At 42.9% G+C, this 66,076-nt stretch overlaps 1 protein-coding gene and 1 long non-coding RNA gene across 2 annotated transcripts; one reads left to right on the top strand and one right to left on the bottom strand.

The window, feature by feature from the left end:
- Positions 1 to 13,113: 13,113 nt before the first annotated feature.
- On the bottom strand, positions 13,114 to 55,496 carry n4bp1 (nedd4 binding protein 1). The gene is made up of 7 exons (XM_085991497.1): positions 54,600 to 55,496; positions 51,329 to 52,923; positions 28,828 to 28,958; positions 28,342 to 28,438; positions 19,472 to 19,579; positions 17,688 to 17,795; positions 13,114 to 14,181 (listed from the first exon to the last, which is right to left on the bottom strand). The coding sequence occupies exons 1-7, from the start codon at positions 54,942 to 54,944 to the stop codon at positions 13,923 to 13,925; spliced, it is 2,643 nt and encodes an 880-aa protein (XP_085847623.1). The 5' UTR covers positions 54,945 to 55,496; the 3' UTR covers positions 13,114 to 13,922.
- Positions 46,172 to 49,702, top strand: LOC147116495 (uncharacterized). The gene is made up of 3 exons (XR_015078820.1): positions 46,172 to 46,270; positions 47,520 to 47,623; positions 48,946 to 49,702. It is a non-coding gene; the product is annotated as an uncharacterized LOC147116495 (long non-coding RNA).
- Positions 55,497 to 66,076: the final 10,580 nt, after the last annotated feature.

Here is a 66,076-nt window from a genome sequence, read left to right as displayed (position 1 = left end):
CGTACAACAAGATTGCTCATTAATCCTTTCTCGTTACATAATATCCAGTCTAAGATGGCCTGATCTCTGGTTGGTTCCTCGACATATTGGTCCAGAAAACCATCCCGTAAACAGTCCAGGAATTCCTCCTCCACAGTATTGTTACTAATTTGGTTGGCCCAATCTATATGTAGATTAAAGTCACCCATGATGACTGCTGTGCCCTTATTGCACGCTTCTTTAATTTCCCTTTTAATGCCAGCCCCAACCTCCGCCTTACTGTTTGGAGGTCTATATACCACTCCCACTAATGTTTTCTTCCCCTTAGTATTTCTCAATTCTACCCATACAGCTTCCACATCATCAGAGCTAATATCCTTCATTACAATTGTGTTAATCCCTTCTTTAACCAGTAATGCTACCCCACCTCCCTTTCCCTTTTGCCTATCTTTCCTCAATATCGAATACCCCTGGATGTTGAGAGTGAGTGTGAGGGGTGGCTAGTGAGATGGGAATGTGATAATGAAGATAAAGAGGGATGAGTGGAGGTGCAAGGTAAGTTGGTGTGAGTAAGAATGTGCAGGAGTAGGGTAGGGAAGGCAGAGTAATGGGAATGTGATGAGTGGCACAGCAGGATGAGGTTGAGTGTGGCTTTGCAGTCATGTTTCATGATCTACTGAGATCATTGAAAGGTTTGCACCACTGCAGCCAGGTCCTCCTGATGACATCCCTGCTTGTGTCCTCCTGTGCAATGTGCAACCAGGCTGCATTGATCTCCTGGGGAGGTCTCTTCCGCTCATGGGAAGGGAAGAGTCCTCACTACGTGCTATGACTCCCTCCATAAGCATATGGAGAGAGTCATGGGAGAGCCTGGGTGCAGCCCTGCACCTCTGTGCAGTGCTTGTCAGTGTTTGCAGCACCTCAATGCTGTAGAACACAGAGCACAACTGTCAAAATAAATTTGGACATGGTCCCTTTAAGGAAACCGGCTGATGATACGTCATGAAATGACATCACCAGACTCGCTTCCTCTAATTGGCCCGGAAAAACGCTGGGCGGGCTTAACAAGCCCAATCAACGGAAAGTAATTTTACACAGCGGGATGGAATCAGCAGCGGGGTCGGGAACTGTCACTGACATTGCCCGCCATGGACCTGCCGAGGTAGGGGAAATCACAGCCTTTGTGTCTGTGTGCCTCAGACTCGAGAGGGGAGCAAACCTGAGAAATATCACCACAAAGACGGTGAAATCCAGCCAATAACCAGGAGGGCAGAAAAGGCCCTTCCCGGGGCGGGGTATGAATTTAAATTGAAAAATTAACCTTCAGCCCTGCAGCTTTCCAATACTCCCCTCAATTTAAATTACCCATGTGGCGTCCTGAAAAGGGAACTGGGCCAGGTTGGTCATGTGGGGGCAATGGATTGACAAGAAAGGAGAGAGGAAGGGCCAGAATAACAGGCAAAGGGCGGTGGCAGTGAGAAGTGATGGAAAGTACAGGGAATGTGAAGGAAAAATATAGGGAAGGCGAGGGGAAAATACTGGGAATGTGAGGGTAAAAGGAGTTGGAACCGTGGGAGGTTCTCTCTTGATAGAGAAAAAAATGTTCAGCAGTTACTGAAAAACAGCTCAGGAAATGGGTTATTCTGACTCTGCTCAATGCACCTCACCTCCAAATCCCTCGAGTCAGTCACTCACTGAATGTCCTGGACATGCCCACTGATATCTGCACTCTCAGGGATATCTGCTGTAGTGGAAAGAGTAGGGAAGAAATAACCATTCACCAGTTTAACAGTAAATAAGAGTGAGAGACTGACCAGCAAATGCAATCAAAATAAAGCAGTAAATCCAATGCAGCATAATGAAGAAGGGAAAAGTAAACAGTAGCCCTGGGCAGGGAAAATAAAAAGAACGAGCCACTGTGCTGTGACAGCCAGTCGGTCCTCGCACACGTCTCCACCTTCCAATGCTGCTCGGGTGCAAATGCCCTCTTTGCGCTGACCTTTCCGTTCACTTTAATGGACCACAAATCTTAAATATAGGGGAAAACAACATACTTAAAATTATTTCATTTGACACAAACTTTGCAGAACGCACTTTGAGCATATCTTACCCAGCTCAGACTTGGGGCTGAATTTTGCTGGCGCTAAGAGTGCGGGTTTGGAGGCGGGTGCGCTGTCAAAATCACAAAGGTTGACAGCGGGTCGATATCTCACTCTACACCTGCCTCCTTGTCAGTTTCCCAAGTGTTGAGTCTGTCATCACTGAACAGACCCGACACCAAGCGGCGGGTCAGCCAATTTAGATTGTTAAAAGCTTATTAAAAAGGTAGTTAAGAACCATTTTCCCATGTACTTACCATGTTACCAGGTTTTCAACGAGGTTCCTGGAGAGCGGCTATCACATCAGGTAAGTGTGTCGGGTTCTCAATGACTGTGGATTGCTGTGAATAGGTGAAAGCTGCAAAAGAGGTATAAAACATACTATTTCACATCTGTTCACTTCCTAATCCTAGAAGCTGGAGCATTAATGATTTGAAACCCACTTTTGAGCTTTATGAAGTGTTTGGAGTAATCTCTCTATCCACTGTCATCTCCTTGGAACAACCTTATCTCAACATTGACAGATTACATCTGTCATCGCAACCTCACCTGCCATCTATTCCATCAGCATTGGTGCCCTTGAAAAAATCTCACCTTAGTCCTCAGAATCCCAACACGATCAGCCCCAACACCAGCATCACCGGGCACACCAGCAGCACCAACATCCACACCAACCTTCTCCGCAATCAACTGATGCTGCACTGGACACAGACATCACCAGTACACATTGCTGCCCGGGATGCCAGCGATGGCCTTACCATGTCCAGATTTACTTCACTTAACACTGTACACCCTGGCTGCCACATGATGCACCAGGTTGGCACCACCCCACACCAACACCATAAAGCACCCCTACAATGTCCACGCCATTCCTTTCACACTCATCACCATTGTGGGGGGGGGGGGGGGGGGGGCGGAGAGGGGAGCGTTATGTCTCATCGTTCACTGCAACTCACTAAGCCACTTCCAAAGGTGCACATAAATCTGTCCAAGAATGTAGTGTTCAAAATAAAAATTTCAATGTTTGACAGGACATTACCAGAAACTTCACATGAACATTGGCTAAACCACCCAAGTGCCTACCCTTGTGTGTTCTTAGTTGGTATGTTTGCAGTAGGACAAGGGTGAGTGAGAGGGCTGGCTAGTGAGATGGGGAGCTGATAATGTAGATAGAGAGGGATGGATGGAGGTGCAAGGTAATTTGGTGTGAGTAAAGATGTGCAGGAGTAAGGTAGGGAAGGCAGAGTGACGGGGATGTGATGAGTGGCACTGCAGGATGAGGTTGAATGTGGCTTGGCAGTAACGTTTCGTGATCTACTGAGGTCATTGCAAGGTTTGCACCACTGCAGCCTGGTCCTCCTAACGACATCCCTGCTTGTGTCCTCCTGTGTAATGTGTAACCAGGCTGTGTTGGTCTCCTGGGGAGGTGCCTTCTGCCCATTGGAAGGGAAGAGGACCTCTTTGTGTGCTGTGACAGCACAACTGTCAAAAATCAATGTGGACATGGTCCCTTTAAGGAAACTGGCTGATGACGCGTCATCAGATGATGTCATCAGACCCGCTTCCTTTTAATTGGCCGGGAACCTCACAAGCCCAATCAGGGGAAAATCACGGAGTAGGCGGGATGAAGACGGGTACGGAGTTTGAGGCCGCTGTCTGCTCCAGCCACACTGAATTCGCCATGGCTGGCGAAATCACGGCCTTAGGGTTTCCAACCCTCCCTGATTGTAAGACGGTTACTAATGGAGGTGTAACCAATGGATATTTGAGACTGAATTGATTGTTTAACTTGTAAGGAAATACTTGAGAGGAAAAATAGTAGAACCAGTAAATTTAACTAAAATTGAGGCTGAAACCAAAAACTGCAGATTTGCAGAACTGAGACAAGGCCGTACTTCAACAGCTGAGCCAGCCTTGGGTGATTTGCTAATTGCTTGGCATTTCCTGAAATGCATTTTGGCTGGAATGAGGTTACAAATTGTTATTTGGAAGCCAGTACAGTACCAATTATACCAAGATCCCTGCAGAAATGGTTTTCACCAGGATTCATTTGTTGAGATGAGCAGCATTAGGCAGATTGCAGGAAAATAAACTAGCAAAACACCAACAGCACAAAAACAGGCCTGAACATAAACCTCAAGATATATGAAGACGAGGAGATAGACTGAAAAAACAGCAGGGCACAGACATATCATGACTTAAGTTGCAGGCACTTCACCACCACCTTCAACATTCACTCCCTCCACCACCGGCGCACTGTGGCTGCAGTGTGTACCATCTACAAGATGCACTGCAGCAACTCGCCAAAGCTCCTTCAACAGCACCTTCCAAACCCGCAACCTCTACCACTTAGAAGGACAAGGGCAGCAGACGCATGGGAACATCACCACCTACAAGTTCCCCTCCAAGCCACACACCATCCTGACTTGGACCTGTATCGCCGTTCCTTCACTGTCGCTGGGCCAAAATCCTGGAACTCCCTTCCTAACAGCATTGTGGGTGTACCTACACCATATGGACTGCAGCGGTTCAAGAAGGTGGCTCACCACCATCTTCTCAAGGGCAATTAGGGATGGGCACTAAATGCAGGCCTAGCCAGCGACGCCCACATCCCATCAATGAATAAAAAAGGTAGACCCATTCCAGCAACTCTATCACAACAACAATTTGCATTTATATAATGTGTTTAAATCAGTAAAATGTGCTTTACAGGAGTGTTATCAAACAAATTTTGACACTGAGCCACATAAAGAGATATTAGGACAGATGACCAAAAAGCTTGGTCAAAGAGATAGTTTTTAAGGAGCGTCTTAAAGGAGGAGAGTAAGGTAGAGAGGCAGAGGTTTAGGGAGGGAATTCCTGAGCTTAGGGCCTGGGCAGCTGAAGGCACGGCCACCAGTGGTGGAGCAATCAAAATCGGGATGCACAAGAGGCCAGAATTGGTGGAGCACAGCAATCTCGGATGGTTGTAGGGTTGGAGGAGGTTACACAGGTAGGGAGGGGTGAGGCCATGGAGAGATTTGAATACAAGGATGAGAATTTTAAAATCGAGGCGTTGCTGTACTGGGAGCCAATGTAGATTAGCGAGCACAAGGGTGATGGGTGAACAGGACTTGGTGCGAGTTAGGATACGGGCAGTAGAGTTTGGTTGAGCTTAAGTTTATGTAGGGTGGAAGATGGGAAGCTGTCCAGGAGTGCATTGGATTGTCAAATATAGAGGTAACAAAGGCATGGATGAGGGTTTCAGCAGCGGATGAGTTGAGGCAAGGGTGGAGACGGGCGATGTTACGGAGGTGGAAGTAGGTGGTCTTGGTGAGGGAGCGGATATATGGTCGGAAGCTCATCTCGGGGTCAAATATGACACTAAGGTTGCAAACCTTGCACAAAGGGAAAAAAACCTGCATAAACACAGAGTTTGTACTGTAGTAATGGCGAATTTAGAAATGACTGAAGGGGAGTGTGAGGCCAGAAGGTGTAAGATTTATTATCTAGAGGGAGTATGACATGACTCCCCTCCCGAAAAAATATTATTGATGCTTTAAATGTATTTTGAAGCTTACTGTAATTCTGCCTTTCAAGCAAAAAATATGATGAAAATAAAAGCAGTTGTCAGGCTCGATGGGCCGAAATGGCCTCTATCTGCACTGTGGGGTTTCTGTGATTCTGTGATTAATGTATTTTTACAGGGTCCAGTTTCTTTCATTGAAAATCTAAACCCAGAAATAACATCTTAATCTGTGAACTGAAACCTTGATAATTCGTCAGAACTCACTGCTAAGGTTTTGCTTCAATGATACTCTCTCTTATTCCTCCTGAAGCTACTTAAAAATATTTTTTAAAATTTAAAACAGTTTACCGTCAATCCCTGTCTGCCTCTGGACTTCAATGTGGTCTGAGGCAGGGACAATGGTGGTGGTCTTTTTCTGTTTGGATGCTAATTCACTTGCTGTGCATCTCAAACATTTTCTGTTTTTAAAACACAAACATAAGGCTTGAAATGATTGTTGTCAATAATACCAAACAAATGCTTAATAGGTTTATATGACATTCCTTTATCTGCTATTTCATGGAGGCTTTAATACATTTAAAATAAATTTCTTATCTACTTTGCTCCTTTGACCCTGTCAAAAAGGTTTATTTTCTTACGCCGAAAGTAAGAATCAATACGTGCTGCAAACATACATCTTTCTAGAAAAACTCAAGTGCATAAAACATGGTCTGCAGGAACAGGCTACCAGAAGCTGAATTTTGTGTTCTCAGCTGGACTGTGTGTCTGCAGTCTGGGATTTTCAATCTTATTGATTCTTAATGTCACCCCTCACAATTCGTATGGATGGTGACTGCTCTAAAAGGGATGGTCACTACACCCTAACAAAGCAACCTCCACTACAAGCAAATAAAGTACTAACCACATATCACAGTTAAATGCTGTAGTAAAAACCCTAACTATAGGAGTCTCAGTGCAATTTAAAACAATTCGCAATTTAAAAAAAAATAAGTAAAACTCGTCACCAATCTAATCCCACTCCCAATTTTATTCCAAAATCCTGACAAAGTGCAATGACAGGAATATTCAAACATGAAGTCAGTTAATGTATTGATACCAGGGAAAGTTGCCTCATCTAAAAATAAAAGTTGAAAATACGTGTTCTTCATCAGATTATTTTAAAATTCCTATCTCAAGTTTGCATGCAACCAACAGTGGCAGAAAGTAACATCTGCTTTTGACAGGCTCCAGTCCCACCCTTCAATTAATCTGATTGTTCGAGATGGATAACCTCCAAACCCAATGGAAAATCTGATTTTTCTTGGGAAACACCCCACATTGGTTGAAGCGCTTACTGTCAGTTTAAAACACTGATGGTTCTTATACATAGTAAAGCCTGGGAGGGAAATTTAACTGACTTTTATAAATCGATACTGGTGAAGGAATTATCTAAACATGTATAGAATATGAGGCTGTTTTTCCAGAATACTTTAATATCTGAATGTTATTGAATATCCAAAATGGCAAACTTATTGTATAAACACTCAAGTAAATGTAATTCCTGACAGATCAAAACTCTAACATTATTGACTCATAATGAAAGTCACATAACGTTGCCAATCATTGCTATTACCCAGCAGTCAGAAGATCATTGATAAAATAGTCACTTCTGCAATGAAAAAGGTGAGTGTATTCCACACACTATGCAGTTACTCTGTTTTGGCAACAAGGGGGCATTCTGGGTTCAACTGCAATCAGTATGTTGCAGCACAGCAGTAAACACTGGTTCAATCCTTCACTCCATTGAGCCTGCAGTCTCAGTGTATTGCTGAATGAAGAATGCAGTTTAAAAAGTAATTTAGAGAAAAATGCCCTTACCCGCAAAACAAAACATACACTTGTTTATTGCTATATTGATAATGGGAGACTCGTGGTTTTATAGATTTGAGAGATCTGTATATAATGGAATAAAGCTTGAAGATATTTAAGATAGATGTTTTAGGTTTTACTTTGTAGACAGCCAATAGCTTAAGCAGGGCATCAGTCGATCCTCTGGACTGCAGTTAAACATACAATTATTTAAAAATAATTAGATGCCAACACTGCCATCTCCTTAGTATCTACTGCTAATCATGAGAAAGCCTTTGAGAGAATGGCCTATAAATTCAGCCATATAGCATTCAATTTTTGGGTGCTAACCAGCCTACTGAGGTCCCAATATGGTGGGTAGGAAGTGTGCTGTAAGTACACCACCCACCATATTGGTGAAGATGTTTGAGCTGGGAATAATTTATTCACATTAGGGTCCTGCGCTGCTTGCAGAACATGTTTTCCATTTTCAAATGCTCCAGCACTTTCTTCGTTGTTGAACATTTTGAACTTGCACAGCACAACATGGCATTAACAGGCAGGATGGCCCCCTCACCAGTGTTATTTAAAGGGATCATGCAATACTTATTGCTGTTGTTAATGGGGCTGACAGCTCAGTCTTTGTTGGAGAGAATGGTCTCCTTGCTCTGTGCAAAGCCTTGAATCAAGTTGGAGCTGGACTCCTCCATGGTCCGCAACATTGTGTGCAAGCTCTCCGGCAGCTCTCTAGTGTACCTAGCATCGCCTGGTGTATGCCCATCAGCCTTCTGTGGTAGCCTGAACACACAAAGTCAGCATCTGAGTCCTCTGCAGAAGGACTATTATGCGACATCGCCCTCCGGCGAGCTGGCACCTGTGGTGTCCTACCCCTATGCCCTAGTCCCTGCACACTTGTACCCGGTGAGTCACCATGTAGATACCTCCTCTAACCTAGCCTCTAAAGTCTGAGCTGCTGCTTGCGAGAATCAGATCGAGCGACGGTGCATCTTCCTGAAGGCACGCCTGCTCTTCCTTCACTGGCACAGGGGCTTCCACATTCCCAGCAGCCGCAATGAGGTGGACATGGGTTACTAGTTTGTGATGCGAAGAGAGAATATAGAGAGAAGTGCCTGATGAAAGCATCTGCAGCTTGTTGTACAGTGTGTGGGGTGAGAGACGTCAGAAAGGACAGAGGATTAGGTATGATGAAACCCTGTGCAACGTCTCAAGCATTGCCAGTCACCTTGACCTTGCCACAGCCCATGGTGGCAAGTACGCCTTCTTTGATGAGGAAGTAGGTGTGCAGGTGGGCTCGTCTCCTGCTGTTTGGAGTTGTGTGCAACCTTTTCCTGCAAGAAAGGAGTGTTAACTGTCTTGAGATGTTTGGAGAATGCGACTATTATGATCAAATAGCTGACAGTGTGCAAGATACGAGTTGTGAGTAAATTGAGGGATTTAATAGTGGTGATTGTGAGAGTATGAGGAGTTGTAGTGAAGTGTGGTGCACTGATTGTAGGAGTGAAAGGAACCAGGGAGGGGAGTCTTGTAAGTGCTATGCGTGTTGTGATTAATGAGGCTGTTAGCTGGAAGTAGTGCAGCTATGAGCAGAGAGTAAAAGAGCAATACTCTTACCTTAAATCTCTTTCCGGCATTGCAGCCATGTCCTGGGTGCAATGCTCTTGGCATTCACATGTTCTATGATTTCTTCCCACTGATGGTGGAGATGATGCCTGGAGGGCTTCTTACCCACTTGAGGGGGGGGGGGGGCAAGAGAGAGAAAGAGGATGTACCTCCAACTGTTCACTACCTGAACGAGGGTCTCCAAGGCACCATCAGAGAACCTTGGCAACCTCTCACTTGCTTCAACTAGATCTTCACTTAGAGCGGTTTCCCTCCAGAATACAGCAGCCCTTTAAGTGGCATCAGACAAGCAATACCTTGCTGTCTGCCTCACCATTGAAATGCATTGAATGGTGTGAAGTTGCTGTATTTGCATGGTAGATACGAGTAAACTCACCCCAGAAGTTAAGTCTTGTCCATTTCAGTTTAAGTACCCTTTTAACAACGTGGTGTTAATTACTGCCAACCTCTTGCACTGAAAAGTAACTATTACAAGCGTGGAGTCTCATTCCCGCAGGCTTTAATTGTTGGAGATTTTAAAAATGTAAAATTTTAATTTTTTCCCCCAACTTTTCCGGTCTTTTTTTTCCCCTCTTCATCCAATCTTTCCTTCCCTCCCTTTATTTCTTTCTGTACTTGATTTGATACTGAATTCACCCATTCTAATTTATACTTCCTTCTCAGTCCTTGCGGTTAATTTTCCAATCCTTCAATCTGATTGGTTAAGGAGATACAGTTGCTTGGCCTGTTCACTCAGGTCCCAGATGCCCGGTATCCCTCGCTGTGATGTTATCAGCTCGCACTTTCAGCAACTTGTAGCGTAAAAAATTTAAAAACCTAAACGGCTATGAGCAGGTCTAACTTTTCTTTTGTCATTTAATCTCTCCTGCCATTTTACACACAAGATAAATGATGAGGCAATCTGTTATTCTTTTCAGTGATGTTGGTTGAGAAATGTCGATAATCGGAACTTCCCTGCTCGTAAAACTGTGCCATTGGATCTTTTACATCCACTTGTGAGGAGCTGACAGGGCCTTGGTTTAATGATTCAATTGAAGGTTGACACCTCTGACCATGCTGTACTCCCAAAGTAATGCACTGAAATATCAGTAGAGATTATATGCTCAAGTCTCTTTACATATACTGATTGGCATTTTGTTTTCATTTCAGATTAATCAGATGGGTTATTATCTTGAAACACATTCCACTCTGCATTATGCTATATTACGTGGAGATAAAAACATTGTCGCATCATTTATGTTCGGCACGAAATGGCTGCTGCGTTTCTCCAACTACTTTTAAAGTGCAATCACTGTTGTAATCAGTTGCTGATGCAAATTGTGGGCATCAAGGCACATCACACTTGTGATTTGGCATGAAGTGATGTAATACGGTTTAATCAGCAATCATATTAGGGTTTATTTCACTATAGTATAGGGCTATTTTTCCCCCCCAAATGTGCACTTCTAGTGCGAAGCCTTGCCATCTGGAAGAAATCATGATGCATTCTCCAGTTTTCTGTCTAAGGATCAAATTCAGATTGAGCAATTGGTGACTACAAGGGACTTCTTTCAGTACCTCCACATGAAATACTTCCTCACCTTGCTGAAGGCCCGAGCCACTTATGGTAGAGAACTATTTGGTTCCTGTACAACACTCTTTTGATAAGTAACTTTTACCAACTCCAGGAAAAATTTAAATAACATGCATTATATCTATGAATGAACTACCTTCACAGCTTGAACCCAATTACTAGCATAGTAATAACTAGCATATGCCACAAAGCACGGTGGCATAGTGGTTAGCACTGTTGCCTCACAGCACCAGGGACCCGGGTTCGAATCCGGCCTCGGGTGACTGTCTGTGTGGAGTTTGCACATTCTCCCCGTGTTTGCGTGGGTTTCCTCCCACAGTCCAAAGATGTGCGGGTTAGGTTGATTTGGCTATGATAAAATTGACCCTTAGTGTTAGAGGGATTAAATACGTGGGGTTACAGGGATTGGGTGGGATATGTGTCGGTGCAGGCTCGATGGGCCGAAATGGCCTCTATCTGCACTGTGGGGTTTCTGTGTTTCTGAGCTTGTTGAAGAACTATATACTATATAATTTGGATTTTTCTTGAAGTTTGTGGGGGGAAATAAATTAAGAGGTGAATGTTGATTTGAAGCTCATCTAGCTTACTTGGACTTTTGAAATTATCAAGAAATTAAAACTTGCTAGCTTATAATTTAATACAGATAGGGAAAGTGCTGCAGAAATACTTTGTTGGACAGCTGAAGTTTAAGGATATGTTTGTGTAGTTTTAATTGGAACTCTAACCTTGAAGAAAGACTGATTAGTCAGCGCTTGAAGTAATGCTTTAGTTGTGATAAACTAGTATGTTAGCAGGAATTGGAGAAAGTAGTGTTATACAAGTTAGAAGTATCTGCAATAGTCAAAATTTAAAGGGCTTGAAGATGAAAAAAGTTAGCATCATCATTGAAAAGAAAAAGACAAGAACCTCCTAATTAGTAGACTGCAAGTGAACCAGGGACACGTTCCGTATTCTATGCACCAGTTAATCTAAAATCTGACCAGAGCTTGTACACCTGGATCATTCAAGTTATAAAATCAATGGTGAAATGCATAGCCACCCTGCTGCACAAATGACACTGCAATTTGTAAACATGTACTTTAATCATGAAGTACGTTTACATATTGCATGTCGAAATTGAGCCTCATTACACTTACAATAGGTTGCGTGTAACAACTGTGTATTTGTAATGATTTTTTTTGATTACATTGTCACTTATCTTTGTCTATGTAAATATATTTTAAAAAACAGTAATTAACAGTGCATGAAATATTGTCAAACCCTTGAGGTCTATCGATTGGGTTTATGAAATGTAACTCATTAAATCCTGGCTGTGACAACTTCTCTTATTTATTATGTAAGATTAGAGCAGCAACAATAGAACAATCCCAAAAGCAGCAGCAAAGGTTATTTCTTGGCCACACAGAACATTGAATCAGGCTGCCCATATACATGCACAGCTTTAGTTGATGTGGTTTGGGAAACAGGACTTTACCCTCAAAAATTGTCATTCAATACTTTAGGAGACAAAGGTGATCTGGAATTTTGTTTGGTTGGATTCGGTACAGCCCTGATAAAAAGAGCTAATATTCTGTGGGACACTGTCCCTAAAAGGGGCATCTAGCAGCCCAATTAAAAGAGACAAAAGTACTGAAACTTACCCAAGGGATGGTAAAGTTTACTTGACCCTGAAGGATACGAATTAAACTTGCTGAATTGTACAAGACTGCAATAACAGCAGTCAAATTTTAAAATTTAAAGTTAAGATAAAAATGTTACTGAATGCTTCAGTTTCAGATTAACACATTTATAAAAAATGAATAAACTGCAATACCATATCTTATCCCATGAAGCAACAGCATTGTTTTTGTACAAGTTACAGAAAAAAGGCTTCAAAATGTTCCTCATTTCAGCACTTGCTTTAGTTAACAAGACAAGCAGTGCTCAAAAATTATTTACAAACTTTAATAATTTTGTAATTGATAAAGGTAGTAACACTATACAAAATATTGGATAAAGAACCCATTCAGACCAACAGCCTATCAGATGCAAATTATAATATTAAGGTCATGTAATTTCTGCACTAGAAAATTAAAATGACAATCTGATAAACATTACTCATTTCCTTAAAGAAAAAAATACACCAAGATGAATGGTAAGTAATTTCTCAAGAACTTTCAAGATGTTGGCCATTTTCTCTTTTCCCCCCATTTCTAGGAGCCATTGACTCCTTCTCGGGGTACAATTTAACAGCATTACCCACAGCCCATTACCGCATAAAGGCGGCCATTATTTACATGAGCCTACAGCTGCAAGCAATTAACGCAGCAGAGATCAGGGATCAAACCTCTACACCATCCGTCTGTATGGTTCTGCTCACTGGATAAATGTGCAGAACTAGTGGGAAACCCTTAATCTGAATGCCAGCTTTGCAATGTCCACTGGCAGTAAGAATGCTGGGTGATGCTACATTTTAGAAACTGGTTGAAAAACAAAAAGTAGCATACTAGAAAATAAAGTACAACTTTAATCCAACTTTAGGCATTTCAGTAGTGATCGATAAGAAGAATTTTAAGCACTTTTGTTCAAAAACAGCTACAGTTTTACCAACTAGTTTTTGTTTAACAAAATACATTCTCAAAAAGTGTTTATAGATAGCCATCCAATTCAAGAACTTATTTTGAAATTTACACTTCAATATTTGTCAACAAAAATATATAATTTTTGTACTATTTACATGTTCTTGCAGCCAGTAAATAAATAAAATACCACCCAGTTTATGCACTGGCTTGTCTATCTGTATATGTTCTTTTGATGAATATTTAATATTTGCAAATATATTGCTAAAAAGTTATTTTCTAAAAATACCTTCAGGTTTTGTACTTTACAAAAAGAAATATTGAAAGGTTAATTGAAGAATTACATCACATTTTCCCGTCGTGTTCTTCAAGCTACCTCCATCACCACGAGGCCTTAACTGAAAGGAGGCAAATAAAATAAAAACATGTTTGACTCAGCATTACTCCAGCTGTGACAGAAGTAGGACACACAGGCTAAAAGTAAATTCATCGAGATAAGACTTGTATCAGTTTCTTTTGTCCCGTAGAAATACTCCAGCCAATGACTGAGCAAAAATTTCAACATTTTTGGTTCAAAGGCCAGCTTCTGCCTCAACTCGGAGACAAGCAATCATGGTGCTGTGAAGAAGGGCCTTATTACTCTACTACTGGTCAACTGTAAAGTTAGATTTGGTACCCCAAAAATGAACATTGATATTCTAACATTACGAACATTTCAACATCCATTACATGGCAAGTTATTCTTGATCCAGCACCATTGCAGATAGTGCATTAGGGTCCCTCATGTGTGGGTGTGCTGTTAGAATTTGATCAATTTTCTGCCTTTGTCTGAACTCGGGAAATATCTTCAACAACTCTTGCTTTAGTTGTTCAGTTTCCTCTTTCGATCGCAAAAGAGGGATCTCAGGTTGTCTCAAGGCAAATGGGAAAATGGCAGGCTGTGCTGCAAATGGGGCACTTTGAACAAGCATTGCATTTGACCTCCCTGGTAAAGCCCTAAAGAGCAAGGAAAAAAAAAAGTGAAAAGGATGCTAATATTAGTTTAAAAAATTGCTAAAAGTACAGTTCACTATATAATGGGTTACACCACCACATATTCATTTGCTGTCGAAACCCTCATCCATGCCTTTTTACCTCTAGACTTGACTATTCCAACACACTCCTGGCTGGCCTCCCATGTCTATCCTCCATAAACTTGAGGTCATTCAAAACTCACACCAAGTCCCGTTCACCCATCACCCCTGTGCTCGCTGACCTACACTGGCTCCCGGTTAAGCGACGCCTCCATTTTAAAATTCTCACCCTTGTTTTCAAATCCCTCCATGGCCTTGCCCCTGCCTAACTCTAATCTCCTCCAGCCCTACAACCCTCCCCAACCCGAGATCTCCGTACTCCCCCAATTCTGGCCACTTGAGCATCCCCGATTTTAATCACTCCACCATTGGCAGCCGTACCTTCAGCTGCCAAGGCCCTAAGCTCTGGAAATTTCTCCCTACCTCTCTTCCCTCCTTTAAGGCGCTCCTTAAAACCTACCTCGTTGACCTCTGCCCTAATATCTCATGATGTGGCTCGTTGTCAAATTTTGTTTGATAACACTCCTGTGACGTTCTACTATGTTAAAGGTACTATATAAACACAAGTTGTTGTTGTTTCTACATGGGCATGATTTTAAGTCAATGTGCTTTCTAGAATATGAGAACATAAATGCAAGCTGAATTTGTTAATAATGGTGTTCTCAGGCACACTTTTGAAATACATTTCATTTTCTACTAATCTTGGAACATCTGGATGGACGATTTGAGCATCCAAGGCAAACACATTTGCAAGCGGTATTGCCTCCTGTTTTTGCTCAAGCTTGAAATTGCTTTTTCAATTATTCTTATTCATTTTTGGGATGTGGGCATCACTGGCGAGGCCAGCATTTATTTCCCATCCCTAGCTGCCTTTGGGAAGGTGAGCCGCCTTCTTGTGTGTGGTGAAATACTCCCACAGTGCTGTTGTATGGGGGGGGTTCCAGGACTTTGGCCCAGCGACGATGAAGGAACGGCAATATATTTCCAAATCAGGATGGTGTGTGACCTGGAGGGGAATTTGGAGGTGTTGGTGTTCCCATGCACCTGCTGCCCTTATACTTCTAGGTTGCAGAGGTCGCGGGTTTGGGAGAAGCCTTGGCGAGTTGCGGCAATGGCATCTTGTTCACACTGCAGCCATGTTGTGTTGGTGGTGGAGGGAGTGAATGTTTAAGGTGGTGGATGGGGTGCCCATCAAGCGAGCTGCTTTGTCCTGGATGGTGTCGAGCTTCTTGAGTGTTGCTGGAGCTGCACTCATCCAGGCAAGTGGAGAGCATTCCATCACACTCCTGACTTGTGCCTTGTAGGTAATGGACAGGTTTTGTGGAGTCAGGAGGTGAGTCACTTGCTGCAGAATACCCAGCCTCTGACCTGCTCTTGTAACCACAGTATTTATGTGGCTGGTCCAGTTAGGTTTCTGGTCAATGGTGACCCCCACGATGTTGCTGGTGGGGAATTCGACAATGGTAATGCTGTTGAATGTCAAGAGGAGGGGGTCAGACTTCCTCTTGTTGGAGATGGTCATTGCACGAATGTTACTTGCCACTTATCAGCCCAAGCCTGGATGTTGTCCAGGTCTTGCTGCAAGCGGGCACGGACAGCTGAGCTTGAGAAGCAGCAGACTCTGCAATATAAGAAAATGCTGCCATACCAAGGGAACTCAAGCTAAAGTGAATGTGCATCAATACAACGGTATAAGATATAATGCTGGAGAACTAAAATAAAAAATCAAGGCATTATTGCAGTAAATGTGACTGCAGCTTGGTCAGGATTGCCAATTAAATATTCCTGGCAATAAAACTTTCAGGAGTGATCAGGAGAAAGTAAAGGAAGAGGGGTACCAATAATATCATAACACTAGATTTAAATAGAAGTGTTCCAAACAGAATGTCTTTGGATTGCGCTAAATAACAGGAATGAATCATTCACATTACTCAAAGCATATCAGAGGATGCAAATTTGAGGATGAAATTTGTAGAACCAATTAGGAAGATGTGTATTAACAAAATCAAAATTGTAGAGCTAACATTATCCAAAGATAGACTGAGATGTGGAAATGTGCGTGTTGAGAAACAAGAGGCTTTTTGCAGCATTTTCAGGAGTTTCCTCCACCAATATTTTGCTGATTTGACCTGGTGCAGGGCAATGAAGCAGAGTAATCAGGTGACCTAAAGTAGGAAACATTTGGAAAAAGGGAGCACAATATGATTAGGTTCAATGCAAGAGTAGAGTAGAACAGGAAAAAACTTGACAAGTACTTGACTAGAATAAAGCAAAATATAGTGAGATAAAAATAGATCTTGCCTAGAGCAAATGGAAGAATAAAATTGGCAAATAAAACAGATCAGCAGTAGGAAATAGTTAAATAAGAGCTGTAAAAGGTCCAAATCAAGTATATCCCAGTAAGGAGAAAAGGGAATGAATTGAAGGCTGAGGTTTCATAGATGAATAGGTAGATTAGATATTAAACGAAATAAAAAGCACTTAACGCTTACATGGATAGATTAAGAAATCCTGAACAAATATAAATAATATAGGAAAGGGAGATTAGAAAGGCTGAAAGGAATATAAAAGGGCAATATAAAAGTTTTATATAAGCAAATTAGTAGCACAAGGATAGTCAAGGTTCGAGTTGGGCTGCTAAAAGGAGGCAAGTTTGTAGTGGAGTAAATGTAGATAAAAAAATTACTTTGCTTCAGCTATCAGAGAAAGTGAATATTCAGATTGTAGAATCACCAAAAATTATATAATTTGCATTAATATAGCATCTTTTACATGTTCAGGACACCCGAAAGCACTTTGTAGTTAAGAGTTCACTCGCTAAGCTATACTGGCTCCTGATGACCCAATGCCTTAAATGGTACACCATGCCAGGGTCTACCTATATCCTGCATACTAATTGGCCTGAAAGTAAATAGCAAACATTGAGGATTACAAAAATGGACAGCAACTCCATATTGGCTTAGGTGGTTGAAACACTTAGTTGCTGAGTCATGGAAAACAAGATGATTCCATATCCTATCCCTGGACACTGCTGATTCAACATTGTTGACAATAAAAGTATCATAACTGGAATCAGTACCCCAGGGAGTAGATAGTAAACTATTCAGTGCTCCCTACTGAAATACGTATGCGGATATCAGCCAAAGACATAATTAGGTTGTCTGCAACTCCCACTATGGTCAATAACCTATTGACACTACCTAGATTTAAGCATAAAGAACTACTTCAGCAAGATACCGGAGATGCCTAGAGCTCATGAAACTATACCCCAACAAGGATTCAGTATCTTTAACAGAAAATAATTAAAAATAGAAAAACAAACTTTGTTTTACTGATTAAATATCTGAATTGTGGAGAAAGCTGTAAAATAATTTGTGACCACTTTCCATAGTATAAATATCTGATGAATGGTATCTTTGTGACAAGTACCTGAAAGTATCCACTTGATGCAGAAATGCATCCAATCTGGGTCCATGCCTCCCAAGGGGATCATCTGGTATCATGAATATGTCTCCAACAAATGTATACTGTAGTAACCTAATTCAGAAATAAATAGTTTACAAAGACAAATCAGAATTTAAAAAAAAAAATCACCATGAGCATATTTCCAGGTGAATTTCAGGAAAATAATTGCTCATTTCTCCCCCCAAAACTGGAGGTGTTTTTGTTCATTCTCATCATTCAAATGAATCGGATATCAATCGCTCGCTTAAACTGGAACTCAAAACAGATTAGAACTTCACTTTGTGGTAAATTGGAGGACAGGTGGATTTCAGCAATAATTTCTGTCTAATCAGATAATTTGCTGAATAGGGGAATCTGAATGTCATCTCATCAATAAGTGAATAAATATGTATATGGTGCAGTATTGCAAACTAACACTCCGAAACTTTATAAATAGAACTATAATTAAAGGTGTACCATTAAAGTACAAACTGGATGCATGAACAATGTATGTAGCCTGTTCAACATTTCAACAGCACAGATCTGCATCACCAGATTATGCTCCAGGTATTAGAGTAGCCTCAAATTCAATATGAAATGAATCCTCCAACATTATAGCATTTACTGGGTTTCATCCAAGCATACAAATGACACGCCAGCTTTTATTGATCTCAATTACAAAGACAAAAAAAATGGTACTCCCGCTTGCTTAAATAGGTAGATGCACCACTTGGTGTGGTACTGTACAAGTATATTAATTCAAGTTGTTGTTGTACTGAGCTACACAAATTATATGGTCTGCAGGAGTTATATAACCTTAGCCAGGTAATGGTGGGTGCCCGACAATTGGGACCAGTGGCCATGGATGAGGGAGAAAATAAAAGTACATGTAGTATTTCTGCTCCCAATTATTAACCAACCACTCCTGTTGGAAGTTGTATTTGTATGGTCAGCTTGTTAATTGAGAATGTAATATTTTTATTCACTTCAGTTAAATCGCTTCAAAACCATTGTTGAGGCATAAGGATTTTTTCCATATAAAAAAAAATGGAAATTGTATAAATGATTAACTTTTGAAGTAATTTTTGTTTATGGAATTTTTATTTATTAATGAATGCAAAAGTCAGAAACCTCACCAAGAGTGTACTAAATTGTCTATTTCTATACTCCTGGCACATGTTTGGAGTGCACATCAGGAAACCCAGCCCGTGATTTTCCATCCAGTCATTTTAAGCAGAAAAGTTATGCTTAAATGCTGTAAATCAGGATCATGGAGACACGAACTGACAATAGGAAAAGTGATGGTTGGGACACCTGTGGGCTCAAAGAGAATAATGGATTGGTTGGAGGAAGGAGGACAAGAAGTAGGAACATAGGTGGAGAGGGGGTTGCGGTCTGATGTTTGGAAAGTGGCCAAAGGCAATTTGGGTCCCATTTTTCTGCCAGACACCAGCCCCTCCCAATGTTCCAAAATTACTCCCGTCCTGCTGAATTCCAGGACCTTCTTCTGAGACTTGCCCTCTTAGTACTCAAACTCCGAGACCACATTTCCAGTATTCCCTGAACTCCTAACTACCCCCAATACTCGCAGATCTAGAGACCGCCTTCCTAATGTCCCCAGATCTCATGATCCCTTCCTCAGTGATTTTTGATGCCAGGACCTTCCCTGACCGAAACCATATACAAACAGCCTTTACTTCATGGCACATCCAGTGTGAACAGTATGCTAAATGTTTACTGGTGAAAGAATAAGACTGCTATATGGTTACCTGTCTTGAATTATTGCTTTCCAGGCTGAAGATTCATACACAAATTCTTTCAGGTTGTCATTAGTGACAATAATCCCTCCCGTTTTCTCAGCAAGATGCAACAAAAACCTGCAAAAGGGGAATTGTATGTCAAAATCGGTTGGAAATATTAGAATAGATTGTCAACTACAGTTGTGAAGTTCATTCCCCCAATCCATATCCCAACCCATTACTACTCCCTGCTTTCCTTCTCTTTTGTCTCTGAGCGGGAGCAGCGGAGAACTTAAAAAGGAGCACCCGAGACCAGCGCCGAGACCGGGAGCAGCAGAGAACTTAAAAAGGTGCGTTTGGTTGGGATTACGGAAACGTGGCTCAAGGATGGCCAAGACTGGGAACTCAACATCCAGGGGTATTCAATATTCAGGAAAGATAGGCAAAAAGGAAAGGGAGGTGGGGTAGCATTACTGGTTAAAGAAGGGATTAATACAATTGTAATGAAGGATATTAGCTCTGATGACGTGGAATCTGTATGGGTAGAATTGAGAAATACTAAGGGGGAAAAAAACATTAGTGGGAGTGGTATATAGACCTCCAAACAGTAAGGCGGAGGTTGGGGGTGGCATTAAAAGGGAAATTAAAGAAGCGTGCAATAAGGGCACAGCAGTCATCATGGGTGACTTTAATCTACATATAGATTGGGCCAACCAAATTAGTAACAGTACTGTGGAGGAGGAATTCCTGGAGTGTTTACGGGATGGTTTCCTGGACCAATATGTTGAGGAACCAACCAGAGATCAGGCCATCTTAGACTGGGTATTATGTAACGAGAAAGGATTAATTAGCAATCTTGTTGTACGAGGCCCCTTGGGTCGGAGCGATCATAAAATGATAGAATTCTTCATTAAGATGGAGAATGAAGTAGTTGACTCAGAGACAAGGGTCCTCAATTTAAATAAAGGAAACTACGATGGTCTGGGGAGTGAGTTAGGTAGGATTGATTGGGGAATGGCACTCAAAGGGTTGACAGTGGATAGGCAATGGCAAACATTCAAAGACCGAATGGATGAGCTACAGAATTTGTTCATCCCAGTTTGGCATAAAAATAAAACAAAAAAGGTGACTCAACCGTGGCTAACAAGGGAAATTAGGGATAGCATAAGATCCAAGGAGAGGACATATAAATTGGCTAGAAAAAGCAATAATCCTGAGGATTGGGAGCAGTTTAGGAGTCAACAAAGGAGGACAAAGGGATTAATTAAGGAAGGGAAAATAGAATATGAGAGTAAGCTAGCAGGGAACATAAAAACTGACTGTAAAAGCTTTTATAGATACGTGAAGAGAAAAAGGATTGGTGAAGTCAAGCGTAGGTCCCTTACAGTCAGAATCAGGGGAATTTATAATGGGAAACAAGGAAATGGCAGACCAACTAAATACATACTTTGGTTCTGTCTTCACAAAGGAGGACACAAATAACCTCCCAGAGATGTCGGAGAATATAGGGTCTGATGAAAGGGAGGAACTGAAAGAAATCAGTATTTGTAGGGAAATGGGGTTAGGAAAATTGATGGGACTGAAGGCTGATAAATCCCCAGGGCCTGATGGTCTACATCCCAGGGTACTTAAGGAAGTGGCCCTAGAGATAGTAGATGCATTGCTGGTCATCTTCCAGAACTCGATCAACTCTGGAAAGGTACCCATGGATTGGAGGGTAGCTAATGTTACCCCACTATTCAAAAAAGGTGGTAGAGAAAAAGCGGGGAATTATAGACCGGTAAGCCTGACAGCGGTAGTGGGGAAAATGCTGGAGTCTATTATAAAAGATGTAATAGCAGAGCACTCGGAAAGCAGTGACAGGATCGGACAAAGTCAACATGGATTTACAAAAGGTAAATCATGCTTGACTAATCTACTGGAATTTTTTGAGGATGTAACTGGTAAAATAGATACGGGAGAACCAGTGGATGTGGTGTATTGGACTTTCAGAAGGCTTTCGATAAGGTCCCACATAAGAGATTAGCGTGCAAAATTAAGGCACATGGGATTGGGGGCAAGGTATTGACTTGGATAGAGAACTGGTTGGCGGACAGAAAGCAAGAGTTGGAATAAATGGGTCCTTTTCCGAGTGGCAGGCAGTGACTAGTGGGGTACCGCAAGGATCGGTCCTAGGACCCTAGCTGTTCACAATATATATTAATGATCTGGATGAGGGAATTGGATGTAATATCTCCAAATTTGCAGACGACACAAAGCTGGGTGGGAGGGTAAGCTGTGAGGAGGATGTCGTGAAACTCCAGTACGATTTGGACAGGTTGAGTGATTGGGCAGAAACATGGCAAATGCACTATAATGTGGATAAATGTGAGGTTATCCACTTTGGTGGCAAAAACAGGAAGGCAGATTATTATTTGCATGGCAATAGATTGGGAGAAGGGGAAGTGCAAAGAGACCTGGGTGTTATTGTGCACCAGTCGCTGAAGGTAAGCATGCAGGTGCAGCAGGCGGTTAAGAAGGCAAATGGTATGCTGGCCTTCGTAGCAAGAGGGTTCGAGTACAGGAACAAGGATGTCTTGCTACAGCTGTACAGGGCCTTGGTGAGACCGCACCTTGAGTATTGTGTGCAGTTTTGGTCGCCTTACCTGAGGAAGGACGTTCTTGCCATGGAAGGAGTGCAGCGAAGATTCACCAGGCTGATACCTGGGATGGCAGGAATTACGTACGAGGAGAGATTGTGTCGATTGGGCTTATACTCACTGGAGTTTAGAAGATTGAGAGGGGATCTCATCAAACCTATAAAATTCTGTCAGGTCTGGACAGACTAGATGCAGGAAGGATGTTTCGGATGGCTGGGGAGTCCAGAACCAGGGGTCATAGTCTAAGGATAAGGGGTAAGCCATTTAGGACTGAAATGAGGAGGAACTTCTTCACCCAGAGAGTGGTGAACCTGTGGAATTCTCTGCCACAGAGGGCGGTGGAGGCCAGTTCATTAAATATATTCAAGACGGAGTTGGATATATTTCTTGAGGCTAAAGGGATCAAGGGATATGGGGAGAAGGCAGGGACAGGGTACTGAATTTGGATGATCAGCCATGATCTCATTGAATGGCAGAGCAGGCTTGAAGGGCCGAATGGCCTACTCCTGCTCCTATCTTCTATGTTTCTATGAGACCAGCGCCGAGAGCGGGAGCAGCAGAGAACTTAAAAAGGTGCGTCAGAGACCAGCGCCCAGAGCGGGAGCAACAGAGCTTAAAAAGGAGCTAGCTGGGAGCAGAGTGAACGGACCTGTGAGGGAGAAAAAATCAATGTGTGACATCGCAGGAAAGCAGTTAAGTGGTTGGTGAGTATTTTTCTCTTTTTTTCTAAACTTGGGCATTGGTTTAAATTAAGATCAGTGATTACAGATTAAAAATTATACATAGATAATTGATATTTCAAAACCTGAAAACCTAATTAGTTAAATAAAATACAATAGAGATGGCAGGGCAGGCGATGTGTTGCAGCTGTAGCATGTGGGAGCTGGTGGACACCAGTGTGATCCACATCTATGATAAGTGTTGGCAGCTCGAGGAACTTCGGATCAGAGTTGATGAGCTGGAGTCCGAACTTCAGACACTGCAATACATCAGGGAGGGGGAAGAGTTACCTGGACACTGTGTTCCAGGAGGCAGTCACACCCCTTAGGTTAAATACTTCAGATTTGTTCAGTTGTCAGGGACAGGAGGGTGTGACTACGATTGAGGCAGGTATGGGGATCCAGAAGGTAGCACTGGAGGAGCCTCAGACCTTGCATTTGTCCAACAGGTACGAGGTTCTTGCTCCGTGTGGAAGAGAGCAGGGACTGCAGGGAGGATGAGCAAACTGACCACAGCACTGTGGTACAGGGGGGCCATTCAAGCTGGGGGAGTACAAAGAAATGCAGCAGTGCTAGGGGACATTATAGTTAGGGGGATAGATATTGTTCTCTGCAGCTGAGAGCGAGAGTCCCGAAGGCTGTGTTGCCTGCCCGGTGCCAGGGTTAAGGACATCTCCTCTGGGCTGGAGAGGAACTTGGAGTGGGAGGGGAAGGATCCAGTTGTCGTAGTCCACGTAGGTACCAACGACATAGGTAGGACAAGGAAAGAAGTTCTGCTAAGGGAGTATGAGCAGCTAGGGGCTAAATTAAAAAAGCAGAACCACAAAGGTAATAATCTCTGGATTACTACCTAAGCCATGAGCAAATTGGCATAGGATCAATAAGATCAGAGAGATGAATGTGTGGCTTAAAGATTGGTGTAGAAGAAATGGGTTTTGATTCATGGGGCACTGGCACCAGTACTGGGGAAAGAGGGAGCTGTTCCATTGGGACGGGCTTCACTTGAACCATGCTGGGACCAGTGTCCTGGCGAATCGAATAACTAGGGCTGTAGATAGGGTTTTAAACTAAATAGTGGGGGGGGGGGGGGGGGGGGGGAAGGGTTCAGGTGAGGGGAAATTAAAAAAATCAAAGAGAAAGGAGAAGGCAATAGTGCAGGGTAGCGATAGGGGTAATGATAACCAGAGTGTGACAGGAAGGGACAGAGCGTATAAACATAAGAGTGCACCAGAAAGTAGAGTCAGAGTAGGGAAAAATGGTATAAAGACAAAATTAAAAGCTCTTTGTCTGAGTGCACTCAGTATTCGTAACAAGATAGATGAGTTGACGGCACAAATAGAAATAAATGGGTATGATCTGATAGCCAATACAGAGACATGGTTGCAAGGTGATCAAGGCTGGGAACTGAATATTCAGGGATATTTGATATTTTGGAAGGATAGGCAGAAAGGAAAAGGAGGTGACGGTAGCTCTGTTAATAAAGGATGAGATCAGTGCAGTAGTGAGAAATGATATTGGCTCAGTAGATCAAGATGTAGAATCAGTTTGGGTGGAGATAATAAGAAATAATAAGGGAAAGAAGTCACTGGTGGGAGTAGTCTATAGGCCCCCTAACAGTAGTTACACTGTAGGACAGAGTATAAATCAAGAAATAATGGAGGCTTGTAAGAAAGGTACTGCAATAACCATGGGCGATTTTAATCTTCATATAGATTGGACAAATCAAATTGACAAAGGTAGCCTTGAGGACGAGTTCATAGATTGTATTCGGATTGTAGAACAATACGTTGTGGAACCAACCAGGGAGCAGGCTATTTTAGATCTGGTATTGTGTAATGAGATAGGATTAATTAATGATCTCATAGTAAAGGATCCTCTAGGGAAGAGTGATGTTAGAATTTTCTAATCATGTTAGAATTTCAAATTCAGTCTGAGGGTGAGAAACTTGGGTCTCAAACTAGTGTCCTGAACTTAAATAAAAGCAATTACAAAGGTTTGAAGACAGAGTGGGCTAAAGTGCACTGGGAAAATAGATTAAAGGGTAAGACGGTAAATAAGCAGTGGCTGACATTTAAGGAGATATTTCATAACTCTCAGCAAAGATATTTTTCAGTGAGAAAGAAAGACTCTAAGAGAAGGATGAACTATCCATGGCTAACTAAGGAAGTTAAGGATGGTATCAAATTGAAAACGAAGGCATACAATGTTGCGAAGATTAGTGGTAGGCCAGAGGATTGGGAAAATTTTAGAAACCAGCAAAGGACAACTAAAAAGAGGGAGAAGATAGATTATGAGAGTAGACTAGCAAGAAAGAGCTTCTACGGGTATATAAAAAGAGAATAGCTAAAGTAAATGTTGGTCCCTTAGAGGATGAGACTGGGGAATTAATAATGGGAAACAGGGAAATGGCAGAGACTTTGAACAAATATTTTGTATCGGTCTTCACGGTAGAAGGCACTAAAAGCATCCCAATAATAATAGATAATCAAAGGGACATAGGGAGGGAGGAACTTAAAACAATCACCATCACTAGAGAAAAAGTACTTGGCAATCTAATGGGACTAAAGGTGGACGACAAGTGGACAAGTCCCTTGGACCCGATGGCCTGCATCCTAGGGTCTTAAAAGAAGTGGCTGCAGAGATAGTGGATGCATTGGTTGTAATCTACCAAAATTCCCTGGATTCTGGAGAGGTCCCAGCGGATTGGAAAACCGCAAATGTAACACCCCTATTCAAGAAAGGAGGGAGACAGAAAGCAGGAAACTATAAACCAGTTAGCCTAACATCTGTCATTGAGAAAATGCTGGAGTCCATTATTAAGGAAGTAGTAGCAGGACATTTAGAAAATCATAAAACCATGCTGACTCTGCTTGATTGTATGAAAGGGAAATCATGTTTGACAAATTTGCTGGAATTCTTTGAGGATGTAACGAGTAGGGTGGATAAAGAGGAACCAGTAGATATAGTGTATTTGGATTTCCAGAAGGCATTAGATAAGGTGCCACATAAAAGGTTACTGCACAAGATAAGAGCTCATGGGGGGTTGGGGGTAATATATTAGCATGGATAGAGGATTGGCTAACTAACAGAAAACAGAGTGTCAGGATAAATGGGTCATTTTCAGGTTGGCAAACTGTAACTAGTGGGGTGCCGCAGGAATCAGTGCTGGGGCCTCAACTATTTACAATCTATATTAATGACTTGGATGAAGGGACCGAGTGTAATGTAACCTAATTTGCTGATGACACAAAGATAGGTGGGAAAGCAAGTTGTGAGGAGGACACAAAGAATCTGCAAAGGGATATAGATAGGTTAAGTGAGTGGGCAAAAATTTGGCAGATGGAGTATAATGTGGGAAAATGTGAGGTTATCCACTTAGGTAGGAAGAATAAAAAAGCAAATTATTATTTAAATGGAGAGAGACTACAAAATGCTGCAGTACAGAGGGATCTGGGGGTCCTTGTACACGAAACCCAAAAAGTTAGCATGCAGGTACAGCAAGTAATTAGAAAGGCAAATGGAGTGTTGGCCTTTATTACAAGGGGGTGGAGTATCAAAGTAGGGAAGTCTTGCTACAACTGTACAGGGCATTGGTGAGACCACACCTAGAGTACTGCGTAGAGTTTTGGTCTCCTTATTTAAGGAGCGATATACTTGCATTGGAGGCAGTTCAGACAAGGTTCACTAGGTTGATTCCTGAAATGAGGGGGTTGTCTTATGAGGAAAGGTTGAGCAGGTTGGGCCTATACTCATTGTAGTTCAGAAGAATGAGAGGTGATCTTATTGAAACATATAAGAGTCTGAGGGGGCTTAACAGGGTAGATGCAGAGATGATGTTTCCCCTCATGGGGCAATCTAGAACTAGGGGGCATTCTAGAACTAGGGGGCATAGTTTCAGAATAAGGGGTCGCCCATTTAAAATGGAGATGAGGAGGAATTTCTTCTCTCAGAGGATCGTGAATCTTTGGAATTCACTATCCCAGAGAGCTGTGGAGGCTGGGTCATTGAATATATTTAAGGTGGAGATAGACCGATTTTTGAACTATGGGGGAATCGAGGGTTATGGGGAGCGGTTAGGAAAGTAGAGTTGAGGCCAAGATCAGGTCAGCCATGATCTTATTGAATGGTGGAGCAGGCTCCAGGGGCCAAATGGCCTACTCCTGCTCCTTTTTCTTATGTTACCATTTCAGGCTTGAATCCCTTATGAACAAGCCCATCCAAAACGCTGCCCACACTAAGCTCTTTTCCCCATCCTTAAATTACAAGCTTTTTGTCAGCTCCCGTTCCTTGGCTTGGTGCCAGATTTTCTTGGGACATTTTGCTACATTAAAAGGCACTATATGAATTCAAGTTATTAAATGTATATGATAAACTGGGATTAGGGATAGTATGAAAACTTGTGACAAGCTCATCCATTTATTAGTTACGGCTTAAATTGAATAGATCACGTTACTTCTATACCAATAGGATTGTTGCACAAATTAGAGCTGGGTCAAGGAAAAGATAGCACCTTATGCCACTGTGATACTTTTCTGTATTCCATCACAACTTTGCTCATGCCAGTACCTAAAGGGCAGTACAATGCTGCTAGGCAGATGTCTTTTAAGTTGGCCTTGCAATAGTTTTTCTTTGTGCTGGTTATAACTCCATCCATTACAACATTTGCCTTATATTATATTATTTACACTTATAAAAGACATCCAACATAGGCCCGTTTCATCATTCAGCCTTCATCTGATTGAAGAGCCAGCTCCATCTGTTCTTTCAAATCAATAAATACAGTACCAATGGATGATCAAATATTATTTTTTGAATAATCTATACATGTCTTCAGAAAATAGCGAAAGTGCTAAGTTTTATGTTTCTTCATTTACATTTCTTTCTTGCCTTCCTTTGCCGTTTTTCATTTGTCCCAAACTGTTTTTGTACTGGTCTATCTGTTTCAATCCATTTGCTTTATGGTTTCTCAATTTTCCACTTTGTTTGCCTTACATGGATCCTTGCATTTACGGTATCTCTCACTTGATTCTTCTCAAGACTACAGTGCCCACATACAAAAGCAAATGCACTACATGGCAAACTCTATTCCCCATACTACTGGCATGCAGACTCAATAAGTATATGTTTAAGTTAATTGCACAACATTGTGGGCAACAGAGTTCACAACAAAATATCGCACTTTCGTTTTTTCAAGCGGGGACTTGAATAAAAGAGTAATTTAAAAAAAGTGTTGTATTTGACTCATTTTATTGCAATTGGCAGTCTGACATCTGAAGCGTAGATTATAGTCAGTATAACTGCTAGTTCTGTACTAACATTGTAAACAGCTTTGTTATAGAATTTTACAGCAAAAGTAACCTTCAATTAGGAATAAATGTTCACTGCGCAGTACTACAATTAATTTAAGCTGCATTCTAAATTTACAGAATTAAAAAAATACAATTAAAGAAAAATCACAAGAAAATAACCAAAGTATCAGAGTTCATTAGCATGAATCTGGAGTTAAGAACACAATGAAGGTGCATTGGGTATGTAATTTTACCTGTCATCGTGAGATGCAATTCTTACTCCACACACAGTTCTAGCTGGTGTGAAAGAAAGCACACCAAGTTCTTCAAGTTCAGTTAAGAAACGCTGCTCTGTTTGAAAAACAGACAAATAAGGTTCATCACATTCATCTTGTAATTTTCAGACTAGCACTTAAAATGTCTAGCAAAAAATGCATGTACTGAAAAACGCTATGGCTTTCACAGTCTGTGTTTTAGTGACTAAATGTATACAGATTCATATTTACAGATATGCAGCTCTAGAAAGTCATAGAGTGGAAAGATATGATTAGATACATTTTGTGTATACCCCAATAGAATGTCATGAGGTACTTAGAATTATTCTCATCAATGCCAAAACCAAAGAGAAAATAACTTTTTGCCTCACGAATTTCAGTAGGTTTATAAATTCAGTGTATAAAAGCACAGAAATTCTCAAGTTATTCATTTTTAATGCAGATTTTCTTTTCTTTAGAGCATACCTGTGATTTTGGTATCGCGTTTGGTTCTCCACTGAGGAACAAACACAGTTATTTTTCGGTGACCACGATTCCAAAAAAATTCCACTGCAATAGCAATACCACGACAGGAAAATATTTTTTTCATTCCATGGCTATGAAAATAAAAATATAGCATGATAAACTGTAAAACTATTATTAAGACTCAAGACACATTTGTGTCACAAATTCTTGCAATATGAATTCAAGTCAACCCCGATTGCTGCACAGGACAAGGACCTGGAGAGTTTCTGGATGGCAAAGCTAAATATTTACACACAGTTTATGTATTCAAAAGTATTTTTTTTCCTCATAATATTTGAATTACCCAGTCATTCAAACAGCAGAGGAAGTACAATTAAGCAATTTCCAAATTAAGAGTAGATTGTGTGTGTGTCCGGACAAAAAATGTACACAAAATTTTTGGTAGTAAGTTTGCCCGGTACAATTTTTTCACAAAAGCTGACTTCACACAGAAGAATTTTACTACAAAACTTAAATTGTCTGTCACGAAGAAGAGGCCAATTAATCCAATTAAAGATTAACAAATGAGATCTCAACTGGAATTAGAAAATCACTTGCCCAGAAAGATCACCTGAAGTCTATCTCATAGATGTTCATTATAAGCAAATTTAACTGAATTATATAAAAAAGCAGCAATGGCATAATGAAACCTCTACAAACTGATTTTAGGACATAATCTGAAGTCCATTAATTACATAGAATTTATAGCACAAAAACAGGCCATTAGACCCAACTGGTCTAAGCCTTCTTCCACTCTACTTCATCTAACCCCATCAACAGATCCTACTATTCCTTTCTCCCTCATGTACTTACCTAGCTTCCCCTTAAATGCACCTATGCTATTCACCTCAATTACTCCAAATGGTAGTGAGTTCCACATTCTAACCACTCTCTAGGTAGAGGTTCCTCCTGAATTCCTTATTGGATTTATTAATGACTACTTTATATTGATGCCCCTAGTTTTGGACACCCCATAAGTGAAAACATCTTCTCTACGTCTACCCTATTAAACCCTTTCATAATTTTAAAGACCTCGATTAGGTTGCCCCTCAGTCCTCTCTTTTCTAGAGAAAAGAGCCCCAGCCTGTTCAGTCTTTCCTGATTGTCATAACCTCTCAGTTTTGATGTCATCCATGTAAATCTTTTTTGCACCTTCTCCAGTGCCTCTATATCCTTTTACAGTATTATGACCAGAACTTTGCACAGTAAGTGTGGTATAACCAAGGTTCTATATAAGTTTAACATAACATCCCTTCTTTTCAATTCTATTCCTCTAGAAATGAACCCCAGTGCTTAGTTTTAATTGTTATGGTCTATTGTTTTAAGCCTTGTTGACCTGTTATATAAGTTATATAACAAAATTCATTTAGTTATGGAAAATGAAGTTGGGAAAATAATTGATGAGATTAGGAAAACAAGTGGGAAATAGTGACCACAGCATAGTTAGGCTCCATGTAAGAACAGAAAAAGATTAAGAGTCAAAGATAAAAGGTACTGAACTGGAAAAAGGCAAAGTTCAATGAGATAAAAGGGAATCTGTTGTAAATTAACTGGGCACAAAAGTTGGCAAACAGGTTAACATAAGCAGTGGAAAATACGTGAAGCATCGTACAAAATAAATAGATTTCTATAAAATGAAAAGGGTATGCAAATCGTAGAGGTCTGTGGATAAAGAGACAAATTAAAACCAAAACAAACTTGAAAGGAAGTGTAGGAGGGAAGTGAAAAGGGAGATTAGAAGGGCTAAAAAGAGAATATGAAAAAGAGGAACAGATGACATAAAAGGAAATAGTAAGGGCTTTTATAAGCATACAAGAAAAAGAACAGTTAAAGAGAGGGTAGAACCACTCAGATGAAGGAGGGAGTCAAATGTGGAGAATGAACGTATAGCACAGATACTGAATAAATATTTTTCATGAGTTTTTACAAATGATGGTGGAAGTGAGAAAGTAGTGTACCAGAGGATACGGAACAAGTAATAGAACTGTGGAAAAGGAATTAGTTCTAGATTTTAAAAAACTCAAGATAGACAAGTCACAGGTCCTGATGGCATTGGGAGATAACCAAGGCTCTGGACAAAATGTTTTCATCCTCCTCAAGTATGCGTTAGAAATTAAGGGTACCTAAAATGTGGATGGTTATGTGAATGAAATTGCGATGCGAATAATACTGTGTTTAGATGATTGAATTAGAGCTTGAGATAAAGTGTCTTCAGACTAGTATTAGAGTAGCTGGATAGATGCCTAAAATTTGCCGATGTTTTTAACTCCCTGCGGATGTTATAACATTCCACAGAGTGGCAGTCACATATGACCTTGCTTCCCAGGCTAACTGCCTGCTGTTGGTGTGCTAGGAGGGCAAGGCTGCTAAATGTATCTTTAATTGGCCAACTAAGGCCCAAACGCCTATGTTTCATCCTGTGAAGCACCTTGGGACGTTTTACTACATTAAAAGGAGCTATATAAATACAAGTTGTTGTTGTACTTATGAAAATTTGGATGTCCCATTATAGAAACGACATTAAAACAGTGTAGTTTCACTAGGATGATGCCAGGGATGGAAAATTATAGTTATATATAAGGAGAGACTGGAGATACTGGGACTAATTCCACTAGAATAGAGATGGTTATGGGGAGATTTAATAGATCATTTTAAAATTACAAAGAGTTTTGATGGAGTTATTAGGAAAAGACAATTTCCTCTGGTTGGGGACTCAGTGACAAGGGGTTATCAATTTAAAATTACTAAGAGGAGAGGTGCTAAGAGAAATTTATTCATGCAGGGGGCTGTTGCAGAATGGAATACTTTGCCACAGGGAGTGGCTGCGGCAGAGATCATTGAATCTTTTGATAAAAACTAGAGTAATATTTGAATCAGAAGATACAGGATTATGGAGGGATTGGGACAGTGGGATTAATTTTAGATTGCGTTAGCAAAGAGCTGACAGATACATAATGGCCAAAACAGCCTCCTTCCGTACTGTCAACATCTATGATTCTATGGCAAGTGCTGGTACATGCAGCGGTTTTTTCATGATAGAACTTGGGTATTTTCTCATCCCCACTATCACTAGCGATTACTACATAAAGAAAGAAGACTTGCATTTATATAGCGCCTTTCACGACCACCGGACGTCTCACAGCGCTTTACAGCCAATGAAGTACTTTTTGAAGTGACGTCACTGTTGTAATGTGGGAAACGCGGCAGCCAATTTGCGCACAGCAAACTCCCACAAACAGCAATGTGATAATGACCAGATAATCTGTTTTTGTTATTGTTTTGTTGGTTGAGGGATAAATATTGGCCAGGACACCGGGGATAAAAGCAGAAAAATATTGTGCTTTATGGCTTCACTTAGACCTTCACCCAACCTCGATACAACTGTATTCTTCTCCCTTCTCTGATGATTGAGATTTTTTATATTGCAATTCTCCAGAAGCGTAACACTGGAAAAGGCTCTTCTTTGAACCAAGAGTGTAGGCAATTTCAACTTTCCATATGTTCCAGGAAATGTTCCCATGAACATACTTTACTATTGCAATCCTTACTCTGCTTTTAAAAGGTCACCTTTCAAAAACATCTACTGCGAGTTCATTATATTTACAATTTAAAAAAAAGACAAGCACACAAATATACACAGGGAAGAGAGATTGATCCGGAGAACATGCACATTATTACTTGGAACCACTAACTGTCTCAAGAAGTTGTATATTTATGTCCAGTATCCGCCAAGAATTAATCTGGGTTTCATACAGAAGCCAGCATCAGGACAGTTGTTTAGTGACAGGATCATGTTTTCTTCAAGCTATGGTTACAGAGGCCAGTTCCACAGTCCCTGTCCCTAACTGCACAGTGTTCAACAAGTAGGTATCTATTTTCAAACAAAAATTCAGCTAATATTTCGAATATTCAGCCAAGATTGCTGATTAGACTATAAACAACCTACTTTACTCACTTTTACCAAATCCAGACCACGTCCACACAAATGAACAATTCCACAACTTCCCCACCCACCACACCGAGTATCTTTTCAATGACCCAGAATAAACTCCTCCACCCCAACAAGAAGCAACCCCCCCCCCCCCCTTGATGATTTGGCAAATTCCTTCCTCCCAACCACCATCCTTTGTAAATTGGAACCCCACAACCCCCATTAATTGAACGTCTTAATACAGTCATCCCCCCCTAACCTCATGTAGTACCATCTGGGCGAAGTAGACACACAGATCTTCTGTTTTTCAAAGAAACACAATATTACTTTTCCCGAATGAAGCTTTTGAAGTTTGTCCTCTAGCTTTACATCAAACAATTTTGAAAAACACATAGATTCTGTTCGAGACACAGAGAAACATTGTACCATTTGGCTAATTTAAATGCTACTGCTGCATCTTAGGAAATTGTGCATATTCCATATGCTCAAACTGCACGACCTGCCTCAAGTAAAAACAGTCAACACGCTGGATAAAATATCCATGCTTTCAGGAAAGGCTGATATCTTCAGGTTAAAAGTTTAGTGAGGGAATTAAAGGATACAAAAACAATTCAATTCATAAATGTAATTGTCAGTGAAATATGTAAATTAGATTGTTTTGTTGAAAGCTTATTCTAAATATTAAAAATGTCAATTATTCCAAAAAATGGCATGAGAATATTTTCCCCAAAAAGCACTGATCAATTTGATTGGTTTATTGACAAACTGTGACCATAAAATGAACACAATGATGTTTATTTTTTTCCAGTTATAGGAAGTTATGTTTGTGAACAGGAAATTCTTGCATATGTAAGACTATATTACACACATTTATGGATTACGGGGCCCATCCCCAGCCCATTCCTGTAGAAAAACAGCTGGGCCAAAAAGAACTTCACTTTTTATGGAAATTTCCATAGGACATACAGTGTAGGATAAAGAAAAAAAGGAGGCGTATGACAGATACCGAGGGCTAAATACTCCAGAATCTTTAGAGTACAGAAAGTGCAGGGGTGCAATTAAAAAGGATATTAGGAAAGCAAAGAGAGAGCATGAAAAATTCTTGGCAAGTAAAATCGAGGCAAACTCAAAGATGTTTTATAAATATATTAAGAGCAAGAGGATAACGAAAGAAAGGGTAGGGCCTATTAGAGATCATGAGGGTAATGAGTGTGTGGAGGCGGGAGATGTCGGTAGGGTTCTTAATGAATACTTTGGGCTGGATTTTCATTGAGGCGTGACTACAACTTTCGGGGTTGTAGTCCCGCCTCCATCGAGTTCTAGCCAACCCATGCGATTTTGACTTGATTGACCTTGTTGAGCCCACCCAGCGGGCTCAACAGGCCAATTAAGGGCCACCCGGCAACAGGTGATGTCACAGATTGATATTTCATCTGTCAAGACCTTTTGACAGATGAAATATCAGCGTTTGACAGCTGTTGAAGCTATCAAACACTGACAATGTGTGCTCCAAGTTAATTCCTTTCTCTCAGGATGAGTTAGAGATCTCTCCGGAACAGAAAGCTGAATGCTGCAATTTTTGACAGATCGCAGCCATTCTGCTTTCTGTGCCGGTGAGATGAGGGACTCCCGAGACCTGAAGGAAGGAAGGCTGTAAAGGTAAGTAAAACTTCTTTAAACACTTCAAACACACTTACCTCTGCACTCATGCACCCATCACTCACCTGAACACCGGCCACCTCGACCCCTCCAAGCCCTTCAGCCAGACGGCCCACCTTGCTAACTTGGCATGGTTTGGAGCTGTTGGGAATCCCACACTTCAAGAATGAAAATAGGGATTAGGCTAAAAACTGCCTATTAACAGGCAGTTAATTGGCACTAATCCCCTTCCCGCCTCGGGGAGGCGGGTCGGGTACCCGCCTCCTTTGAAACTGGCATGGGTTCGTGCCCCCCCCCCCCGATTTCGGGATTTTAACCCCCCACATGCCTCCAATCCCGCCTTCACGGCCCAATGAAAATCCTGCCCTTTGCGTCTGTTTTCACAAAGGAAAGGGGTGAAGCAGACATTGCTATCAGGGGGGAGGAGGGTGAAATATTAGATGAAATAAACATAGTGAGAGAGGAAGCATTAAGGGGTTTAGCAGCTTTAAAAGTGGTAAATCCCCAAGCCCGGATGAAATGTATCCCAGGCTGTTAAGCGAAGCAAAAGAGGAAATAGCAGAGGCACCGACCATCATTTTTCAATCCTCACTGGCTTCAGGTGTGGTGCTGGAGGACTGCTAATGTGGTGTCCTTGTTTAAAAAGGGAGAAAAGGATAGACTGAGTAAGTACAGGCCAGTCAGCCTAACCTCGGTGGTGGGAAAACTATTGGAAAGAATTCAGAAGGACAGGATAAATCTTCATTTAGAAACATAGAAGATAGGAGCAGGAGTAGGCCATTCGGCCCCTCGAGCCTGCTCCGCCATTCAATGAGATCATGGCTGATCATCTAAATTCAGTACCCTGTCCCTGCCTTCTCTCCATATCCCCTGATCCTTTTAGCCTTAAGAAATACATCTAACTCCTTCTTGAATATATTTAATGAATTGGCCTCTACTGCCTTCTGTGGTAGAGAATTCCACAGGTTCACCACTCTCTGGGTGAAGAAATACCTCCTCATCTCTGTCCTAAATGGCTTACCCCTTATCCTTAGACTGTGACCCCTGGTTCTGGACTCCCCGGCCATCGGGAACATCCTTCCTGCATCTAGTCTGTCTAGTCCTGTTAGAATTTTATAAGTTTCAATGAGAATACCTCTCATTCTTCTAAACTCCAGTGAGTACAAGCCCAATCGACCCAATCTCTCCTCATACGTCATTCCTGCATCCCAAGTATCAGCCTGGTGAATCTTCGCTGCACTCCCTCCATGGCAAGAACATCCTTCCTCAGATAAGGCGACCAAAACTGCACACAATACTCAAGGTGTGGTCTCACCAAGGCCCTGTACAACTGCAGCAAGACAGCCTTGTTCCTGTACTCGAACCCTCTCGCTACGAAGGCCAACATACCATTTGCCACCTTAACCGCCGGCTGCACCTGCATGCTTACCTTCAGCGACTGGTGCACAAGGACACCCAGGTCTCATTGCACTTCCCCTTCTCCCAATCTATTGCCGTTCAGATAATAATCTGCCTTCCTGTTTTTGACACCGAAGCGGATAACCTCGCATTTATCCACGTTATATTGCATCTGCCCAATCACCCAACCTGTCCAAATCATACTGGAGTTTCTCAGCATATGGGCGACCCCTTATTTTTAAACAGTGACCCCCTAGTTCTAGATTCTCCCACAAGAGGAAACATCCTCTCCACATCTACCCTGTCCAGACCCTTCAAGATCTTATATGTTTCAATCAAGTCACCTCTTACTCTTCTAAACTCCAGCATATACAAGCCTAGCTTGTCCAACCTTTCCTCATAAGACAACCCGCCCATTCCAGGTACAGGTAGACTATCCTTTATCCGAAAACCTCGGGACCAGCCGTGTTTCGGTTTTTGGAGAATTTCGGATTCCGGAAGGTGGGTCGGCGGGGGGTCGTGCGCACGACCCCCCCGCCAGCCCCGACCCCCGCGGACCCCCCCGCCGTCCCCGACCTCCGCCGACGCCCCCGCGGACCCCCGCCGACTTACGGTCGGGGTCCGCGGGGGGGTCGGCGGGGGGTCGTGCGCACGACTTACGCTGACGCTCAGCGTAAGTCGGCAGGGGTCGGGGTCGGTGGGGGGGTCGGGGTCCGCGGGGGTCAGGGCCGGCGGGGGGTCGTGCGCACGACTTACGCTGACCCTCTGCTCAGCTTAAGTCGTGCGCACGACTTACGCTGAACGAAAAAACCTTCGGTTTTTAGAGGGTTTCGGTTTTCGGAAGTTCGGATAAAGGGTAGTCTACCTGTATTAGTCTAGTAAACCTTCTCTGAACTGCTTCCAATGCATTTACATCCTTCCTTAAATAAGGAGGCCAATACTGTACACAGTACTCCAGATGGTCTCACCAATGCCCTGTATAACTGAAGCATAACCTCCCTACTTTTGTATTCAATTCCCCTCACAATAAACAATAACATTCTATTAGCTTTCCTAATTACTTGCTGTACCTGCATAGTAATCTTTTGTGATTCATGCAATAGGACACCCAGATCCCTCTGCATCTCAGAGCTCTGCAATCTCTCACCATTTAGATAATATGCTTCTTTTTTATTCTTCCTGCCAAAATGGACAACTTCACATTTTCCCACATTATACTCCATTTGCCAGATCTTTGCCCACTCACTTAACCTATCTATATCCCTTTGTAGCTTCCTCATGTCCTCTTCACAATTTACTTTCCTACCTATCTTTGTGTCATCAGCAAATTTAGCAACCATACCTTCGGTCCCTCCATCCAAATCATTTAGATAAATTGTAAAAAGTTGAAGCCCCAGCACTGATCCCTGTGGCACACCACTCGTTACATCTTGCCAATCAAAAAATGACCCATTTATGCCTACTCTCAGTCTGTTAGCTAGCCAATCTTCTATCCATGCCAATATGTTACCCCCTACACCATGAGCTTTCATTTTCCACAATAACCTTTGATGTGGCACCTTATTAAATGCCTTCTGGAAATCTAAGTACAGTACATCCACCGGTTCCCCTTTATCCACAGCACAAGTTACTTCCTCAAAGAACTCCAATAAATTGGTTAAACAGGATTTCCCTTGCACAAAACCATGTTGACTCTGCCTGATTACTTTGAACTTTTCTAAGTGCCCTGCTATAAAACCTTTAATAATAGCTTCTAACATCTTCCCTATTGTGGTGTATGTAACCTGTTCCACCTTAAGAGAACTACCTTAAGAGATGTACTACTTTCTCTTGGCTGCTGTATACTGTAATACCGGTGGTGACCACACCGGTATATAAACGTTGTGTAGTGATTTGCTGGGCAGTTCAGCCCTGACCTCCGAATAGTAAAGACCTGTTAAAGTTATTCTTGTTGTCTGTGTCCAGTGATTTATAATAAGCATAACTGGGACACACAGACTCAACACCTATGACAGATGTTAAGCTAACTGGCCTGTAGTTTCCTGCTTTCTGTCTCCCTCCCTTTTTGAATAAAGGAGTTACATTCGCTATTTTCCAATCTAATGGAACCTTCCCCGAATCTAGGGAATTTTGGAAAATTAAAACCAACACATCAACTATCTCACTAGCCACTTCTTTTAAGACCCTAGGATGAAGTCCATCAGGACCCGGGGACTGGTCAGCCCGCAGCTCCAACAATTTGCTCAGTACCACTTCCCTGGTGATTATAATTTTCTTGAGTTCCTCCCTCCCTTCCATTTCCTGATTTACAGCTATTTCTGGGATGTTACTTGTATCCTCTATAGTGAAGACCGATGCAAAATACCTGTTCAATTCAACTGCCATCTCCTTATTTTCCATTATTAATTCCCCAGACTCACTTTTTATAGGACCAACACTCACTTTGTTAACTCTTTTCTTTTTTAAATATCTATAGAAACTCTTACTATCTGTTTTTATATTTCTAGCTAGCTTTCTCTCGTACTCAAATTTTTCTCTCCTTATTAATCTTTTAGTCATTCTTTGCTGTTTTTTATATTCTGTCCAATCTTCTGACCTGCTACCCATCTTTGCGCAATTATATGCTTTTTCTTTAATTTTAATACTATCTTTAACTTTTTTAGAAAACCACGGATGGTGGGTCCTCCCCTTGGAATTTTTCTTTCTTGTTGGAATGTATATATTCTGTGTATTTTGAAATAGCCCCTTAAATGTCTGCCACTGCAACGCTATTGACCTATCCCTTAACCTAATTTGCCAGTTCACTTTAGCTAGCTCTGCTTTCATGCCCTCATAATTGCCCTTATTTAAGTTTAAAATACTAGTCTTGGACCCACTCTTCTCTCTCTCTCAAACTGAATGTAAAATTCAATCATATTATGATCGCTGCTACCTAGGGGTGCCTTCACTATGAGGTCATTAATTAATCCTATCTCGTTGCACAATACCAGGTCTAGTATAGCCTGCTCTCTGGTTGGCTCCAGAACGTGCTGTTGGAATGTTTTCGGGATAGTTTCTTACATGAACTCATCTATGCTACCTTTGCCCATCTGATTTTTCCAGTCTATATGCAGATTAAAATCCTCCATGATTATTGCCATACCCTTCTGACAAACTCCCATTATTTCTTCCTTTATATTCCATCCTACCATGTGGTTACTGTTAGGGGGCCTGTACACCACTCCTACAAGTGACTTCTTGCCTTTATTATTTCTCATCTCTACCCAATCCACTTCTACATCCCGGTTTCCTGAACTTAGGTCATCCCTCTCTATTGTGCTAATACCATCATTAATTAACAGAACCACCCCTCCAATTTTGCCCACGTTCTTGTCCTTCCTAAATGTCATGTACCCTTCAATATTCAGGTCCCAATCTATGTCATCCTGCAGCCATGTTTCTGTAATGGCTATCAGATCATATTTATTTATTTCTATTTGCACTATCAGTTCATCTGTTTTGTTTCAAATGCTACGTGCATTCAGATGCAAAGCCTTTAGTTTTGTCCTTTTATTATTTTTGTAACCTCTAGCCTTATCTGTTGATAGGGTAATGGTTGATGGGTGTTTGTGTGACTGGAAGGCTGTTTCCAGTGGGGTTCCGCACGGCTCAGTGCTAGGTCCCTTGCTTTTTGTGGTATATATATATCAACAATCTTGACTTGAATATAGGGGGTATGATTAAGAAGTTTGCAGATGATACTAAAATCGGCTGTGTGGTTGATATTGAAGAAGGAAGCTGTAGACTGCAGGAAAATATCAATAAATTGGTCAGGTGGGCAGAACAGTGGCAAATGGAATTCAATCTGGAGAAGTGTGAGGTAATGCATTTGGGGAGGGCTAACAAGGAAAGGGAATACACATTAAATGGTAGGACACGGAGTAGTGTAGAGGAACAAAGGGACCTTGGAGTGCATGTCCACAGATCCCTGAAGGTAGCAGACCAAGTAGATAAGGTGGTTAAGAAGGCATATGGAATGCTTGCCTTTATTAGCTGTGGCATAGAATACAAGAGCAGGGGGGTTATGCTTTAACTGTATAAAACACTAGTTAGGCCTCAGCTAGAGTACTGTGTACAGTTCTGGTCACCACATTACAGGAAAGATGTGATTGCACTAGAGGGTACAGGGGAGATTTACAAGGATGTTGCCAGGAGTAGGGAATCTTAGCTATGAGGAAAGACTGGATAGGCTGGGTCTGTTTTCTTTGGAACAAAGGAGGCTGAGGGGAGACCTTATTGAGGTGTATAAAATTGAGGGGCACAGATAAAGTGGATAGAAAGGACCTATATTTCCCTTAGCAGAGGGGTCAAAAATCAGGGGGCACAGATTTAAAGTAATTGGGGAAAGGTTTAGAGGAGATTTGAGGGGAAATGTCTTCACCCAGAGGGCTATGGAACTCACTGCCTGAAAGGGTGGTAGAGGCAGGAACCCTAACCACATTCAAAAAGTACTTGGATGTGCACTTGGGATGCTGTAACCTGCAGGGCTACGGACCAAGAGCTGGGAAGTGGGAATAGGCTGGATAGCTCTTTGTTGGCCGGCGCGGACACGATGGGCCGAAATGGCATCCTTCCGTGCTTTAACTTTCTATGATTCTATGAAATATCAATCACCACTTAAGGTTAACGTTTTTCAGCCTATATTACATTTCCTTAGTTAAAAACTAAGCATACTTCTCTTCATTCCCCATACTTTTCAAAACATAGCTTTTATGGGTGAAAAATACGCAGGTCTGATGAAAAAAAACTTCTTGCAACATAATTTCCAGCACTTCAAAATCAGAACCTTCTGTTCCTAATAAGTAAAAAATAAAAATCAAGTTCCTAGAAGCTCCATGCTAGGATACTAACAAAAGATTTATACGCATAAGGGCAGTAGGAAAACTTGTGCATCTAAATTAAGGATTTGGAAACATTTCTCACTAAGCTACAACCTACGAAAGCAATTGTCAAAAGTTTGTTCACATAGTTATGGGGAGGAAAGTACAGAATACCGAAGGTTACTGCAAAGCAGCGTGTTTATGGTAATGTGGTAATATGGGAATCCCCCAATCAGAACATAAATGGTGATTAACTGACTCATTCCACTGAATAGCAAATAGCGTATACTCTGCACCTGCACTACATTATATGTGAATACAAGGAATCTAGTTATGATTCAGACTGACATGACTATCTACTTTTATTACTGTGAATAGCACTTCTATGTATACACTTATACTCTGAGTGACACGCCTACGGCACTCCTTCACTAGCATGCAGCGTGGAAGGGAAAAAAAAGTTAGTCATACTTTAGTCACTGCAATAACATTTGGTAGAATCAATTTAAAGGGTAGTCTCATATCTCACTCCAGCCTCAAGTATGGTTTTTAATTGGGTACTTGAGAGTCCCTTTGGTTTGAGACAATAGCAAAAATTGTAAACCTATCACAGAAAAAGTTGCAGTGAGATAATCGGACCACGAGCTGCAAAATTATAGAAATGCATTGAGTTTTGAGCAATTGATGAATAGATGCAGACTGTGAATTAAGTGTATATATTTTGGTCTTGCATGAAACAGTTAAAAAGTTAAATGCCAGTTTGTTTAGGTGGAAGATAAGTGAAAGAATAGGATATTGTAGATTTCTGCTAATCACAAAGCTGACTTTTTCCCCCGAAAAAAAACACTAACGTTCTTAAAATGCTGTATCTGCTCAAATTAGTCAACGAACCAGGAAACTTAATGCGGTGTAGAACAAAATACATGGGAAATTGAATTATTAAAATCATAACAGCTGAAGTTAAGAGAGCACATATTTAACAAAGCTAGAACAAAAGCAGTACCAGTTATTTCTGTCTAAACAGCAAAAGGCACCTTTCAGGTTTTCTATTTAGTTACTGGCCCTTATTTGCTTTGGCAAGATCATTAGTTTCATCACAAGGCCATTTTGCTAGCTGACATTAAATTGACTCTTCAATGTTTGAGCTATCTCGTAAGAGGGGAAAGAATCTATCTGATCACAAGTAGCCAGCTATTCTTTTTATGAAATCTAAATTTTTTAAATGTTGACATTATGGATTCTCCTCTACTTTAGCTGACTGTGCAATTTATGGCTTAAATGATTCAGATTATCACAGGTAAAAGAAACTTTAATAGGCAGATCAAAAGGATATATTTAAGTATAAAAAAGTCACTAACTGGAGTGAATGGAAGAGATATGATTGGTTACTGCTTGGAATGCCATGAGATGCACTGCTGAATGGAACTGAAAACTTTTTTTTAATTTTTTTTTTTTTTAAACTGACGAAAGGAGTATTGTTCCTAAATTCGCGGTGGGTTTGGAAAGTAAATTTACACTGGCTCTTCCAAATCCATGCCCAATTCCTCTTCCTAAAACCTCATGATGACATTGTTGGTATGTTACAAAACTGCTCATAAGAAAGAAAAGTTTGAAATCTGAAATGCTGAAGACTGTGTTTACACACTAGGGTCAAGGATCCGAAATTAGACTTTGAAACTCTCAACAGCTCGAAGTTTCTTGTTCCTGGACCAAGTGCAATTAGGGGCCAGATCACTTATCTGACTTAATGGCCCAGAATTTCCAGAAACGGCATGATCGGCGACGGATGTCAGAAATTACAGTTTTACATCCCTATCGCCGCATTGCAAACTTACGCCAAAATAATTTGAATATGCTGCAGCAGGCATATTGGCGAATCAGGGACCTCAGAATCAACAAAGACCAATCACATGCCACCATAAAAAGCTCAGAACAAACATCATACCCCAGAAGAAGGGCGTACTGAAGGACCTGCAGCTTGTCGGGTCCCGAGGCGCGTATGTGAGGTCGCGGATCCAGTTCCTGCGGGACCTGGACCGCGGCTCCCCCTTCTTCTACTCGCTGGAAAAAAGACGGGGAGTCCGTAAGCAGCTCTTGGAGCTGCTGGCCGACGACGGATCTCTGGTCTCGGATCCGGAGGGAATCCGCGCGGATACCCGCGCCTATTACGGGGCTCTGTTCTCTCCGGATCCGTCCAGCGAGGATGCGTGCAGAGTTTTGTGGGAGGACCTGCCAAAGGTCGGCCTGGAGGACGCCGAAAAATTGGACGCTCCTCTGAGTCTGGAGGAGTTGACCGGCGCCCTCCGCCAGCTCTCCAGGGGAAAGTCCCCGGGGCTGGACGGGCTGACCGTGGAGTTCCACAGGGCGTTCTGGGACGTCCTGGGGGGGCGACTACGCGCGGGTCCTGGGGGAAAGTTTGGCGACCGGGGAGATGCCCCTCTCTTGGCGCAGGGCGGTGATTGTCCTGCTGCCTAAGAAGGGCGATCTCCACCTCCTTAAGAACTGGCGCCCGGTCTCCCTCCTCAGCACGGACTACAAAATTTTTGCCAGGGCCATGTCTGCTCACCTTGGCGCCATGCTGGCCCACATGATCCACCCCGACCAGTCCTACACGGTCCCGGGCCGGTCTATCCATGACAACATCCATCTGGTCCGGGACCTGGTCCACCATTCCCAGAGGGCTGGTCTGTCGGTCGCCTTCCTTTCCCTGGATCAGGAGAAGGCGTTCGACAGGGTGGATCACGAGTATCTCTTCGGGACTCTGCGCGCTTTTCGGGTTCGGGACGCAGGCTGTCGCCCGGATCCGACTTCTGTACGCTGCCGCAGAGTGTCTGATTAAAGTTAACGGGTCCTTGACGGCGCCCCTTCGCTTCGGGAGGGGGGTGCGTCAGGGATGCCCCATGTCCGGCCAGTTATATGCCATTTGCGTAGAGCCTTTCCTGCGCCTCTTGCGGAAGAGGTTGGCGGGACTGGCTCTGCAAGGGCCGGGCGTGGAGGTGGTCCTCTCGGCTTACGCCGATGACGTGCTCCTCATGGTCACGGATCCCGTTGACTTGCGGAGGATGCGGGAATGCCAGCAGATTTACTCGGACGCATCCTCCGTCAGGATCAACTGGGAGAAATGTTCCGGACTCCTGGTGGGTCAGTGGCGGGTGGACTCCCTGCTGGAGGAGTTCAGGCCCTTCGCCTGGAGCACCACGCACCTCCTCTACTTGGGAGTCTACCTCAGCCCTGCCGAGGACGCCTGGCCGGCGAACTGGCACGAGTTGGAGGCCAAAGTCACCACTCGCTTAGGACGCTGGACAGGATTGCTCCGAGTGTTGTCCTACAGGGGTCGGGCGTTGGTCATAAACCAACTGGTGGCCGCCATGTTGTGGTACCGGTTGGTTACTCTGATCCCTCCCCCTGCGTTTGTTGCCAAGATACAGAAGAAGCTCGTCGACTTCTTCTGGGACAATAGGATGCACTGGGTCGCTGCCGCGGTTCTGAGTCTCCCGCTTAGGGAGGGCGGTCAGGTGCTGGTGTGCCTTCGCACCCAGGCTGCGACTTTCCGTCTTCAGACGCTGCAGAGATACCTGTACATTGAGAATCCTCCAAGATGGTGTGCGCTGGCGACGTATTTTTTCCGCCAGCTGCGCGGCCTCAATTATGACACGCAGCTCCTGTTTGTGAAAGTGGGTGACACGCGTGCCAGCCTGCGGGGGCTGCCTGTCTTCTACCAGGAACTGCTATGGGTTTGGAACAAAGTCGCTTCCAGGCGGAGCTCTCCCCCAACAGGAATGGTGGCTGTCCTTCGTGAGCCACTGTTCAGGAATCCGCACCTCCATGTCCGCAGGTTCGGGTGGCTGGCGGAGCGCAGAGCTGTGTCTGGCAAGGTGACTCGAGTCGGGGACCTGCTCGATGGCGGAGGAGCGGGCTGGATGGCGCCGGAGGAGTTGGCGAGGCGCATGTCTTGGGTCAACGTCCAGGTCGCGGCCGATGCCATCGAGTCGACAAAGGCGAAAGTGCGCCCCGGCACCACTAGGCGTATCGAGACGGCTCAAGCGTGTGGGGCGATCCCGTCTGAGCTTTCCCCCGTTCGGACGGAATTCCTTGTCGGCGCCCAGCCCCGAACCCCGCCTCGGGAACCGGCGCCTCACAACTTGAGCCGTCTCGAGGAAATACCCTTCGTGCCTTTTCATTCCGCACGGAGGGGTTTCCTGTACGGGCTGCTCCTGCACACCTTCCACTTTGTCATCTTCGCCTACCGTACGGACACCGTTTTGCCTTCCGACGGAGGCGGAGGTCCCCAATGGGGGGCTCTCTATGCGGGAGTCCTCCCTTGTTCTATTGGGGACTTGGCCTGGAGGGTGTTGCACAGGGCAGTCCCGTGCAATAGGTTCTTAAGTAGGTTCACAGAACAAACAGGCGGTCTGGGAGTCCGTGTTCCATGTGTACATCGAATGTGAGAGGTTGCAGCCCCTCTTCCATTATTTGAAGGGGCTGCTCCTCAAGTTTTGGTTGCACTTCAGTCCCACGCTCTTGATCTACGGTCACCCGGTGCGGAGGGGAGCAGGCAGGTTGGAGGACCTCCTCGTGGGTCTGCTCCTGGGCCTGGCTAAGAAAGTCATTAATTGGTCCAGGCAGCGGGCGGTCGAGGGGGTCGTCCGGCCAGATTGCCTCCCTCTCTTCCGCGGCTATGTTCGCGCCCGGGTGGCCCTGGAGATGGAGCACGCGGCGTCCGCCGGTGCGCTCGATCACTTCCGTGACCGGTGGGCGCCGCGGGGACTGGAGTGCATAATTGGGCTGGAAAACCAAATTTTAATTTGATTTCTTAGGGTTCGGTTGAAGTTTTAACGGTTTATTTACAGTTTTATTTGTCAAAATTATTTGGTTCTTTAAAAAGAGGAACATCATACCCCATTAGTGAGGCTTGGGAATTAAGGCGTGTGTCATCATGCTGTATCTGTCTTGTCTAAAATTACTCAAAATATTTGAATTTAGTTCAAAATTGTTGTAAAACACTACAAAAATTAATTTCCAGTGACTGAACACTCTCATTTCCACAGATGTCCTAAGACAAAGCCAAAACGAGAACTGTAAGATTTGAAAATGAGGACCTGTGGGTCCTCCTTGAGGTGGTGGAAAGTGCCAAGAGCATTAGCAGGAAAGGTTTTATTAAAGAATTCCATTTGTAGTTAAAAGACAGATTTGCAAACATCTGTAGAATATCAACCAACAGCTCAAATCTGTACCGACTGACGTCTTACAAGATAGCCTTGGGTAGTTCTAATCTTCTAACAGATATACTATCTGGTGACAATACGTTTACCTTTTCTGTACTTGTAAGGACAGGTTTTATTATGAGACCCACTCTCTGCAATGCTGAGTTGATGCAAATTAGCTGCAAAACTGAGTGTGAAGATCATGGAGGATGTACTGGCCCTTTACAATGGTCACATTTTTTTATTATAGCTAAAGGTAGAGAAGACCCGGAGGGCTAAATCATCTTATGACTGAACTCAGCAACAGGAACGCGAGGTCACCTGTAGTCTTCGTACTGCCTTGTGTGGTGTCTGTGAGTATCAATTCCTATAATAAAATCCATAAAACTGAAACTGCATTTGGAACCCTAATTCCTGGCAGAGAGACAATAGCTACAAGCTGCTGTAACAACAGTGATCAACAGAAAGGTGCTGTCAGTAGCTGCTGGGGACGTTGCCGGGTTTTTGGGTGGGGGGGGGGATCAAGGACCAGTGTCGGAAGAAATACAACAAAAACAAAGGCATGCAAGGTAAAAAAAAATATTGTTCCCTTTTTTTTTAAATTGCAGATTTACCTTGCTTAGCAGTGGCTGCCTGTTCTCACAGTTTCAACAGAATGATTCCAGGGCTCAAAGGATTAAGTTATGAGGACAGGGTGCATAATCTGAGGTTTAGAAGGTTGAGGGGTAATCAAGGTGTTTAAAATGCAGAAAAGGATTGGATACAGCAAATACGTAGTTGAAATGTGGAACTCTACCACCCAAAAGCCTGTAGATGCTGGGTCAACACTGAGATCGACAGATTTTTATTAGGTGTGGGTATCAAGGGATATGGAGCAAACGTGGATAAATACAGTTGAGGTACAGATTAGCCATGATCTAATGGAATGGTGGAACAAGCCCGAGGGGCTGAATGGCCTACTTCTATATTCCGGCGGGCTTCAAGCACGTTCCTCTTTTGTTTCATGTTGTTTTAACGGAGATATTTGTTTATAAGCTGCAGGTGGTCTCTTTGTAATAGGTGTCAAATAGGTGTTGGACTGTTCATGCAGGAACTTAGGGGGTGGGTGGCAGGTACTCGTGGGCACCCAGCAGTAAATGTGTTACAAACTCTTTGCATGCTGGCCAGGCAAACAAGTCAATACAGAGGTCCCGTTATTGAATTAGGAAGAAGCAGGTCCCCACTCAAGCACACACTAGAAATGCCTTCAAAGTCCCCATAGAAAGTGGCAGAACACATAAGCAAGCTACAACTGCACCTCTCGCACGCCAAGTCAATTTCTATTTTCTCTCCGCAGGGCAAATTAATGCATAATGGGTGCAAGTGCAGGGTGACTGGGGGGGGGGGGGGGGGGGGGGGGGTGAGGAAACTTTCCTCAAAGCACTTTCAGTACACAAGGAGGGTCCCTACAGATACAGGATAGCCACAGTGCCTTGTCTGTAGCACGCTGCAAGGTGAATTAAAGAGCCTCTTGTTTTGTTTCCAGGGAAGCAATCGCCCCAAGATGGCATCGGAGGATGGAAATGCTGCACCATTCTAACTTTTTGTCTTTCCTTCATACAGGTTCACAGAGGTCCAATAAGCCAATGAGAAAGGACAACAATGGGGAATTGGAGCAGGAGGACCAGAATTGGTAGGGAATAGGAGACAGAGAGTAGGGATAATGGGTACGTACTCAAATTGGCAGGATGTGATTAGTGGTGTCCCCCAGGGATCTGTACTGGGGCCTCAGCTTTTCACTATATTCATAAATGACTTGTAAATGTCAAAACTGAGACAGATAGATTTTTGTTAGGCAAGGATATTAAAGGTTACAGAACCAAGGTGGGCAAGATAGAATTAAGATACAGATCAGCCATAATCTAACTGAAAGGCGAAATAGGCTCACGGGGCCGAATGGCCTACTCCTGTTCCTAAGAAACTTCACGGTCGCCATTGACCTGAATGGGGAGGGCGGAGGTATGATAATCAACAATTTACGGTTTTGCTGAGGGTATCCCAGGAACTGATGGCATAGCGTGAATAATGTCATAACACACTTGCGCCATAATATCCTGGGATTTCTGCATTGAGAAATGGTCCTAACGCCATCTCCAGGAAATTCTGGGCGGATGTGTATGCTTCAATTTTAATGTAGCATTGAAGCGAAAAACTGCTTTGCTGCAACTCAAGTTGGTATGTTCATGCACCCTTAAATTATAAATAAAGAATGAAAAGTAAGAAAAGATCAAATATGCACTTTCCAATGGACAATATACAATTTTCAGGACTGTCTGCTCTAACATTCTAAGGAAGGCAAACGCCGGCTAAAAAAATCCCCCCCGCATCCCAAAAAACCTGCCATCCTAACCAATGACATACACAGACATTTCTACATTCAAAGCAAGAGTTTTTCATCCTCTACACTTATCTCAACAACAACAATTTGCATTTATATAGCGCCGTTAACAGAGTAAAATGTTCCAAGGAGCATAATCAAACTAAATGTGACCCACAGTGCCACATAAAGAGATATTAGGACAGGTGACCAGAAGTTTCATCAAAGAGGTAGGTCTAAAGGAGTGCCTTAGAGGAGGAGAGGTGTAGAGAGGCAGAGAGCCTTATGGAGGTAATTCCAGAACACAGGGCCTAAGCAGAGCTGCCATTGGTGGGGCAATGGAAATCAGGGATGCACAAGAGGTCAGAATTAGAGGAGCACAGAGATATCGGGGGGTTGTAGGGCTGGAGGAGGTTACAGAGGTAGGGAGGAGCAAGTACAACTAAAATTAATTGAATAAGTGACCTACGGAAAGGAACATCATCATAAAATTGTATGAATAACTTCTGACCATTCTGGCCAATATATTAAAAGCTGTAAAAATTAAAATTAAGACAGTACTTAAAGAAAAGAAAACAGAAGTGTGCAATTAGAGAAACGAGATGGAGATTTTTCCAATGAGTAAGACTGTAGCTTTAACAGCAACTGATTTTTTTTTTTTTTTTTTAACAGGCAAAGACATTACCATCATATAGAAAATAACTGTAACCTTCATCAACTGAGGAATCATTAAATCCTGGGAGCCGCTGGGCAGCAGAGTGATCGTTTGTTGCAATATTTTGGTGGAAAGCATCTATGAAGTCATTTAACTATCAATTTAGGTTGATATTTCAACTTTGATGGTTGTTATGCTATTGTATATGCAGAATTTGGATTTTGTGTTGTTACTACAATATCACATTATAAATGACTAGAACAAGTTCACTTTCAAAAAGCTTGTATGCCCCCAACTGAACTAGGAAATAATTATCTGTCGCACTAAGAACTAACTAATTGCCGGCTATGGTCATTAGTCGTGAATGGTTTTCAACGTACAGCCTCAAAGCTCAATAAATATTTGGCAATAGGAAAGTTAGCTCAAGAAACTTTTCTTATAATCAATTGTCTTCTTCCCTCGTCAATAAAAAAACTGCCCAATTCTGTTGGTATAACCTCATAGCTTAGGCCACGAGTGCCAGAATACTTGTCACTTTTTTGAACCCTTTAAAAAAAAAACTAGGGCATTAATTCAAATGCAGTCTTAACAATTAGTTAAATTACCCATTTTGGTTTTGTAATCAAATGCTTTACTGTCTAAAATTAAATACTTCTAATGAATGAGCAATATGCACACTCAATTTTTCAAAAATAAATAGGTACTTATACACTGTACACACATTTCCTATACTGCCATGTATTACCATATATTTTTCCACATTAAATTTATTTGCTATCCCTTACCCATCTACTTTATTTTAAAGCATTTCTGCACTGATCACCTGACTACAGAACCCAAGAGGAATAATTTAATAACTATTAGATGCAACCTTATCTACATTCCACCAGTGATTGCTCCCAGAGCCTCCTCTAATTTTCAGATTTTGTCTTGTTCTTTGAAAACACACCACTTATAGAGCAAAGGCCAATCTGCTCTCAGGTGTTATCTATGTTGCTATTGGTCAGCTGCTAGGAGGCCCATGATAACACAGCAAAGACATCCCAAACAATTTCTCCCTCCTTCACAGCTCCACTTGGCACCTTCTCTTCTCACTTCCTCCAAAGCAATCAGTGGAGTGGGAAAAATTTAACCTGCATTTCTTCACTCCATGATGGTTTCCATCACCCAGCAAAACCATTATCATCTGCTTTAAACTGCAGAAATTGTCACATACGTTGTTCATTTTAATGGCCTAGCCTCAAATGACCTCTGAAAATCTATATTCATTGGTCATCTTTAGTTAGGACTCTACTTTTAACAAAAAAGTTCTATTTTTATTGCCTCTATGCTCTTCTGATGAAAACGTAAAAAATCGTGCGAATAATCTTGTACACTTTCCCACTAAAGATGTTCATTTAAAGGCCTATGAGGGTTATATCATAGTGCTTGGGTACACCCCTCATAGTGCTTGGGTACAACCCTCATAATAAGAGTCTGCGAAAATATTAATGTTATCACTCATTTCTTTGAGATTCTAGAGTTCCTCACATTTGATTGGGAGCTATTTGTTTTGTTTACAACACAAACATGACTGCTGCACAGATTATAAATTCTACATCCTGACTAGCTGGATCTAGTTTTTGTCCAGTGGTTCAACATCAGAAATTGAACTACTGAAACTTAAGTTTATTGAAAGTGTATTGCCATCAGCAAGATATATAAACAATTACTAAAGACAATAGCACTAAGTGTAATTAAATAAAAGATTACTAATACAGTAAACTGAACCCCAGCTAATACATTTAAGACAAATGTGTTTATTTTGCAAACCTAGCTAAGTATCTAGTTATTTCAGTCATGCCTATGCCAACTGGTTCATAATAGAGAAATGTATTACATTTTCTCACTAGTTCAAATCAGTATAGACCTAGCAGATTTATACATTTGTAGAATCTTCAAAACAAAGAAACTTACATTTATAGAACACTCATCATATTTCTCAAACAACTCAAAAGCACTTTATAGGCAATGAATTATTTTGAAAAATTTGCATTTAGTCGCTTCATATCAGTCATTTTGCACACAAGATCTCACAAACAGCAGAGAAGAATGATCAGTTAACTTTTTTTTGGTGGCTTGGTTAAGGGAGCTATGTTGGCCAGAACTTCCAGCTCCTCTTTGAATAGTGCCATAGGATATTTAATATTCACATGGAACTCCGTCTGCTCCAAAAGACATCACCTCTAGCAATGTAGCACTCAAGAATGATTAAATTCTGGAGTAGGGCTTGAATGCTCAAGCTTAAGCAAAGAAGAGTGCCACAATTAGCCAAACTAATACCTGTACAAAATGTTGGCACTTCCTGTGCAATGCATGCAAAGTCAATCATAAATCTGAAGGTAATTTAACAATACTTACGCCATTGCAACATTACTTCCATCAATTATAATATGTTTTAAATTTGCTTCCCCAGGATCGCCTGTTAGGGTTAGTTTGTAAGGACTTTTTAGTAAATCATGGAACCGTTGAACTCCAGTCACCGAAGCACCCACATGTTGATTAGAAGACACAGCAGACTGCCAAAGAGTCACAGGCAACTGTGGCTGTTCAGAACTGCCTCTTGCTACAATATCCCGTTCATTTAGTAATCTTCGATCGGTAACTAAGTCATTGTTGCAATGCTTGGCTGGCTGAAAATTTTCAGCATCATTAATTAACCTGGCTGTAGGAGGCTTTTTTAAGACTTCATCTTTGTTGGCCTGGGCAGTACCGACTAACACTACATCTACAGGATGACAATTTTCTTTAAGTGTCTCATTTTTCCATTGGTCTTGTAAATAACTGGCTACTGATTTAGATTTTGGTTTACTCTCGTTAACTTCAGCAGTTCTGGCAGTACAAGTTTCTGGTTTCTCCATTTGTGGATGCTTCTTTGTTTCAGTCATTAGATTTACACGAGAGCTACTTGGAATAGCTATCTGATGTACACCAGCAGCTTGCTCTTTTTCCAAATGTTTACTTTCTTCAACAATTCTTTTAAGCAGTAACATAGGTTCTTCAGTCTGCCCCATTTCATTAATGACTCTCTTTATAATATCACTGGAATAACCCATTGTTCTAAAAAATTCTACAAGCATGTTGAACTCCATTTCTGGAGTAGTAGCGGTCGAGTCTTCTTCAATCTGATTATCCTGCTGTCCAATTAAGGGAGTGTTACATACATTGGGATCATCAGTGACCAAGTCATTACAAGGCGCTTTAGTTGTTGCGATAATTGCTGCAAACTCATCAATATCTCCTGAAAACTGGCGCTTTGTGTGTCTGTCCTCACTAGTAGATGATCTCCTTTTGCACGAAAGTCTCTCCTTTCCTGTTGAGGACTCCTCGCAAGATGTTTGCTCTGTTTCTGGACCAAATGATTTTTGAGTTACTTGTGTAAGCATTGTGTCCATTTGTTGAGTAAGTTCAGTTACAGGTGTGCCAGCCTGTTTTCTAGCTTCTTCAAAGGAGGGCAGATCTTTACATTTTGCCTCAGAATACTCAGTCTTTTGGGAGGAGTTAAATGCATCATGATTAACGATTTGTGAATTATCGTCAGGTTCCAACGTAAGATCTATGAATTCTTCAACTTGAAGTACATCTTGAGCAAGATTCATTAGTTCCTCCTTTACAGAACTGGGCAAGAGTAGCAAATCCATTGTATATTTATCAGCATGCAGTTCTACAAAATGTTTGAAGTTCCTCTTAATGGAAGATTCCCTTTTGCTTGGTAAGCTTTGGTTATCTCTGAAGAGTTGCACAAACTGCTGTATTCGAGTTTTTGCCATAATCACTGCCTCGGTACCTCCTGTAATGGCAATCACTCCAGCGCTTGCCATGGCAATGTCAGCACAGGTATCCTGTACGAGACACTCGAGAAACAAGCCCTTAGCTCCTGCAAAAATGCAATGCATATCCTTTGGATAACGCTCAATTTCACGAAGTTCTGGATTACAAACACCCTTGATATATTCCTAGAAAATGTAAAAGGAAATATTAGGCAGGTGAACTGTTGATCAATACCACACAATTAATTAAGACTTTTTTTTTTGCAAAACTTCACTTTCCTTACTCATTTGGGGGGAAAATATCAAGCAAGGAAGTTCAGAAAAAACTCCTTGCAAGCTAACTATATGACGATAGGTGGGAAAATCATTGCTGATCAAATTGGCCAACTCCAAATACCACTGTGTGTTTTTGGAGCCAAGCAAAAGGTCATTGAATCTGGTCGAATATTCTTTCCAAGCCAAACAGACTTTTTAAATAACGTGATAATAGTTGGCAGCTGCAAAATGGTCAAATACGATGCTTTGCACGGATAAGGTTCTGATTTAGACCATGATTTCAATTTGCTGAAAACAGACGTCCGCTACCTCACTTGCCTCAATGACAAATTAAATACAGTATTAATAAGCCAACCAAAAATATCAGCTATGACATTTGTGTCTCTAAACATTTTTAAAGTAAGTGATAAATTTATAAAGCTATTTCACACTAAAATATATACACACATTCTATGCATAAGAACAGTTCTAGGAACACAAGAACAAATATATGCACTACAGAGGTAATGCTCAATGCAGCAAAAAATATAACATGCATTAGCAGAATGACACAGCATTATGACATAGCCCCATGGGAACTTAGTAGAACTACCTGTTTTGCAACTTAAAATGCTTAGCCCAAACGAATATAAATTTACACCAATTGGCTGGCTAAAACAAATGGTAGCTTCCCACATTCATCTCCTTCCTTTTATAGAACCACTGCTTAGCAACCAAATGAGGATATACAGTCCTAATTTTCAAATGTTGCAACCATGGACTTTTTCTGTAAACACATCAAGTGACCAAATTAGAATGCCACAGGAACACATTTGATGTAGACTTGGAATGTAGACAACATTCAATGTCACTTTAATAGAGTTTTGGGACTTGTGTTTCTTCCAGAGTTCAATTTAGTTACAACCAAGACATCAGTAATTATGATCAAATTCACCCCAATACAAAAATTATATTGGTTACAACACAATTTCTATTTTTTTAATAATCAGATTAAATAAATCTGCATGCTGGTATTTGTACAAAGTATCTACAGGTTAAGAAAAAGGCAAGCAAACTCATCAAGAGACAAGCTGTTGCTATAACATCGGAGTTCTGCAGTTGACATCCACAAAAACACTATTTCCAAAAAGATTCCTTATATGTATAGTCTACAAAGTTTGCCGCAAATCCGTTTAAGCAACATAGCTTCCCCCTCACAAAACTCGATTATTACACCGTAACTGAAGATACTCTGGAATCAGTATGGAATGATTATTTCATTAATGTTCCCCACCCCCAAAATTACACAAAAAGTCCCAATAAACAGTACCCCAAACTCTCGGGAAATACCAGGCTTAGTTTCCTGGCTAAAGCAACAATTCCTACTCAACAGACATAACTTGGGGAGAAAAAATGCTTATTCTCTATCATGTTTACTGTTAAAGCTAATGGTCGTAGCTAACATGATCACATTTCAAGACTGACGGGGCCTTGCAACATTTCCGGCTCTGCTCCTCCCCCAGTGTAGACCAAGAATAAACAGAGAATCCAGACGATAGGTAACCAGGCCGAGGGTCGACCCGACCTAACCAGGTGCCCAGACGTACCTTCGCCTTCCTCACATGTTCCCGTCTCCCCTTCAGGTGCACCCAGATCTGCTGGGAGCCGGGAGACTCCGACAGGCAATGTCCCAGCGACAAAGGCAGCGAGATGGCCAGAATCACTTTGAAGAGCTCTTGGATGGCGGCCTTGCTGCGCTCCAGGTAACCCCGTTTATCGTTGGCGACGGCAAACTCGTCGCTGATCTCGCCCTGGTCGTGCTCGGCGCCTTGAGGTTGAGGCTGAGGCGGTGCCGGACACCGAAGAAGAGCGGCGGTGGCCGCCTTAGGAGGACCGGGCCTGTGGGGCTGTGTTTTGGGTCTGTGATCACTCGAAGCCGCCACACCGGCCATAACTAGTCGATTAGTGCGTGCGACTACGGGGACGCTAGGCGGCGGCGGTAAAGCTATGAAGCGCGGCTGAGGTCCCGGTCACTGTCCCGTCCACACCAGTGTGAAGCGGGCTCCGTCTCTCCTCCGACATCACGACACCGACTCCGGGGGGGAGGGGAAGCGAAAAATCCCCCGACCCTGACGTCACCACGCCGCGAACGTCTGCGGCCCAGCGCGTGCCCGCCTGAGTCAGCGCGAGCGCCCGGCGGGACGAGCACGAGCTTACACTTGGGACTTTCCTCTTACTCACTGCATGCATGACAATGACATGCTGGGGACTTTTTATTTGAAACAAATTGTATTATACATGCAAACAGGAATAAAGCTACAAATGACAGAACATGTCATAAGGAAAAAAAAAATAATTCTAAAGACTTGCATTTATACAGCGCCTTTCCTGACCACCGGATGTCCCAAAGCGCTTTACAGCCAATAAAAGTACTTTCTGAAGTGTAGTCACTGTTGTACTGTAGGAATGTAATGTAAGTGGGATTATTATTAAAGGGGCACTCCGCTATCATAAAAAAAGGCTTATTTGTTGAAAAACATGCAACATGAATCTTGTCAAGTCACCTGGGGGTCCTCACTAGGCCTGCCAAATCTGGTTGGAGGCATTCCTTGAGGTTTGATCGCGTGACGTCCTGCATCTGCCTTATAGAGTTGGGTCCCCAGCAGTTGAGTATCTACGCTTGTTATTTTGCGACAGCAGCTGTTGTGTGAGAAGATCCGAGAACCGGGATACCACCCGCGAGCAGGTGAAGAAGGGAAACCGAGGGCGGGGGAGTGAATTGCAGGGGGAGCCAGAGGTGGGAGGAACTGTGATTCCACTAATAACTAATAATAACTCACTGATAGTAATACTGGTAAAACTCAGATTTCCCTCATAACCAACATAATATAATAACTCACTGATAATCTTTCTGTAACAGGTAATAATAGGTGTAACACCGCAAAATCCTACCTGCAACTAGTTTTAATCATATAACCCACATATACTCACCCTGAAACCACAGCCAGAATTCCTCTGCATTGCACAAGGTCTGGTCAGGCCCCAGGTTTCGCTCACCCCTTTCCTGGCTGCTCCTCTCATGGTGCTGCTGCCACTCACCACGTTGCTGTTGATCTCACCTCTGCAGAAAATATTGTTCCCCATGTCCAACCCGTTCCCCAGTCACCTCTTTTTCTCCCCAATCCCATTCTCTTCCCCATAACACCCAAACTCCTCTCTCCCTGACCCATCATTCCCCAACCCCCAATTTCCCTCTCTCCCCAACTACTGAGGTCCCCACTCCCAAGGCCCTCTGATTCCTGACTCCCGAAGTCCCTGGTTCCCGAAACAAATGTAATCCAGTTAATCGCACCACTTTTTGTGGGGAAAAAAAATCATGCAGCTCCTTTTACCTTTATACCTGTAACGTTATATTCAGAAAATGTAAATTCAATTTGAAACCCTGGCAAGTGACACTCCAAAAAAGAACTGCTAAATGGTTTTATAAGGCAAAGTGTACCTGTGCGAAATGAATTAAATGTTGAGTAAGGCAGCAATTCATTTCAAACAATTGCTTGGGCTTTGCGGTCAGTGGCGAAGCAAAAGCTTTTGCCACTGGCCCCGAAGTAAACTTCCTACAAAGATCCCGCGATCTCTGTAGCGAGAAATTTGGCTTTTCTGACGTTCAGCTTAGATCAGTGTACTCTTTTGAAACACACTTAAAACAAATAAACTGTAACTAATAAAACTTTAAATAAAACTTAACAACTTAAATTAAAATTGTGTTGGCCGGGGTGATGATGCACTCCAGTCCCCGCAGCGCCCACCAATTGCGGAAGGCTGAGATCAGTGTACTCTTTTGATTGGACCAAAAACAAATTATCTGTAAATTAATCAAACTTTAAATAAACCTTAACAAATCAAATTAAAATTTGGTTGTCTGAATTTATTATGCACTCCAGTCTCTGTGGCGCCCACCGGTCGCGGAAGTACTCAAGCGTGCAGGTAGACACCGCGTGCTCCATCTCCAGGGCCACCCGGGCGCGAACATGGCCGCGGAAGAGAGGCAGGCAATCTGGCTGAACGACCCCCTCTGAGATCAGTGTACTTTTTTTTTTTGGATTGGGTGTTTAAACAAATTTTCTGTAACTTAATAAAACTTTAAATAAAACTTAACAAATCAAATTAAAATTGTGTTGGCCGGGTTGATGATGCACTCCAGTCCCCGCAGCACCCACCGGTCGCGGAAATACGCGAAAGAGAGGCCCTCTTTTGTAAGACCAAAATAAATTAAACAAATAAACTGTAACTAAAACTCCAATAAATCATTAAATAAAGCTTAACAAATCAAATTAAAATTTGGTCGTTTAAACCAATTATGCACTCCAGTCCCCGCGGCGCCCACCGGTCACGAAAGTGCTCGAGCGCGCCGGCGGACACCGCGTGCTCCATCTCCAGGGCCACCCGGGCGCGAACATGGCCGCGGAAGCGAGGCAGGCAATCTGCCTGAACGACCCCCTCTGCGATCAGTGTAAGTTAATGGGATCCCCTAGTGTGAGCTGCTGTGATGTCAACAAGCTCTCTAAGCAGCCAATCACAATGCAGAATTCTCACAGACCAGGAACCAGGAAGTGAAGGAGCTTTTTTTAATTCTAACTTTTTAAAAATATTATAGAGAGCAAAAAAAATTGGGCCTCTCACATGAGGAAAAGGTAAACCTGAACTAAAGATGAACAAACTTTAAAATTTTCAATTTCTATTATTAAAATAGATAAATTTGACACTCCACAAAATTTAAATTAGTTTTTCAGGAACATAACGTTTGTTAGGCAGCCAATACATTGTTAAAACCCCAGTTACACCTAATCCAAAAGGGTCTAACTTTTAATGGGTATTACCACGGAAAAGCTGAGGTTTTCGTCATTTTCACTGATTGCCGGCTATGGGGGCAGGGGTCGCAGCGCAGCCAGTGTCGGAGCAGTGAATGACTGATCGCAACTTCAGGATTTCTCTATTAGGACGCGCATGCGCTAAATCCTGAAGTTGCGGACGATTTCAAAGGGGTAATAACAGCGAATACTGTTCGTTCACTTGTTGTCCACCGCAAATTCCAGGCCCTTGTGTTTTAACACAAACTCGAATTGCTTACGGTCTGTCCTCTTCCAATCCACAGCAGCTCCAGCACGTGCTGTAACTGCTCCTGGCTTAAAACCAGAAAATGCTGGAGAAACTCAGCAGGTCAGGCAGCATCTGTGAAGAGAGAAAGAGTTAACGTTTCAGGTCGATGACCTTTCATCAGAACTGGAAAAAAAGCAGGAAATGGAACAGATTTTTAAGCAAGTGAAGAGGCTGGGAAAGGGGGAGGGGATGAAAGAACAAAAGGGAAGGTCTGTGATAGGATGGAAGGCAGGATGTAAGAAATAGCTGTTAGATTCAAAGATGGGTTTTAATTCTTAGAACAGAGACTGACAACAAGCAAACGGGAACAGAGAGCAGAAATGCCAGCAAGGTCGAATATCAAGCATCAAAAGACAAATAGAAGTGATAAGGGAATTGTAAAATGCAAAACATCACAAGGTGGTGGGATAATAGACAAAAATGGAGCCGAAAAGTCATAAAATGTCCTTAAAGAAACATAACAAAACATTCCTCAGAAAGATACGAGGGAGGCTTCATCAGCCATGGCGAAAGAGACGGCGAGGGATGCCTTCCCGCTTCACAATTGGACAATAGGATGGGGGATCAAATGATTGACACCAGGTGATTACCAGCCCACCGAAATAACTATAAATATAGACGACCGAGAGAGGAAATCAGGCAGTCAGGGGCGAAGGCTTCCCTGAGGTGGCTACGGCCTAACACCTTGGTCAAGTTTAGCCTCTGAGGTGGCTGATGGCCTAACACCTCCAGCAGCTTGAGAGATGACCCAACGGAAGTGACCACTGCAGCAGACTGCAGGAATCCACCCAATCCGAGACCACCGTACTGCCTCCCCGTCCGTCTGGTCGTGTCATTCCGATTCGGGAGTCGTAGATCGCTCCTACTGTCACGGGTTGTATGTCTATTATACTCGGCTTAAACCATATGTAATATCTGATTATGCCTTAAAACTGTAGCTCTTTAATAAAAGCCTTACAACTTCTAAAGCCCTGTTGGGTAATCTGTGTGAGCCTGTGATCCTGATCTTACAGGAGAGATTAAGAGACATTAAGAGATATTCAAGGCAAAAGGAGATGGTAATGGGACAGGTTAAGAAACAAAGGATGGCTCTAGATGAAGTGTAAATTGCGCTGGCAGAATGAAAGACAGCTGCCATGTGGGGGAGAAGAAAAAAAGACACAGACAAAAAGAGTGGATAAAAAAAAAATATATATATCCTATATATATGATAGGGGCCGAGGTTATGATCTGAAATTGTTGAACTCCATGTTGAGTCCGGAAGGCTGTAAAGTGCCTAATCGAAAGATGAGGTGCTGTTCCTCGAGCTTACGCTGAGTTTCCATGAAACAATGCAAGAGGCCGAGGACGGTGAGGTCTGAGTGGGAGTGGAGCGATGAATTAAAGTGACAGGCGACCGGAAGCTCGGGGTCCCCCTTACAGACTGAACGGGGGTGTTCTGCAAAGCGATCACCCAATCTGCGTTTGGTCTCCCCAATGTAGAGGAGATCACATCGTGAGCAGCGAATACAGTATACTAAATTGCGAGAAGTACAAGTAAATCGCTGTTTCACCTGGAAGGGGTGTTTGGGGCCCTGGACAGTGGGAAGGGGGGAGGTATAAGAGCATATGTTGCAACTCCTGTGCTTGAACGGGAAGGTGCCGGGCGAAGGGGAAGCTCCTGGCTTGCGCGCTCGGCACACCCCGACAGCAGCTCCCTCCAATACAAACTTCTAGAGGTGCGGCTAGCAGCTGCAGCACTAGGGACGAACAGCTGATTGGCTGCAACACCATTTAGAAATGTCAGCCCAGCAAACTTTGACTCTCTCCATCTAATTAAAATAACAGGCAACAAAAGGTAAGTCAACTCCGACCAAATTTTTCTCCTGAGTTGCCAGCGGCAGTGCTTGGGAGGACAACGGCCAAATTCAGTAGACTCCTGGCGAAAGCACGAAGGTTGGGAACCCTAGTCTTGAGTTGCACACAGATTGGCAAAAACCCTTGGAGAAATGGCAGTGCTTTACTCCGTTTCTCCGGGGTTTCCACTGATTTTCCGTTGACGTTACGCTGGGAGATCAGGTAAACCCCCACAGAAATTTCACTTTGTTCTGTTTTTAGTTCATCACTAAATATTTCTAATGTGCTCAATAACAAAGAACGCTCCCTGCGAATTGGATTATGTATTCATAAATGCAATTAGCATTGCCAAAGGTTTCAGACAGAAGCACCCATTGCTATAATAAGCTCACTAAATTAGCACAAGCTCTTGTATTCTCTTGGGCTTCAAATAGTAGAAGAATAAATGCTCTGAGATGAGGGGATTGACTTATGAAGAAAGGTTGAGCAGGTTGGGCCTATACTGATTGGAATTTAGAAGAATGAGAGGTGATCTTATTGAAACATATGATACTGCTCGACAAGGTAGATGCAGAGAGGATGTTTCCCCTCATGGGGAAATCTAGAACTCGGGGGCATAGTTTCAGAATAAAGGGTCATCCTTTTAGATCTGAGATGAGGAGGAATTTCTTCTCTCAGATGGTCATAAATCTGTGGAATTCTCTGCCCCAGAGAGCCGTGGAGGCTGGGTCATTAAATACATTTAAGGTGAAGATAGACAGATTTTTGCAAGATAAGGGAGTGAAGTGTTATGGGGAGCGGGCAGGGAAGTGGCTTTGAGCTCAAGATCAGCCATGATCTTATTGAATGGCGGAGCAGGCTCGAGGGGCCGAGTGGCCTATTCCTGCTCCTATTTCTTATGTTCTTATGTTCTATCAGACTTCGATTTATTAAACACCAACAGCTAGCATTTATATAGCATCTTTAACATAGTAAAACATCCCAGAAGTGTAATCAGACAAAAATCAACACCATGCCAAAGAAGGAAATATTCAGAGGGGTGACCGAAACCTGGTCAAAGAGGTGTATTTAAAGGAGGGTCTTAAAATAGGAGAGGGAGGTGCAGAAACAGAGAGGTTTAGGGAGGGAATTCAAGAGCTTAGCTTCTAGACGTCCCAAGGCACTTCACAGAAGTGTATTCAGACAAAATTGACATTGAGCAAAATAAAGAGATATTAGATGGGGTGATAAAAGCTTGGTCAAAGAGATGAGTTTTAAGGAGGATCTTAAAGAAGCAGAGTGAGGTGAAGAGATTTAGAAAGGGAATTTCCAGAGCTTACTGCCTAGACAGCTGAAGGCACGGCTGCCAATGTTGGGGCACAGGGAGTGAAGGATGCACAAGAGGCCAAAGTTGGTTAAATGCAGAGTTCTTGATGGTTGTAAGGCTGGAGATGATTACAGAGATAGGGAGGATCAAGGTCATGAAGGGACGGAATCACAAGGATGAGAATTTTAAATTTGAAGGAGCCAATGTATGTCAGAGAGTACAGGGCTGATGAGTGAGTGGGACTTATTGTGGGATAGGATATGGGCAGCATGAGCTGAAGTTTATGGAGGGTGAAGGTTGGGAGGGAATTCAAGAATTCAGGCAGGAGAGCATTGGAATAGTCGAGTCTGGAGGTGACAAAGGCATGAATGAGTTTCATCAGCAAATGGGTTGAGGGCAGGTGCGAAGACCGGTGATACTGCGAAGGTGTAAGTAATTGGTCTTTGTAATGGAGAAGATACGGGATCGGAAGCTCAGCTCGGGATCAAATAGGACACTAAGGTTACAAACAGTCTGGTTCAACCTGAGACAATGGCTTCCCAATGTTTGACTGAATGAAATTGCGCCTCTATCAGAACTGGATATCGGACAAGCAGTCTGAGAACACAGAGGCAGTGGAAGGCTCGAGAGAGAGAGAGATGGTGGAGAGATAAAGCTGGATGTCATCAGGGTACTTGTGGAATCTGAACCCATGGGCTAGATTTTCGGGGAGTCATCAGGCGGGGTTTCAGGCGTGTGGGGGTGGAAAATCCCGAATTTGGGGGTCCTGCCACCATCCCGCCAAAACCCCGCCCCATGTAAGTTTCAGGGGCGGCGGGTACCCGCCCCGCACTGGGACCCGCCGAAACCAGGCGGGAAGGGATTAGTGCCAATTAACTGCCTGTTAACAGGTAGTTAACAGGCAGTTTTTAGCCTAATCCCTATTTTGAGGGGTTTTGTATGGGTTTCCTGATGGCTCCAAACCACGCCAGGTAGAGCAGGCGGGCCGTCGGGTTGGAGGGGTCGCGATGTCAGCGCTCAGGTGAGTGATGGGTGCATGAGTGCAAAGGTAAGTGTGTTTGGTGTGTCTAAAGTGTGTAAAGAACTTTTACTTACCTGTACTTACCTTAGCAGCCTTTCTTCCTGTAGCCGTCGGGAGTGCATCACTCAGCCGGAACTGAAAGCTGAACGGCTGCGATCTGTCAAAAGTGACAGCCTTCAGCTTTGCGTGTCGGTGAGAGTTCTAACTGAGTCTGTGCAGAATGACTCAGCTTAGAACTCAGAGTGTCAGTGTTTGGCAGCTTCAAACAGCTGTGAAACACTGATATTTCATCTGTGAAGAACTCTTGACAGATGAAATTGCAGTCTGTGACGTCACCTGTTGCCAGGTGGCCCTTAATTGGCCTGCTGAGCCTGCTGGGCGGGCTCAACAAGGTCAATCAAGGGAAAATCGCGCGGATTGGCCGGACGTCGAAGTAGGCGGGTCAAAAACCCGAAAGGGGAAGTCCCGCCTTCTTCCCGACAGGTTTGGCAAAATCTACCCCCATGTCTTTGGATGATGTCATCAAGAGGCAGCATGTAGATGAGGATGAGGAGGGGGCTAATGATAGATCCTTGGGGGGCTCCAAAGGTAACGGCTCTAGCTATGATTGGATAGGTAAGAATGGAGCCAAGGAAGGGCAGTCTCATTCAACCGGACAATGGAGGAGAGGCATTGGAGGAGAATGGTGTGGCCGACCATGGTGTGTGACATTTGTGATTTTGATTAGGACTGTTTCAGTACTGGGGCAGGGTCGAAAACCTGATGGGATGGTTCAAACATGAAGTTGTAGAAAAGATGGGGATGGATTTTGGGAAGCACATTCAAGGACTTTGGAGAGGAAATGAAGGTTGGAGATGGGATGGTAGTTTGCAAGGACAGAGGAGACAAGGGTAAGTTCCTTGGGGAGGAGGATGATAATGGTGGCTTTGAAAAGGAGGGGGACAGTACCTACGGAGAGGGAATCATTTGCAATGTCAGCGAGCATGGGATCCAGGAAGGGAAGTTGGGTGGTCAGCGGTTTAGTGGGAATAGAGTCAATTGCAAAATGTCCAAGAACTTCTCAAATACAGTGAAAAATTCAGAAATGCACAAAAAAAGGCTGTAATTGAAGTTCTGTGAATCAGTATTTTTAAACGATTATGAAACCTATGTTTTCATGAACATATTAACAAGTGTAAAACCACAAAAGAAAAAAAAGTATTTTTTTTCAAGAAAATATAAACTGCTTAAAGAAAACAAGAGGGAAGTTGGTAAGTTTGACATCAATAAGCCAGTTTCATGTGGAGGAAAACTTGAGCCAAACGTCAGCAGCCCTTCCAGCAAACTCCCAGGGTAACTTCGGTGGGAGTGCACAGGAAAGGAATGGCAATTAATCTGGGAGTTGGATACATTGGATCCCAATCTATTGTTGGAGTACCTGGCATAGCTTTTTGGGACTAGAGGTGATTGGCACAAGAGGGGCAGGGGTGGGGCCTGGGCCAGGGATGGGGACTTCCTATGTCAGGAGTTTCTGGATTATTCTAATACACTCCTGGCTGGCCTCCCATGTTCTACCCTACGTAAACTTGAGGTCATCCAAAATCTGTTGCCTGTGTCCTAACTCGCACCAAGTCCCGTTCACCTATCACCCCTGTGCTCGCTGACCTACGTTGGCTCACGGTTTAGCAACGCCTTCATTTTAAAATTCTCATCCTTGTTTGGAAATCCCTCCATGGCCTTGTCCCTTCCTATCTCTGTAATCTCCTCCAGCCCCACAACCTCCCGAGATATCTACGCTCCTCTAATTCTGGCCTCTTGAGAATCCTTGATTTTAATCGCTCAACCATTGGTGGCCGTCCCTTCAGCTGCCTAGGCCCTAATCTCTGGAATTTCCTCCCTAAATGTCTCCGCCTCTCTAGCTCTCTTTCCTCCTTTAAGACGATCCTTAAAACCTACTTCATCATCTGCTCTAATTTCTCCTTATGTGGCTCGGTGTCAAATTTTGTTTTATAGCATTCCTGTGAAGTGCCTTGGGATGTTTTACTACGTTAAAGGCGCTATATAAATATATAAGTTGTTTTTGTGTTCCTGGTGCTCAGAGGGACCCAGCGTAGATGAGAACTGGAGAGACTAAGTGTACTGTTAGAAATTAGGGGTACTTAAAATGTATATGGTTATGTGAATGAAAATGTGACATGAATAATACTGAGTTTAAATGATTGTATTAGAGCTTGAGACAAGTAAGGGGTTAATGAATAAGTTGTGTTTTACTAGAACTAATTAAGTTTCGTTTTCCTGGAATCTTGTATTAGAGCTTGAGATAAAGGGAGAACGATTGGGTTGCTTTGCGCCTCCTGTTAGCACCCCGGGAGGACGCTAATGGGGCGCAAAGCCCCTAGCACCTGGGCGCAGCGCCGCTAACGCCTCCCGTGAAAATCAGCGGGAGGTTAGTGGCGGTGGTAGCCAGTAGTGCCCTGCTCACGCCCCGGCCACAAACTTCAGTTGCGCCCCCTAACCTACCGCCAGACGATATGTCCGACAGGGTCAGGGTGGTGTTTTTGCGGCCACGGCAGCACAAATTAAAGGGCCGGTGCCGGGCGGCCAGTTTGATTTGGGCTACCTGCCAGCACCTGCCCCCTTTCGCTTCCTCATCTGGGGTGCCAGCCGTGATTGGTCTGCCCGGTACTCCTCTTGAGTGCCAGACTGTTTTCCCAGCAACCAGCTCTCCAGTGGCCCAGTAGGGCCCCGGTGTGCGCTGCGCTAGGCCTCTCCCCTTTAATCAGGGAAGGGACGCCTGTAATATCGTGGCGACGCGCGTGGCGCTGATTCACATAGCACCATGATATTGAATGGTAGCGCCCCAGGAAGGAGGGGTAGCACTTCCAGTAACGCCCCGCCTCCTGCTTGTAGCGTTACCACTCAATTTACGGCGCAGGGGCGCTAACTTTTTCGGGGTGCTAAAAATAGGAAGATGCAGAGAAACTCCGGTATGATTTGGACAGGTTGGGTGATTGGGCAGATGCATGACAAATGCAGTATAATGTGGATAAATGCGAGGTTATCCACTTTGGTGGTGAATGGGGTTAAAATTAACCCTCTCAGAATAACAACTTTCTTTTATGAAAAAGACTTTCTCATGTGAAAAAGACTTTCGTGCTCCTTTCGCTAGTTTTGCACAAAGGACAGTGTGTAGAGAAACTTTGCAAAACAGAGATAAGACGCAGCTGTGGGACAAGACAGAATGTGTGTTAAGCGATAAGAAATGTGCTGCTTTAGCTAAAAATTGTAGACACAGCAGAATATAGGGGTCATGGGAATTTGACCTGTGACCAAAGGCATAGTAAGATGTAACTAACCTTTACTAATACTGAAAAGAATCCATAGGTGATCAGGTGATTATTGTAATACAATGTGATCAGGTGATTATTGTAATACAATGTGATTGGATGAAAATAGAATAAAAAGCTGTACCAACCAAGAGAGAACGAGAAGGTGCTCGCACAGACCGCGGGGTCTGAGACGCTTCTCCCAGCGCTCTGATAATAAACTGTACCTTTTTACTTTTACACGGTTTAGATGTGAATTTATTTTCACCACAACAGTGGCAAAAACAGGAAGGCAGATTATTATCTGAACGGCAATAGATTGGGAGAAGGGGAAGTGCAACGAGACCTGGGTGTCCTTGTGCACCAGTCGCTGAAGGTAAGCATGCAGGTGCAGCAGGCGGTTAAGAAGGGAAATGGTATGTTGGCCTTCATAGCGAGAGGATTCGAGTACAGGAACAA

The sequence above is a fragment of the Somniosus microcephalus genome, chromosome 6, assembly GCF_052327205.1.
Source record: "Somniosus microcephalus isolate GS21.2 chromosome 6, FLI_Smic_1.0, whole genome shotgun sequence".
Classification (NCBI taxonomy): Eukaryota; Metazoa; Chordata; class Chondrichthyes; order Squaliformes; family Somniosidae; genus Somniosus; species Somniosus microcephalus.
Note: the sequence above shows the minus strand (reverse complement) of the source record. Positions and strands in the feature narration are given on the sequence as shown.

What these genes read in the sequence shown, in the direction of transcription:
- n4bp1 (XM_085991497.1), bottom strand. Translation starts at nt 54,944, where the DNA reads ATGGCCGGTGTGGCGGCTTCGAGTGATCACAGACCCAAAACACAGCCC. An exon ending in AACATGTGAGGAAGGCGAAG is followed by an intron (nt 52,924 to 54,599) that starts GTACGTCTGGGC and finishes TACATTTTCTAG; the next exon opens with GAATATATCAAGGGTGTTTG. An exon ending in AAAGCAATAATTCAAGACAG is followed by an intron (nt 17,796 to 19,471) that starts GTAACCATATAG and finishes TTTCTGAATTAG; the next exon opens with GTTACTACAGTATACATTTG.